The sequence below is a fragment of the Scyliorhinus torazame genome, chromosome 29 (genome assembly GCF_047496885.1).
Source record: "Scyliorhinus torazame isolate Kashiwa2021f chromosome 29, sScyTor2.1, whole genome shotgun sequence".
Classification (NCBI taxonomy): Eukaryota; Metazoa; Chordata; class Chondrichthyes; order Carcharhiniformes; family Scyliorhinidae; genus Scyliorhinus; species Scyliorhinus torazame.
This window is the reverse complement of record NC_092735.1, coordinates 33,679,746-33,739,762: the sequence shown is the minus strand read 5'-3', so window position 1 is coordinate 33,739,762 and position 60,017 is coordinate 33,679,746. Positions and strand designations below refer to the sequence as shown.

Sequence of the window (60,017 nt, the reverse complement as noted above, 5' to 3'; positions counted from 1 at the left end):
CACCCCCCCCCCGACTCCACCCCCCCGACTCCACCCCCCCGACTCCACCCCCCCGACTCCACCCCCCCGACTCCACCCCCCCGACTCACCCCCCCCCGACACTCACCCCCCGACATTCACCCCCCCGACACTCACCCCCCGACACTCACCCCCCGACTCACCCCCCCGACACTCACCCCCCGACACTCACCCCCCGACACTCACCCCCCGACACTCACCCCCCGACTCACCCTCCCCCGACTCACCCGCCCCGACTCACACCCCCCGACTCACCCTCCCCCGACTCACCCCCCCGACTCACCCCCCCCGACTCACCCCCCCGACTCACCTCCCCCCCGACTCTCACCCCCCCGACTCTCACCCCCCCGACTCTCACCCCCCCGACCCCCGTCCCTCACCCCCCCCCCTCGGTCCCTCAACCCCCGTCCCTGTCCCTCACAACCCCCCTCGGATCCTCCCCCCCCCCCCCACGGTCCCTCAACCCCCCCCCGGTCCCCCAACCCCCCCCTGGTCCCCCAACCCCCCCCGCCCAGTCACCCAACCCCCCCCCCCCCGGTCCCCCAAACCTCCCCGGTCCCCCAACCCCCCCCCCCCGGTCTCACCCCCCCCCCGATCTCTCCCCCCCCCCCCCCCACGATCTCTCACCCCCCACCCCCTGGTCTCATACCCCCCCCCGGTCCTTCACCCCCTCCCTCCAACTCGCCCCCCCCTCCGACTCCCCCCCCGACCCCCCTCCGACTCCCCCCCCGACCTCCCCTCCGACTCCCCCTCCGCCTCCCCTCCGACTCCCCCCCGACCCCCCTCCGCCTCCCCCCCGACCCCCCTCCGCCTCACCCCGCCCCCCCTTCCGACTACCACTCGCCCCCCCTACCGACTCCCCGCCCCCGACTCCCCCACGACTCCCCCCCCCAAGACTGCTCCACACAAGTCTCCCCCCCCACAAGTCTTCCCCCCCACAAGTCTCCCCCCCACAAGTCTCCCCCCCACAAGTCTCCCCCCCCAAGACTCCCCCCCCAAGACTCCCCCCCAAGACTCCCCCCCCCCCCAAGACTCCCCCCCCTTAAGACACCCCACCCCACGACTCCCCCCCCCCCCGACTCCCCCCCACGACTCCCCCCCCCGACTCCCCCCTGACTCCCTCCCCCCCGACTCCCTCCCCCCCGACTCCCTCCCCCCCGACTCCCTCCCCCCCCGACTCCCTCCCCCCCGACTCCCTCCCCCCCGACTCCCTCCCCCCGACTCCCTCCCCCCCGACTCCCTCCCCCCCCGACTCCCTCCCCCCCCCGACTCCCTCCCCCCCCCGACTCCCTCCCCCCCCGACTCCCTCCCCCCCCGACTCCCTCCCCCCCCGACTCCCTCCCCCCCGACTCCCTCCCCCCCGACTCCCTCCCCCCCCGACTCCCTCCACCCCGACTCCCCTCCGACTCCCCCCCCCCCGACTCCCCCCAGACTCCCCGCCCCCAGACTCCCCCCCCCCCAGACTCACCCCCCCAGACTCCCCCCCCCCCGCAAACTCCCCCCCCGCAGACTCCCCCCCCGCCGACTCCCCCCCACGACTCCTCCCCCCCTACTCCCCCCCCCCCCAGACTTCCGCCCAGACTACCGCCCCAGACTACCGCCCCAGACTACCGCCCCAGACTACCCCCCCAGACTACCCCCCCAGACTACCCCCCCAGACTACCCCGCCAACTCCACCCCCCCGACTCCCCCCCTCCCGACTCCCCCCCCCGACTCCCCCCCCCGACTCCTCCCCACGACTCCTCCCCCCCGACTCCTCCCCCCCGACTCCTCCCTCGAACCCTCCCCCCGACCCCCCCCCCTCCGCCTCCCCCGACCCCCCCTCCGACTCCCCCCGACTCCCCCCAACCCCCCCTCCGACTCCCCCCCGCCCCCCCCTCCGACTCCCCCCCGCCCCCCCCCTTCCGACTCCCCCCCGCCCCCCCTTCCGACTCCCCACCCCCGGACTCCCCCCCGCCCCCCTTCCGACTCCCCGCCACCCCCCCTTCCGACTCCCCGCCCCCCAACTCCCCCCCACGACTCCCCCCCACGACTCCCCCCCACGACTCCCCCCCCCGACTCCCCCAGACTACCCCCCCCAGACTACCCCCCCCAGACTACCCCCCCAGACTCCACCCCGCCAACTCCACCCCCCCGACTCCCCCCCCGACTCCCCCCCCCCCGACTCCCCCCCCCCCGACTCCCCCCCCCCCCCCCCGACTCCCCACCCGACTCCCCACCCGACTCCTCCCCCCCGACTCCTCCCCCCCGACTCCTCCCCCCCCTACTCCCCCCCCATGACTCTTCCCCCCCCCCCACGACTATTCCCCACCCCCACGACTCTCTTCCCCCCCACGACTCCCCCCCCCCCCCCCCCGACTCCCCTCCCCCCCCCAACTCCCCCCCCCCCCCGATCCCTCAACCCCCCCCAGTCCCCCAACCCCTCTCGTGGTCCCCCAACCCCTCTCGTGGTCCCCCAACCCCCCCGCCCAGTCACCCAACAACCCCCCCGGTCCCCCAACCCTCCCCGGTCCCCCAACCCCCCCCCCCGGTCTCTCACCCCCCCCCGGTCCTTCACACCCTCCCCCCGACCCCCCTCCGACCCCCCCCCCGACTCCCCCCCCGACTCCCCCCCCCTCCGACTCCCCCCCCCCCCCCGACTCCCCCCCCCTCCGACTCCCCCCCTCCCTCCGACTCCCCCCCTCCGACTCCCCCCCCCCCGACTCCCCCCCCGACTCCCCCCCCGACCCCCCCCCTCCGACTCCCCCCGACCTCCCCTCCGACCCCCCCTCCGCCTCCCCCCGACCCCCCTCCCCTCCGCCTCCCCCGACCCCCCCTCCGCCTCCCCCCGACCCCCCCCGCCTCCCCCGACCCCCCCCCGACTCCCCCCCGACTCCCCTCAACCCCCCCACTCGCTCCCCACTTGCCCCCCTCCCCACTCGCTCCCCACTTGCCCCCCCTCCCCACTTGCCCCCCACTCACCCCCCCTCCCCACTCGCCCCCCTCCCCACTCGCCCCCCTCCCCACTCGCCCCCCTCCCCACTCGCCCCCCTCCCCACTCGCCCCCCTCCCCACTCGCCCCCCTCCCCACTCGCCCCCCTCCCCACTCGCCCCCCTCCCCACTCGCCCCCCTCCCCACTCGCCCCCCTCCCCACTCGCCCCCCTCCCCACTCGCCCCCCTCCCCACTCGCCCCCCTCGCCCCCCTCCTCACTCGCCCACCTCCCCACTCGCCCACCTCCCCACTCACCCCCCCTCCCCACTCGCCCCCCCTTCCCCGCTCGCCCCCCCTTCCCCGCTCGCCCCCCCTTCCCCGCTCGCCCCCCTTCCCCGCTCGCCCCCCTTCCCCGCTCGCCCCCCTTCCCCGCTCGCCCCCCCTTCCCCGCTCGCCCCCCTTCCCCGCTCGCCCCCCTTCCCCGCTCGCCCACCTTCCCCGCTCGCCCCCCCTTCCCCGCTCGCCCCCCCTTCCCCGCTCGCCCCCCCTTCCCCGCTCGCCCCCCCTTCCCCGCTCGCCCCCCCCTTCCCCGCTCGCCCCCCCTTCCCCGCTCGCCCCCCCCTTCCCCGCTCGCCCCCCCTTCCCCGCTCGCCCCCCTTCCCCGCTCGCCCCCCCTTCCCCGCTCGCCCCCCGTTCGCCCCCCCTTCCCCGCTCGTTCCCCGTTCGTTCCCCGCTTCCCCGCTCCCCCCTTCCCCGCTCGCCCCCCCTCCCCCGCTCGCCCCCCCTCCCCCGCTCGCCCCCCCCTCCCCACTCACCCCCCCCCTCCCCGCTCGCCCACCCCTCTCCGCTCGCCCCCCCTTCCCCGCTCGCCCCCCCTTCCCCGCTCGCCCCCCCTTCCCCGCTCGCCCCCCCTTCCCCACTCGCCTCCCTCCTCTCCCTCCCCACTCGTCCCCATTCGCCCCCCTCCCCACTCGCCCCCCTTCTCCCCACTCGCCCCCCCTTCTCCCCACTCACCCCCCTTCTCCCCACTCACCCCCCTTCCCCACTCACCCCCCTTCCCCACTCACCCCCCTTCCCCACTCATCCCCCCCACCCCTCTCGCTCCCCCCCACCCAACTCGCTCCCCACTCGCCCCCCTCCCCACTCACCCCCCCCCAATTATGAAGGATGCAATGAAAAGCTTCCGTCATAACTGAGTCATGAGTATTTTTGCAATGTCATGGGTCTCAGCATTGGAAGATTTGTCTTATCCACTGTTGGGAATTAACAAATCACTCAAACATCATGACAGCCGCAGAGAAGAGCGAGAAGCCACTGAGCAGTGTTCAGAGAGAAAGGGATGTTATTAACTAGGTACAGGGAGGACCTGAGACAGCAAGAGATAAATGCAGGGGATGCAGTGGTCAGATATAGGGAAGGGAGAACACATCCTGTGCAAGGAGAACACTGGAAATGTTTCTGTATTTCATCAAAAATTGTTTTTCAGAATATTTTGTTGGTTTGGTGAAAGGTTTATAAAGCGAGTTATATGCGTCTATTGCTGATGTGCCATGGTTCAGAGAATCACTACAGTGTAGAAGGAGGCCATGCACGCCCCTCCGAAAGAGCACCCTACTTGGACCCATTTCCCCCACCGTAACTCCACCTAACCCTTTGGACACATAGGGGCAAGGACCAATCCCTGTGGGCGGCACAGTGGAGCAGCGGTTAGCACTGCGGTCTCACGGTGCCGAGGACCAGGGTTCAATCCAGGCTCTGGGTCACTGTCCGTGTGGAGTTTGCACATTCTCCCCATATCTGCGTGGGTCTCGCCCAACCCAAAGATGTGCGGGTAGGTGGATTGGTCGCGCTAATTGCCCCTTAGTTGGAAAAGAATGAATTGGTTACTCTAAATTTATTTGAAAAATGAAAGCATGGCCAATCCACCTAACCTGCACATCTTTGGACTGTGGGAGGAAAATTAAAAGTGGGTCATTGTACTCCAGTCTCGTTCCGCTTCCAAAAAATGGTCGACTCTCCCTCTCTGTCCGCCAGTCTGAGGATATCAGCCCTCCCAAAAGCAGATGTGTTGCTCATCGCTCCTCCCTGCCAACAGCTGCTCTGTGTTCCTGCCTTGTGCAGCTGTAAAGAACTGACAGTAAGGAATCTAATCGGAGCACGCTTGCTAACAGGATTGACGGTGTGTGTAGCGTGACCAGCTTGCCCAGAGCTGTACGAGTGCCCACCGTGATCGCGCCATGTCACCGTCACATGAGCGACCAGTGGCTGCCAGTGTCCAGCTCCGCTCCTGCCCCGGCCCCGGGTGTCGGCACCGGCTTGTTTTGCGCCCTGGAACCAATACGTTATTTCTCTGGTGCACTTGTTTCAACTCCTCAAATTCGCCTCCAGCAGACCCGTCGTAATTCGTCTCAGTGGTTTCAAACTCCTGAGTACCCATCCCAGAATCGAGAATCTAATTACCTCACCGATCAACTGGATGAAATGTGAAGCAGGTATGGAGATCCCGGTGACAAAATCACCGGGTGAAGAGTTGACACTGGGTACAGTGACTCGGGCTGGTGGGCAAAACCAAAACGGCCTTTGGTTTGTGGCCAGTTCCATGTCTGTGACGAAGGTTAGCGGGCCAGTTGTGATTTTTCATGAAGCTTCGAGCCTGGGCCAGATTTTTCATATTCATTTTTTTGAACTGAATTCAAACTCTCAAAACACACTGTGGGATTTGAACTTGCGTTTCCTGGTTGCAGGCCTCTGGATTGATAGTCTCGTAACAACCACTACACGGAGAACCAACATTGCTATAGAAATGACGTGGTGGCACGTTGACAGGAAGTTGGCACAGTGCCCGCACATTAGTAAATTAAGTACTCTGTTAAATCAGGGGCTCTGCGGTGAGACAGCCCACCCCTCCCATTCTGAATTTCACTGTTTTTCTTTTTTAGGTGGGTGGGGGGGGGGGGGGGGGGGCATGTAGATTGTTCTTGCTGCTGCACAATTATGAAATGAAATGAAAATCGCTTATTGTCACAAGTAGGTTTCAAATGAAGTTACTGTGAAAAGCCCCTAGTCGCCACGTTCCGGCGCCTGTTCGGGGTGGCTGGTACGGGAATCGAACCGTGCTGCTGGCCTGCCTTGGTACAGGCCTATCAGCCCTCGATGTTGCGCCGACCTGCGAAACCACTCTAAAGCCCTTATCGTCCATATATCTATCCAATGACCATTTGAATGCCCTTAGTGTTGGCGAGTCCACTACTGTTGCAGGCAGGGCATTCCACGCCCTTACTACTCTCTGAGTAAAGAACCTACCTCTGACATCTGTCTTATATCTATCTCCCCTCAATTTAAAGCTATGTCCCCTCGTGCTAGACATCACCATCCGAGGAAAAAGACTCTCACTGTCCACCCTATTCAATCCTCTGATCATCTTGTATGCCTCAATTAAGTCACCTCTGAACCTTCTCTCTAACGAAAACAGCCTCAAGTCCCTCAGCCTTTCCTCATAAGATCTCCCCTCCATACCAGGCACCATTCTGGTAAATCTCCTCTGCACCCTTTCCACATCCTTCCTATAATGCGGTGACCAGAATTGCATTCAATACTCCAAATGCGGCCGCACCAGAGTTTTGTACAGCTGCAACATGACCTCATGGCTCCGAAACTCAATCCCTCTACCAATTAAAGCTAACACACCGTACACCTTCTTAACAACCCTCTCAACCTAGGAGGCAACTTTCAGGGATCTTTGTACATGGACACCGAGATCTCTCTGCTCATCCACACTGCCAAGAATCTTACCATTAGCCCAAACTCTGTCCTCCTGTTATTCCTTCCAAAATGAATCACCTCACACTTTTCTGCATTAAACTCCATTTGCCACCTCTCAGCCCAGCGCTGCAGCTTATCTATGTCCCTCTGTAACTTGTAACATCCTTCCGCACTGTCCACAACTCCACCGACTTTAGTGTCATCTGCAAATTTACTCACCCATCCTTCTACGCCCTCCTCCAGGTCATTTCTAAAAATGACAAACAGCAGTGGCCCCAAAACAGATCTTTGTGGTACACCACTAGTAACTGGACTCCAGTCTGAACATTTCCCATCAACCACCACCCTTTGTCTTCTTCCAGCTAGCCAATTTCTGATCCAAACTACTAAATCACCCTGAATCCCATGCCTCCGTATTTTCTGCAGTAGCCTACCGTGGGAACCTTTTCAAACGCTTTACTGAAATCCATATACACCATGTCAACTTCTTTGCCCTCATCCACCTGTTTGGTCACCTTCTCAAGAACTCAATAAGGTTTGTGAGGCACGACCTACCCTTCACAAAACCATGTTGACTATCTCTAATCAAATTATTCCTTTCCAGGTGATTATACATCCTATCTCCTATCTCTTATAAAACTTTCCAAGATTTTGCCCACAACAGAAGTAAGGCTCACTGGTCTATAGTTACCGGGGTTATCTCTACTCCCCTTCTTCAACAAGGGACAACATTTGCTATCCTCCAGTCGTCTGGCACTATTCTGTAGACAAAGATGACTTAAAGATCAAAGCCAAAGGCTCAGCAATCTCCTCCCTAGCTTCCAGAGAATCCTAGGATAAATCCCATCCGGCCCAGGGGACTTATCTGTTTTCACACTTTCCAGAATTGCTAACACCTCCTCCTTATGAACCTCAAGCCCTTCTAGTCTAGTAGCCTGAATCTCAGTATTCTCCTCGACAACATTGTCTTTTTCCTGTGTGAATACTGACGAAAAATATTCATTTAGCATCTCTCCTATCTCCTCGGATTACAAGTGCAACTTCCCACTACTGTCCTTGACTGGCCCTACTCTTACCCTAGTCATTCGTTTATTCCTGACATATCTATAGAAAGCTTTAGGGTTATCCTTGATCCTACCTGCCAAAGACTTCTCATGTCCCCTCCTGGCTCTTCTTAGCTCTCTCTTTAGGTCCTTCCTAGCTAACTTGTAACTCTCGAGCGCCCTAACTGAATCTTCATGTCTCATCTTTACATAAGTCTCCTTCTTCCTCTTGACAAGTGTTTCGACTGCTTTAGTAAACCACGGTTCCCTCACTCAACCACTTCCTCCCTGCCTGACAGGTACATACTTCTCAAAGACATGCATAGCTGTTCCTTGAACAAGCTCCACATTTCATTGTGCCCATCCCCTGCAGTTTACCTCTCCATCCGATGTATCGTAAGCCTCATCGCATCATAATTTCCTTTCCCCAGATATAACTCTTGCCTGCGGTATATACCTATCCCTTTCCATCACTAAAGTAAACGTAATCGAATTGTGGCCACTATTACCAAAGTGCTCACCTACCTCCAAATCTAGCACCTGTCCTGGTTCATTACCCAGTACCAAATCCAATATGGCCTCGCCTCGCATTGGCCCATCTACATACTGTATCAGGAAACCCTCCTGCACACATTGGACAAAAACGGACCCATCTAAAGTACTCAAACTATCGAGTTTCCAGTCAATATTTGGAAAGTTAAAGTCCCCATAACAACTACCCTGTTGCTTTCGCTCCTATCCAGAATCATCTTTGCAAACCTTTCCTCAACATCTCTGGAACTTTTCAGAGGCCTATAGAAAACCCCTAACAGGGTGACCTCTCCTTTCCTGTTTCTAACCTCAGCCCATACTCCCTCAGTAGACGGGTCCTCATCAAACGTCCTTTCTGCCACCGTAATACTGTCCTTGACTAACAATGCCACCCTCCCCCCTCTTCTACCATTTTCCCTGAGCTTACTGAAATATCTAAACCCCAGCACCTGCAACAACCATTCCTGTCCCTGCCCTATCCATGTCTCTGAAATGGCCACAACATCGAAGTCCCATGTCCCAACCCATGCCGCAAGTTCACCCACCTTCCGGATGCTCCTGGCATTGAAGAAGAGACACTTTAAACCACCTTCCTGCCTGCCGGTACACTCCTGCAACTTTGAAACCTTACTCATGTCCTCACTACTCTCAACCTCCTGTATACTGGAGCTACAATTCAGGTTCCCAATCCCCTGCTGAACTAGTTTAAACCCTCCCGAAGAGCATTAGCAAATTTCCCCCCCAGGATATTGGTACCCCTCTGGTCCAGGTGTAGACCATCCCGTTTGTAGAGGTCTCACCGACCCCAGAATGAGCCCCAATTATCCAGAAATCCAGGGATCCTGCATCATCCCTGTAGCCACGTGTTCAACTCCTCTCTCTCCCTATTCCTTGTCTCGCTAGCACGTGGCACGGGTAACAACCCAGAGATAATAACTCTGTTTGTCCTAGCTCTAAGTTTCCACCCTAGCTCCCTGAATTCCTGCCTTACATCCCAATCCCTTTTCCTACCTATGTCGTTGGTACCTATGTGGACCACGACTTGGGGCTGCTCCCCCTCCCCCTTAAGGATCCCGAAAAAGTTCAGGTAGATCATCAGCAGTAGAGGAGGAAGCTGTACTGGTTTATGAGGGAGAAGGGAATTGAGGGTTACGGTGACAGATGGAGGAAAGATGGGAGGATGGGAGGTGGTTCGAGTGGAGCGTAAAGGCCAACATGGGCTGGTTGGGCTTTCGCCGTTATGCAATCCTATGTAACTTTGGCTCAAAATTCCATCGCCAAGTACAAGTTTCTGAGGGTGCTTTGTGGCAAAATACTTGCTTGTAAAAGGTGGCCGTCATGACCATTTACCTGTGTAGGAGAATATTCCACAGGACTTGAAAGAACAACCAGTTTATTCCCATTCCTCTTCCTTTACACTCTAAAGACACCTATGTCAGACTCCTATTTATCGACTACAGCTCAGCCTTCAACACCACCATTCGTACGAAACTCATCTCCAAACTCCGTGGCCTTGGCCTCGGCTCCTCCCTCTGCGAATGGATCCTGAACTTTCTCACCCACAGGCCACAATCAGTAAAGATCGGCAACAACACCTCCTCCACGATCATCCTCAACACCGGTGCCCCACAAGGCTGTGTCCTCAGCCCCCTACAATACTCCTTATACACCTATGACTGTGGCCAAATTGCCCTCCAACTCGATTTTCAAATTTGCTGATGACACCACCGTAGTGGGTCGGATTTCGAATAATGACAAGACAGAGTACAGGAATGAGATAGAGAATCTGGTGAACTGGTGCGGTGACGATTTCTCCCTCAATGTCAACAAAACAAAGGAGATGGTCATCGACTTCAGGAAACGCAGTGGCGAACATGCCCCTGTCAATGTGAACGAAGTATGAAAGTGTCGAGAGCTTCAAGTTTTTAGGTGTACAGATCACCAACAGCCTGTCCTGGTCCCCCCATGTCGACACTATAGTTAAGAAAGCCCACCAATGACTCTACTTTCTCAGAAGACTAAGGAAATTTGGCATGTCAGCTGCGACCCTCACCAACTTCTACAGATGCACCATAGAAAGTCTTTCTGGTTGTATCACAACTTGGTACGGAGCCTGCTCTGCGCAAGACCGCAGGAAACTACAAAAGGTCGTGAATGTAGCCCAGTCCATCATGCAAACCAGCCTCCCATCCATTGACTCTATCAATAATCCCCGCTGCCTCAGAAAGGCAGCCAGCATAATTAAGGACCCCACGGTATGCATTGTTTGTACAGCATGAAAGAAACAATACTGTTCACTGTATACTAATGCATGTGATAATTCAAATCAAAAAATATTCCCCATGTCCCATCTGTGACACCACCTCGCTGGCTCTGTGTTGGTGGGCAGGTGACATTTTCACACAAGCTTCAGTTGTCTGATTTCACCTCTGGAGCATCTTCCACCACTAATCTCGACCATGATCAAAAATAAGAGAAAGGTACTTGCACACAGTATGGTATCACACCTTTGGGAGCACAGTCGATGACTAAAGTGCAGTGATGAAGGCAAATGCAGAATCCCGTAAATAGTAATCTGATTATAATCTTGTCACAAGTAGGCTTACATTGCAATGAAGTTACTCGGAAAAGCCCCTAGTCGCCACATTCCGTCGCCTGTTCGGGTAGACTGAGGGAGAATTCAGAATGTCCAATTCACCTAACAAGCACGTCTTTCGGGGCATAGAACATACAGTGCCGAAGGAGGCCATTCGGCCCATCGAGTCTGCACCGACCCACTTAAGCTCTCACTTCCACCCTATCCCCGTAACCCATTAACCCCTCCTAACCTTTTTGGTCACTAAGGGCAGTTTATCATGGCCAATCTAACCTGCACGTCTTTGGACTGGGAGGAAACCAGAGCCCCCGGAGGAAACCCACGCAAACACGGGGAGAACGTGCAGACTCCGCACAGACAGTGGCCCAGCCGGGAATCGAACCTGGGACCCTGGCGCTGTGAAGCCACAGTGCTAACCACTGTGCTACCATGCTGCGGTATATGCCGGTATTTGAGCGGAGTGTTGGCTGAAATACTTGGAGGGCTCTCTGCTCCTTTTAAGTAACACAGTGGGATCTTTAGCATCATGTGAATCACAGTGGCAGGCAGGGCTTTGGTTTCAGAGAGAAGAATCTTCACTCTGGCTGTTCCTCCGAGGCCAAGTGGATGTGATGCAAGGTTCCACGCGCTCAGTTCTGGGCGTGAGTGTCAGGCTGTAAACTCAAATTCCCGAATGGGGATAAACCCACAATCCTCTGACTATTGAGATGCTAGAGGGCAGGAGCGCAGAGATCCCGGAGGGTGGTGGGGCTGGAGGAGATTAGAAGGGAGACGCCACTGAGGGGCTTGAATACGAGGGTGAGAATTTGTTTCACAGTTGAGGTGTCGCTGGACTGGAAGCCACCGTCGCTCGGCGAATAGGATTTGGGTGACGCTGGTGATAGTGTTTTGGATAAGCTCATGTTCACCGAGGTAACAAAGTCACAGATAAGAGTTTCACAAACGGGCTGAGATGGGCTGAAGTTGGGTGCAAAAATGAACAGAAATTCCCTTATATCCAGCGGGAGGCTGAAGAGCCCTGTTGACATGCTGTGTTGTTGCCCGAAATAAATAGAGATGCAATTTTAAAAGTAAAAGACCAGGTTAATGGGGCCTGTGCAGTGAAAGTTTAATTGGCGAGGTTTGATGTGCACCGGGAACGGAATTAACGTTTCAAGTTGATCATTCAACAGAAAAAATCTAAAGTTGTTTGTTTAATTATGCATTGAAGTCTCTGGCACTGCGCACTGGACTTGCAGAATGGGAGCAGGACTTTCTAACGGAATTCAGATAAAATGATGGGCTTTCTCTTGATGGCTTTATTGAATATGTTGCCGTGGCAGCAAACTTGCAACAGTGTGAGCTTCCTTTTTAAACCCAGGAACGCCGTGTGACTTTAGCGATTTCTATATGAGAAGTGTTGATCTCGTTATCCACACTACTTGGCCATTCACTTCAATCCGTGGTGAGATTTCAGTCGTAAAGCTACCTTGGGTTGTGTTGGTGTCATGGTTCCATTCGTAATAATTACTAATTACTGATCTAATAATCCAGGCAAAGCACAAATCATACCATTCGGCGAGTCGAGAATTCAAAGAACAAAGAAAAGTACAGCACAGGAACAGGCCCTTCGGCCCTCCAAGCCCGTGCCGACCATGCTGCCCGTCTAAACTAAAATCTTCTACACTTCCTGGGTCCGTATCCCTCTATTCCCATCCTATTCATGTATTTGTCAAGATGCCCCATAAACATCACTATCGTCCCTACTTCCACCACCACCTCCTCGGCAACCTGTTCCAGGCACCCACTACCCTCCCCTCGATTCAAATCAACTTTTTAAAAATTCAATGTTTAAAAAACTCCGTGGAAGTCACTGTGAAGCTGTCGGACTTTTGATTTTCTTTTCAAAAGATTTGTTTTTAAGAGTTGGTTCACTTGATGTTCTTTGTCGGAAGAAACCTGCCGTGAACATAGAACATTCAGTGCAGAAGGAGGCCATTCAGCCCAACGAGTCTGCTCCGGCCCTTTGAAAGAGCATCATACTTAAGCCCACACCTCCACCCTATCCCAGTACCCACACCTCCACCCTATCCCAGTAACCCCTCCTCACCTTTTTGGACACAAAGGGTAATTTAACACGGCCAATCCACCTAACCTGCACGTCTTTGGACCGTGGGAGGAAACCGGAGCACCCGGAGGAAACCCACGCAGACACGGGGAGAACGTGCAGACTCCGCACAGACAGTGACCCTGTCGGGAATCGAACCTGCGACCCTGGAGCTGTGAAGCCACAGTGCTAGTCACTGCTACCGTGCTGCCCTATATGTGCGACCGCAGTCCTACGATGACCTGGTTGGCTTTTGACTGTCCTCTGAAACGGCCCAGCTGATCAAAAACCGGCCATTAGGAATGGCCTTGCCCGCATCTTGAGAATTAGAGATTTTTTTTTTAAGTGACATGTTTGTGATGTTTTGAGGAATGGAATATGTCACACATCCTTCAGTCAGTCAAAGTGAAACGAGCTATTTGTTGCTTATGGCAACAACCTGCAGTTGAAAGCTTCTCTCGAATTGTCAATCCTTTCCCCCCTTCCCACCTCCCCCGCCCCAAAAGTTTCCTTTCCACTCTCCTAGTTCTCCTGAAGAGAGAGTTCTGAGAGAGCTGTTAGCCCGCTAATAACTCTCCAAAGTGGCGCACATCCCAGACGGTCCGTTCCACCAGACTATTTGACCGTCGCAGCTGAGCCCAGTCCTCTCCTCAACCTGACGCCTGCACCCAGACAGGGTGACTGGACGACACCCGGCAGCGAGCGACCTGCTCTGCAGCACTGAGGCCACTCGCTCCCCCAGCCTGTCCTTGCTTCAACCTGGCCTGTTTCTGAGTTGCGTAAATTCTACATAAAACATTTCATTCCCTTTTCTCAGGGGGAGGGCAGGCCCTGAGCCCAGAAGTATGGGAGCTAGATAGCCACAAAGATGCTTGATAATATATTAAGGATTAAATTGCAAAATCATGTTGCCCCTGTGCTCCATTTGTGATGAGACTCCTGTGAAGTATCTTTGCGAGCGATTGATGGAAAATGTCTGTGTTGCCGCTAAATGTCTTGAGTCAGAATTAGCCATTTCTATCGTCTTAGAAAAGGCAAATTATTCTGGAGGCTGGAAAGCAGAAATAAGGACAGAAATACTCCGCGGATCAGGCAGGCTCTTCGGGAATCTGCCTGAATTGTTGTGTATTTCCATCTTGACTTGGAACTAAATCACCGTTTCTGCCCTGTCACTGTGTCAAAATCCTGCAATTCCGTCCCTAACAGCACCGTGGGTGTATCTACACGGGGGCATGCAGCTCGCCACCACCGTCACGAGGATAATTAGGGATGGGCAATGAATGCTGGTCTAGCCAGTGACATTTGCATCCTATGAACAAATTTTTAAATGAAAGTTGATATTCTGATTCTTTATTGTCTTCTCCTTTTTGATTTTTTTCTCCAGATATAAATGAGTTGAATTTACCTAAAACCTGTGAAATAGTTTTCCCAGACCCTGATGACCTCCTCAACTTCAAACTTATCATCTGTCCAGATGAAGTAAGTGATGAGTGGCTGTTTATTATCAGCCTGATTAAAAGTGTTGTGTCAGGATGTGAGTTCTGCATGTCTACACTCGGATGTATTGAATACTCTGTCAATTTTAAAAACTCTTCTCCACTGTTGGAAGCCAAGGTTCCCGGTTCTCGAGCTCGAGGGGTCAATCTCAATAGTCTCTTTCGCAGTGGAATCCTTTGTCAGGCAACCCTTCAGTGGGAGATCAGGTGAGGGAAGATCCGTGATTTGACGTATTGGTTTCCAAACCCCAGATCCTACTCCCAGCCCTATGATGAGGGGCTGGCGAGAGTATATTCTGTGGAGTTCAGAGAGATGAGAGGCGAACTTGTTGTAGCAAATCAATTCTGAAGGGGCTTTGGAAGGTAGATGCTGCAAGCTTGTTTAATAATAGTAATCTTTATCGTTACAAGTAGGCTTACGTTAACACTGCAATGAAGTTACTGTGAAAATCCCCTAGTCGCCACACACCAGTGCCTGTTCGGGTACACAGAGGGAGAATTTAGAATGTCCAATTCACCTAACAAGCACGTCTTTCGGGGCTTGTGGGGGGAAACCGGAGCAGCCGGAGGAAACCCACGCAGACACGGGGAGAATGTGCAGACTCCGCACAGACAGTGACCCAAGCCGGGAGTCGAATCTGGGACCCTGGAGCTGTGATGCAACAATGCTAACCACTGTGCTACTGTTTTTGCTGATTGGGGACAAAACATGGGCAGGGCTGGGGGCACAGTGGGTTGTAAATCTTTGGAATTCTTTATCCTGGAGGATTGTGGATGCTCCAATTAATGCTGGGATGGACAGATGTTTGTGGCTGGGGAATAAAGGGATGTGGGGAAGAACATAGAACATTACAGCGCAGTACAGGCCCTTCGGCCCTCGATGTTGCGCCGACCTGTGAAACCACTCTAAAGCCCATTTACACTATTCCCTTATCGTCCATATGTCTATCCAATGACCATTTGAATACCCTTAGTGTTGGCGAGTCCACTACTGTTGCAGGCAGGGCATTCCACACCCTTACTACTCTCTGAGTAAAGAACCTACCTCTGACATCTGTCTTATATCTATCTCCCCTCAATTTAAAACTATGTCCCCTCATGCTAGACATCACCATCTGAGGAAAAAGGCTCTCACTGTCCACCCTATCCAATCCTCTGATCATCTTGTATGCCTCAATTAAGTCACCTCTTAACCTTCTCTCTAACGAAAACAGCCTCAAGTCCCTCAGCCTTTCCACATAAGATCTTCCCTCCATACCAGGCAACATTCTGGTAAATCTCCTCTGCACCCTTTCCAATGCTTCCACATCCTTCCTATAATGCGGTGACCAGAATTGCATGCAATACTCGAAATGCGGCCGCACCAGAGTTTTGTACAGCTGCAACATGACCTCATGGCTCCGAAACTCAATCCCTCTACCAATAAAAGCTAACACACCGTACGCCTTCTTAACAACCCTCTCAACCTGAGTGGCAACTTTCAGGGATCTATGTACATGGACACCGAGATCTCTCTGCTCATCCACACTGCCAAGAATCTCACCATTAGCCCAGTACTCTGTCTTCCTGTTATTCCTTCCAAAATGAATCACCTCACACTTTTCTGCATTAAACTCCATTTGCCACCTCTCAGCCCAGCGCTGCAACTTATCTATGTCCCTCTGTAACTTGTAACATCCTTCCGCACTGCCCACAACTCCACCGACTTTAGTGTCATCTACAAATTTACTCACCCATCCTTCTACGCCCTCCTCCAGGTCATTTATAAAAATGACAAACAGCAGTGGCCCCAAAACAGATCCTTGTGGTACACCACTAGTAACTGGACTCCAGTCTGAACATTTCCCATCAACCACCACCCTTTGTCTTCTTCCAGCTAGCCAATTTCTGATCCAAACTGCTAAATCACCCTGAATCCCATGCCTCCATATTTTCTGTCATGGCCTACCGTGGGGAACCTTATCAAACGCTTTACTGAAATCCATATACACCACATCAACTGCAGGAAAGTGGAGTTGAAGCCAAGATTGTCCGTGACCATGCAGGATCGATAGTGACATATTGTCTACTCCTGCTCCTGTTTCTTGTGTTCCAAAAGAGACCAGCAAAGAGTCACCATTAGTGGGGATTTGGGGAGATGAGTCAAGGCTCCAGCTGAGTGCTCCAGTTACTCCCCCTGGGAAGTGTGGGCAAAGTGTAAGCTTGGGTGTGATCCCTTCCACTGTTGAATATCCGCGGAGAATGTTTATTTGGGTGCGGCACCAGAGGAGCCCACCGCCGCCTGTCCCTGTCAGGATGGCAGGGTTGGGTAGGGTGACCATTGGTGCAGACATCAATGAAGCAAGCTTCTGTCAACACCAGGAGGTTCACAGCGAGGCCATGGATCGACAGCAAGATTTCCCGTAGGTTCCACGTTCACCTTCTTGATTATTTGTCGAGAAAAGTTCCACATGGAATCCACCTTCCAAATGATGAACCGGCGCATCTGAAACCGGAAAATGCTTCATGCAAAGAGGCACCCCCACTGACGCACACACCCCTGTCGTCCTAACCTGCGGTAGTTGCTGAATGCACCTGGCAGTGTATTCTGAGAACTAGCTGAGAAGTTTGTGCTAATTGCTATTTGATGTGAGTGGGATTTGTCGGGATTCTACATATGGGGCGTGTGGGGCATTCTGAGCAGATAAAGCATTGGGAGACTGGAACGAGGGAATTGTGGCCTGAAAATTAGAATCCGGTGGACTCGGAAGTGAAATCGGGATACACGGAGGTGATAACATTTGGACTCTCTTCCACAAGTTGCTGCTGGAGTCAATTAATTTCAACACTGGGATTGATAGATTTATTTTTTAAATATTAAGGGATATAGGACAGAAGCGCAGATGGATATGAAGTGAGGACACAGAACAACTTTGATCGTGCAGAGATTGTGGAGCAGACTTGTGGGACTAAGTGGCTGCCTCCTGTCCCGAGTGGAATGCCATATCCCATAGCACTGAACCACTGAGAGTCTGCGTGTTATATATTATTATACATCACAGGAGGGAGGGCTCCTGGGCCCTTTGATCTGTGCCAGTTCTCTGAGCTGTCCAATTTGTACCACTTCCCCCTTCCTCGGAGCTCTGCAGATTTGTCCTTTTTGTGCATGTATCTAATTTCCTTTTGAAGGGTATCGTCAAATCTGCTTCCACCAGCCTTTCAGTCAGTTCATTCCAGGTCGCAGCAACTCGGAGTGAATTCCTCATTTCCTCTCTCGCCTGAACCTCGAGCCCAGACTTTTCGGTCAATTGTTTCAAACCTGTGTCCTCTGGCACATTGGAAAAATTGGAGAATGTCTTTGGTCTGTTTGGCTTGCATCTCCTGAGAAGCTGTTTTGTTTCACTGGGATTCAGCACAATTGGAACACGTGTGAGTTGACATGCTGCAATAATATGAATGGGAAAAGGGTTTTGTATCTATTTTGGGTCTGATTAGATTTGGTCCGTTTACCTGACACGATACTCGCCAGAATGTTTTTTTCCCTTTAACTACAGTTGGAAAATGTTTCTTGTTCAAACCTTTTGTTCTTTCTGCTTTCAGGGGTTCTATAAAGGAGGGAAATTTGTGTTTAGCTTTAAGGTAAGTGAATGCTAACTGCGGACATATGAATTAGGAGAAGGCCACTCAGCCCCTCGAGCCTGCCCCCCCCCCATTCAATAAGATCATGGCTACTCTGATTTTAACCTCAGCATCACGCTCCCACCTACCCTCAGTAACCGTTCATCCCCTTATCAAGAATCTATCCAGCTCTGCCTTAAAAATATTCAAAGACTCTACTTCCACTGCCTTTTGAGGAAGAGAGTTCCAAAGACTAACGGCCCCCGGAGAGAAAGAAATTCTCCTCCTCTCTGTCCTAAATGAGTGACCTCTTATTTTTAAACAGGGACGCCCTATTTCTAGATCTCGCACAGGGGGAAACATCCTCTCCGCATCCACCCTGTCAAGACCCCTCAGGATCTTAAAGGTTCCGATCAAGTCGTCTCCCACTCTTCTAAACTCCAGTAGATACGCGCCCAGCCTGTCCGAATGTTCCTCACAAAACAGCCCTCCCATTTCAGGTATTAGTCTGGTAAACCTTCTCTAAACTGTTTCCAAAGCAGTTGCATCCTTCCTTCAATAAGGAAACCAGTATTGTACATAGTATTCCAGATGTGGTTTCACCAATGCCCCGTATGGCTGAAGCATAACCTCCCTACTTTTGTATTTAATTTCCCTCGCAATAAACAAAAACATTTTATCAGCTCTCCTAATTACTTCCTGTACCTGCATTCTAACCTTTTGTGATTCATGCACTCGGACGCCCAGATCCCTCTGCATCTCGGAGCTCTGCAATCTCTCACCATTTAGATAATATGCTTCTTTTTGATTTTTCTACCAAAATGGACAATTCCACAACAATGACAAGTGATCTCGTTGAAGGATGTAAAATTATGAAGGGGTTTGACGGGGCAAATTCCGAGAAGGTGTTTCTGCTCGTGTGGGAGTCTCGAACTGGGGGCAGAGTTTCAAAGTAAGGGGTTATCATCTTGGATGAGCCATGGAGTCAGTCATATACAACACAAGGAGTCCATTCAGCCCATCGAGTCGCCGCCGCCTCTCTATGGAGCAACCCAGTCAATCCCATTCCCCCTGTGACATGAGGAGGAATTTCATCTCTTCGCTTGGAGAATCTTTGGAATTCTCTACTACCCCGGAGACCTGTGGACGCTGAGCCATTGAATATACTCGAGGCTCAGGTGGGCAGATTGGTGAACTGTCGGGGGGGGGGGGGGATCGAGGGTTATGGGGGCCGGGCAGGAAAATAGCGTTGAGGCCAAGGTTGGGTCCGCCATTGGCGAGCGGCCTCAAAGGGTCGACTCCTGTTCTTGTTCTCAGGTATCTGTGTGTTTTGCAGGTTGGACAAGGGTATCCGCACGACCCTCCGAAGGTGAAATGTGAAACTATGGTATATCACCCGAACATCGATTTAGAAGGCAATGTTTGTCTAAACATCCTCAGGTAGGCACAGATCAGACTTGCAGACAGCTTGCACATGTTCTATTGCATCTCCAGCTGCGAGCTCTTATTGTACATTTCAATTTGTAGGTCATATGCTGTGGTCAGCTTCTAGTATGCGTGTGCTTGTATGGTGCATGTACATGGCATGCTGCAATATGGTGCGTAGCTGGGCACAAGTAGATTAGGGTGACACTGGTTAGCACTGCTGCCTCACAGTGCCAGGGACCCAGTTTCGATTCTGGCCTTGGGTGACTGTGGAGTTTGCACATTCTGGACTTGAGTAGAGTCTCTTTTGGAGGGTCGGTACAGACTCGATAGGCTGAATGGCCTCCTTCTCCACTGTAGGGATTCTATGATTTCAGGCAGACCATTGTGTGGACTCAGACCGAGGAGGCGGCTGGATGTTGGACTCGTAACCATAGATTATCATAGAATTTACAGTGCAGAAGGAGGCCATTCGGCCCATCGTGTCTGCACCGGCTCTTGGAAAGAGAACGTTACGCAAGGTCAACACCTCCACCCTATCCCCATAACCCAGTAACCCCACCCAACACTAAGGGCAATTTTGGACACTAAGGGCAATTTATCATGGCCAATCCACCTAACCTGCACATCTTTGGACTGTGGGAGGAAACCGGAGCACCCGGAGGACACCCACGCACACACAGGGAGGATGTGCAGACTCCGCACAGACAGTGACCCAAGCCGGAATTGAACCTGGGACCCTGGAGCTGTGAAGCAATTGTGCTATCCACAATGCTATCGTGCTGCCCTTACGGTGCAGCCAGAGACCATTCGACCCATCGAGTCCTTACTGACTCTGTACCCGTGGCCCTTCAAATTTATTTCCTTTCAAACGGCCGTCTGATTTCCTTTTGAAATCATTTGTCATCCCCACTGCCTCGTTGACGGCAAGTTTCAGCTCATTATTATCTTCTGCATAATTATCATTATTATCTTCTGGGGGTGGGGTGGAGGGGCTGAGACCACACTGCAATTTGAATTAGAGTCCAGAATAGAAAAGGGAAAGATGTTAAATTAGGAAAAGGGTTCTAATGGTTAGAAACTTCTGTGTGTCAGGGAGGCAGAATTGAAGGATCTGAATTCTGTAACAAGGGCATTTGGCACAGTGATTTTTATAAGTTGAATCAGAAATGCAGCAAATTGTCAAGGTTTAAGAATGAGAATCAGAGAATTTACAGTGCAAAGGAAGCCATTCGGCTCATCGAGTCTTCATCGGCCCACGGAAAGATCACCCCACCTAAGCCCACATCTCCACCCTATCGCAGTAACCCTATCTAGCCTTTTTGGACATTAAGGGGCAATTCAGCATGGCCACCTAAGCTGCACATCTTTGGACTGTGGGAGGAAACCGGAGCACCCGGAGGAAACCCACGCAGACACGGGGAGAACGTGCAGACTCCTCACAGACAGTGACCCAAGCCGGGAATCGAACCTGGGACCCTGGAGCTGTGAAGCAACTGTGCTAACCACTGTGCTACCATGCCGCCCTCAGGGGAAGCAATCCAAGTTGGATAACGACTCAGTTTTAATGGGGACGCAGGAACAGAGACCCGTGGAAATGCGTAAACGGGGACTTTTGAAGAGATTTGATAGAGGTTACTTTCCCCCTTTATTCCTTCATGCGACGCGGGGGTCGCTGGCTGGGTCAGCCTTTGTTGTCCACCCTTAATTGCACTTGCATTGAGTGACTTGCCAGATCATTTCAGAGCGAGCAGTTACGGGTCGACCACTGTGGGTCTGGAGTCAGGCATAGGTTAGACCAGGTAAGGACGGCAGGTTTCCTTCCCCGAACCGACATTACTGAGCCAGACCCTTGTCTGTAACTACCAGTGATGGTTGTCACCGGCTTTATGATTCTAGCTTTGTTAATTGCATTGCGATTCCCCAGCTGCTGTACTGGGATTCGAACCCCCGTCCCCTGAGCATTAGCCTGAGCCTCGGGACTGCTAGTCCGGTGGCATTGGCACAACACCACTGTCTCCTCAAAATCATCAATTGTTTTGGGAAAATAAATCGGGGGAAACTGTTTCCCCTGGTGGAAGGTGAGTGATCAGAGGGCGCAGATTTGAGGGAATTGGCCAAAGAACCGCGGGTGAATTATTTTGCACACCGAGTGAGTTGTTGTGAGAATGCGCTGCTTGAAAGGGCGGTGGAAGCAGATTCAATAGTGTCCAATGAGGGTAGTGTCCTCGGCCCAACCATCTTCATCTGCTTCATCAATCACCTCCCTTCCATCATAAGGTCAGAATTGGGGATGTTTGCGGATGACTGCACCATGTTCAGCACCATCCACGACTCCTCATAACGAAGCAGTCCGTGTCCAAATGCAGCAAGACCTGGACAATATCCAGGCTTGGGCTGACAAGTGGCAAGTTACATGCACTCCGCACAGTGCCAGGCAGTGGCCATCTACAAGAGAGGATCTAACCATCGCCCCTTGACATTCAATGGCATTAACTTCACTGAATCCCCCACTATCAACATCCTGGGGGTTACCATTGATCAGAAACTGAAATGAACTAGCCACATTAATACTGTGGCGACCAGGTCAGATCAGAGGCTAGGAGTCGTCTCCCCCCCCCCCCCCCCCCCCTCCAAAAGCCTGCCCACCATCTACAAAGCACAAGTCAGGAGTGTAATGGAACACTCGCCACTTGCCTGGATGAGCGCAGCTCCAACAACACTCAACAAGCTCAACACCATCCAGGACAAAGCAGCCCTGCTTGATTGCTCCCCCTTCCACAAACATTCAAACCCTCCATCACTGACGAACAGTGGCAGCCGTGTGTACCTCTACTGTCGCTGGATCAAAATCCTGTAACTCCCTCCCTAACAGCACTGTGGTTGTACCTACATCTCAAGAATTGCAGCGGTTCAAGATTGGATTTGTTTATTGTCACATGTACCGAGGTACAGTGAAAAGTATTTTTCTGCGAGCAGCTCAACAGATCATTAAGTACATGAAAAGAAAAGGAAATAAAAGAAAATACATCATAGGGCAACACAACATATACAATGTAACTACATAAACACCGGCATCGGGTGAAGCATACAGGAGTGCAGGATTAATCAGGTCAGCACACACATAACATCGCAGCCAATCACCAGTGAGAGCACACGCACTATAAAAACAGGGGACACCACAGTTCCTGCTCATTCTACCAGGAGATAGCTCAGAGCACAGAGCTCACAGCGCGCCACTCAGACATAGACCATGTGCTGAGTGCCTCACTAAGATAGTGATAGGGCTGGGTCCACAGGTTAGCTGGTGAAGCACGTACCCAAGCCAGTAGTTAGTTGTTACCGTTGATTAGACAATAAAACAGAGTTTTACAGACGTGTTGGATCATTTGTGCATCAGAACACCCAACACGACAGTAGGGGAGAGGAACAATGGCATGGGGTGATAGGATAGTTCCAGCAATGAGCTATCACAGGCTCAACGGACCGAATGCTGGCCTCCTGTGCTGTGACTGGCTGTGATTCTATTTATGACAAAGAGGCTCCTGTTTTATAGGATGAGCTGAAGGTTACGCTTGCTGCACATTTACACGATTGGAGACCTCTCTGCGTTGTGCAATATACGTACCTGAGTGACATTTCTGTTATTCCCATGGCGTTGGTGGATTGCTGACATTAAGTTTGCTTTTATTTATTCTGTCCTCGTTTCGGACTAGACCAAGGCCGCCTTACTTTCATTCTTGGCCCCGAGGCGCTGAACGGCTGTCAAATGAGCAGTAAAAATCTTGTATTTTCGACTGAACTATACCATGACTAAAAATCCATCATCCAAGGCGAGTCTGCTGGATAATTACCTCCACCGTCTCAGTGATGGTTGTCTTCACTTTGTTTTTCTCATCTTGGCCTTCTCATGTCTGCGATCTCCGAGGTTGCCAGGCTTCCACCCACCAGCGCTGCTCCTGAATCCGCTCGTTTAGTGTCACTCTGCCCCAGTGACGTTTGAGAGGTCACCATGCAGGAGGCAACCAGGAAGTGATGCAGTGTGTTCGCACATTCAGATACAGCTCGCATCAATCAAAACAAACCGCAGGTGCATGTGCACACATGCAGACAAGCACGCTCACGCAGGTGTAGAGCCGCATGCACACATGCATGTGCAGACAAACTTAAACATGGCTCATATCTTTTCTCCAGCTCTTTAAATCCTGAGCGGTTAACCGCTCTACGCTTAGCATTACGGAATACAGTCCAAGAAGCCCTTTTTGAATAAAGGCAAAATATAGTGAATCCTGAAAGCAACTCAATGTTGTCGAGAGAAGCAAACATTGTCATTTCAGATCCAGACCCAATTAGAAGCAGTTAGTAACTTCAAAAGCTTATAAGCAAGTGTGGAGCTGGGGGAAGCAAAGAGGAAGGCTCACAACAGGGCAGGAGTGATTGAATGCTAAAAGGGATGATTGTGATTGGTCGCGTACATGGCATTGTGCATTGGTGCTGGTGATAGGTAAGGGTAACTCACTGAATTACTGCCATTCCATTGAAAAGTAAGGATCATGCATTGTTGTTTATTTATTAGAGTAAGGATCACTTGGGGTGTAATTGTGTAAACAACATCTTTAATCATCCCTCTGTTTTCTTTGCACAGAGAGGACTGGAAACCTGTATTAACAATAAATTCTATAATTTATGGGCTGCAGTACCTGTTTTTGGTAAGTGGACAAACCACAAGCTTGTTTCTAAGATTGGGGCAGCTTGTTATTGTTGGGAAGCGCATTAAACCTCTCCAAATCCCCTGATCCTATGAGCATCAAATAGCTAAACCAGCAATAAGATATATAAGCGCATATAGAACCAAGTTGGTTATAGGGATTGGGTTGCTGGAGCACAGGTTCAACACCCTTAAACTGCTGTTAAATCTGTGTGTGAGATCTATCCTATTAAATCTGTGTGTGATCTATCCTATTAAGTCTGTGTGTGATCTATCCTATTAAGTCTGTGTGTGATCTATCCTATTAAGTCTGTGTGTGATCTATCCTATTAAATCTGTGTGTGATCTATCCGATTAAATCTGTGTGTGATCTATCCGATTAAATCTGTGTGTGATCTATCCGATTAAATCTGTGTGTGATCTATCCGATTAAATCTGTGTGTGATCTATCCTATTAAATCTGTGTGATCTATCCTATTAAATCTGTGTGTGATCTATCCTATTAAATCTGTGTGTGATCTATCCGATTAAATCTGTGAGATCTATCCTATTAAATCTGTGTGTGTGATCTATCCTATTAAATCTGTGTGTGATCTATCCTATTAAATCCGGGTGTGTGATCTATCCTATTAAATCTGTGTGTGAGATCTATCCTATTAAATCTGTGTGTGATCTATCCTATTAAATCTGTGTGAGATCTATCCTATTAAATCTGTGTGTGTGATCTATCCTATTAAATCAGTGTGTGTGATCTATCCTATTAAATCTGTGTGATCTATCCTATTAAATCTGTGTGTGTGATCTATCCTATTAAATCTGTGTGATCTATCCTATTAAATCTGTGTGTGATCGATCCGATTAAATCTGCGTGTGTGATCTATCCTATTAAATCTGTGTGATCTATCCTATTAAATCTGCGTGTGTGATCTATCCTATTAAATCTGCGTGTGATCTATCCTATTAAATCTGCGTGTGTGATCTATTCTATTAAATCTGTGTGAGATCTATCCTATTAAATATGTGTGTGATCTATCCTATTAAATCTGTGTGTGATCTATCCTATTAAATCTGTGTGATCTATCCTATTAAATCTGTGTGTGATCTATCCTATTAAATCTGTGTGTGATCTATCCTATTAAATCTGTGTGTGTGATCTATCCTATTAAATCTGTGTGTGTGATCTATCCTATTAAATCTGTGATCTATCCTATTAAATCTGCGTGTGTGACCTATCCTATTAAATCTGTGTGTGATCTATCCTATTAAATCTGTGTGTGTGATCTATCCTATTAAATCTGTTTGTGTGATCTATCCTATTAAATCTGTGTGATCTATCCTAGTAAATCTGCGTGTGATCTATCCTATTATATCTGTGTGATCTATCCTATTAAATCTGTGTGTGATCTATCCTATTATATCTGTGTGTGATCTATCCTATTAAATCTGCGTGTGTGATCTATTCTATTAAAACTGTGTGTGTGATCTATCATATTAAATTTGCGTGTGTGACCTATCCTATTAAATCTGTGTGTGATCTATCCTATTAAATCTGTGTGTGAGATCTATCCTATTAAATCTGTGTGAGATCTATCCTATTAAATCTGTGTGTGATCTATCCTATTAAATCTGTGTGTGTGATCTATCCTATTAAATCTGTGTGATCTATCCTATTAAATCTGCGTGTGTTATCTATCCTATTAAATCTGTGTGATCTATCCTATTAAATCTGTGTGTGATCTATCCTATTATATCTGTGTGTGATCTATCCTATTAAATCTGTGTGAGATCTATCCTATTAAATCTGTGTGATCTATCCTATTAAATCTGGGTGTGATCTATCCTTTAAATCTGTGTGTGATCTATCCTATTAAATCTGTGTGTGATCTATCCTATTAAATCTGTATGGGATCTATCCTATTAAATCTGTGTGTGTGATCTAACCTATTAAATCTGTGTGTGAGATCTATCCTATGAAATCTGTGTGATCTATCCTATGAAATCTGTGTGTGTGATCTATCCTATTAAATCTGTGTGATCTATCCTATTAAATCTGTGTGTGATCTATCCTATTAAATCTGTGTGTGTGATCTATCCTATTAAATCTGTGTGTGATCTATCCTATTAAATCTGTGTGTGTGATCTATCCTATTAAATCTGTGTGTGTGATCTATCCTATTAAATCTGTGATCTATCCTATTAAATCTGTGATCTATCCTATTAAATCTGTGTGATCTATCCTATTAAATCTGTGATCTATCCTATTAATTCTGTGTGATCTATCCTATTAAATCTGCGTGTGTGACCTATCCTATTAAATCTGTGTGTGATCTATCCTATTAAATCTGTGTGTGTGATCTATCCTATTAAATCTGTGTGTGTGATCTATCCTATTAAATCTGTGATCTATCCTATTAAATCTGCGTGTGTGATCTATCCTATTAAAACTGTGTGTGATCTATCATATTACATTTGTGTGTGTGACCTATCCTATTAAATCTGCGTGTGATCTATCCTATTAAATCTGTGTGATCTATCCTATTAAATCTGTGTGTGATCTATCCTATTAAATCTGTGTGTGTGATCTATCCTATTAAATCTGTGTGATCTATCCTATTAAATCTGCGTGTGTTATCTATCCTATTAAATCTATGTGTGATCTATCCTATTAAATCTGTGTGTGAGATCTATCCTATTATATCTGTGTGTGATCTATCCTACTAAATCTGTGTGTGTGATCTATCCTATTAAATCTGTGTGAGATCTATCCTATTAAATCTGTGTGTGATCTATCCTATTAAATCTGTGTGATCTATCCTATTAAATCTGTGTGATCTATCCTAGTAAATCTGTGTGTGATCTATCCTATTAAATCTGTGTGAGATCGCTCCTATTAAATCTGTGTGAGATCTATCCTATTAAATCTGTGTGTGAGATCTATCCTATTAAGTCTGTGTGAGATCTATCCTATTAAATCTGTGTGTGATCTATCCTATTAAATCTGTGTGTGATCTATCCTATTAAATCTGTGTGATCTATCCTATTAAATCTGCGTGTGTTATCTATCCTATTAAATCTATGTGTGATCTATCCTATTAAATCTGTGTGTGAGATCTATCCTATTATATCTGTGTGTGATCTATCCTATTAAATCTGTGTGTGTGATCTATCCTATTAAATCTGTGTGTGTGATCTATCCTATTAAATCTGTGTGTGAGATCTATCCAATTAAATCTGTGTGAGATCTATCCTATTAAATCTGTGTGAGAGCTATCCTATTAAATCTGTGTGAGATCTATCCTATTAAATCTGTGTGTGATCTATCCTATTAAATCTGTGTGATCTATCCTAGTAAATCTGCGTGTGATCTATCCTATTAAATCTGTGTGAGATCTCTCCTATTAAATCTGTGTGTGAGATCTATCCTATTAAATCTGTGTGTGAGATCTCTCCTATTAAATCTGTGTGAGATCTATCCTATTAAATCTGTGTGTGATCTACCCTATTAAATCTGTGTGTGATCTATCCTATTAAATCTGTGTGTGATCTATCCTATTACATCTGTGTGAGATCTCTCCTATTAAATCTGTGTGTGAGATCTATCCTATTAAATCTGTGTGAGATCTATCCTATTAAATCTGTGTGTGATCTATCCTATTAAATCTGTGTGTGATCTATCCTATTAAATCTGTGTGTGAGATCTCTCCTATTAAATCTGTGTGAGATCTATCCTATTAAATCTGTGTGTGATCTATCCTATTAAATCTGTGTGTGATCTATCCTATTAAATCTGTGTGTGATCTATCCTATTAAATCTGTGTGAGATCTCTCCTATTAAATCTGTGTGTGAGATCTATCCTATTAAATCTGCGTGTGTGATCTATCCTATTAAAACTGTGTGTGATCTATCATATTACATTTGTGTGTGTGACCTATCCTATTAAATCTGCGTGTGATCTATCCTATTAAATCTGTGTGATCTATCCTATTAAATCTGTGTGTGATCTATCCTATTAAATCTGTGTGTGTGATCTATCCTATTAAATCTGTGTGATCTATCCTATTAAATCTGCGTGTGTTATCTATCCTATTAAATCTATGTGTGATCTATCCTATTAAATCTGTGTGTGAGATCTATCCTATTATATCTGTGTGTGATCTATCCTATTAAATCTGTGTGTGTGATCTATCCTATTAAATCTGTGTGAGATCTATCCTATTAAATCTGTGTGTGATCTATCCTATTAAATCTGTGTGATCTATCCTATTAAATCTGTGTGATCTATCCTAGTAAATCTGTGTGTGATCTATCCTATTAAATCTGTGTGAGATCGCTCCTATTAAATCTGTGTGAGATCTATCCTATTAAATCTGTGTGTGAGATCTATCCTATTAAGTCTGTGTGAGATCTATCCTATTAAATCTGTGTGTGATCTATCCTATTAAATCTGTGTGTGATCTATCCTATTAAATCTGTGTGATCTATCCTATTAAATCTGCGTGTGTTATCTATCCTATTAAATCTATGTGTGATCTATCCTATTAAATCTGTGTGTGAGATCTATCCTATTATATCTGTGTGTGATCTATCCTATTAAATCTGTGTGTGTGATCTATCCTATTAAATCTGTGTGTGAGATCTATCCAATTAAATCTGTGTGAGATCTATCCTATTAAATCTGTGTGAGAGCTATCCTATTAAATCTGTGTGAGATCTATCCTATTAAATCTGTGTGTGATCTATCCTATTAAATCTGTGTGATCTATCCTAGTAAATCTGCGTGTGATCTATCCTATTACATCTGTGTGAGATCTCTCCTATTAAATCTGTGTGTGAGATCTATCCTATTAAATCTGTGTGAGATCTATCCTATTAAATCTGTGTGTGATCTATCCTATTAAATCTGTGTGTGATCTATCCTATTAAATCTGTGTGTGAGATCTCTCCTATTAAATCTGTGTGAGATCTATCCTATTAAATCTGTGTGTGATCTATCCTATTAAATCTGTGTGATCTATCCTATTAAATCTGCGTGTGTTATCTATCCTATTAAATCTATGTGTGATCTATCCTATTAAATCTGTGTGTGAGATCTATCCTATTATATCTGTGTGTGATCTATCCTATTAAATCAGTGTGTGTGATCTATCCTATTAAATCTGTGTGAGATCTCTCCTATTAAATCTGTGTGTGAGATCTATCCTATTAAATCTGTGTGTGAGATCTCTCCTATTAAATCTGTGTGAGATCTATCCTATTAAATCTGTGTGTGATCTACCCTATTAAATCTGTGTGTGATCTATCCTATTAAATCTGTGTGTGATCTATCCTATTACATCTGTGTGAGATCTCTCCTATTAAATCTGTGTGTGAGATCTATCCTATTAAATCTGTGTGAGATCTATCCTATTAAATCTGTGTGTGATCTATCCTATTAAATCTGTGTGTGATCTATCCTATTAAATCTGTGTGTGAGATCTCTCCTATTAAATCTGTGTGAGATCTATCCTATTAAATCTGTGTGTGATCTATCCTATTAAATCTGTGTGTGATCTATCCTATTAAATCTGTGTGTGATCTATCCTATTAAATCTGTGTGCGATCTCTCCTATTAAATCTGTGTGTGAGATCTATCCTATTAAATCTGTGTGTGAGATCTATCCTATTAAATCTGTGTGTGATCTATCCTATTAAATCTGTGTGTGATCTATCCTATTAAATCTGTGTGAGATCTCTCCTATTAAATCTGTGTGTGAGATCTCTCCTGTTAAATCTGTGTGTGAGATCTCTCCTATTAAATCTGTGTGTGTGTTCTATCCTATTAAATCTGTGTGTGTGATCTATCCTATTAAATCTGTGTGATCTATCCTATTAAATCTGTGTGTGTTCTATCCTATTAAATCTATGTGAGATCTATCCTATTAAATCTGTGTGTGAGATCTATCCTATTAAATCTGTGTGTGTGATCTATCCTATTAAATCTGTGTGTGAGATCTATCCTATTAAATCTGTGTGAGATCTATCCTATTAAATCTGTGTGTGATCTATCCTATTAAATCTTTGTGTGTGATCTATCCCATTAAATCTGTGTGATCTATCCAATTAAATCTGTGTGTGATCTATCCTATTAAATCTGTGTGTGATCTATCCTATTAAATCTGTGTGAGAGATCTATCCTCTTAAACCTGTGTGAGATCTATCCTATTAAATCTGCGTGTGTGATCTCTCCTATTAAATCTGTGTGTGAGATCTATCCTATTAAAACTGTGTGAGATCTATCCTATCAAACCTGTGTGTGTGATCTATCCTATTAAATCTGTGTGTGATCTATCCTATTAAACCTGTGTGTGATCTATCCTATTAAATCTGTGTGTGATCTATCCTATTAAATCTGTGTGTGATCTATCCTATTAAATCTGTGTGCGATCTATCCTATTAAATCTGCGTGTGTGATCTATCCTATTAAATCTGCGTGTGTGATCTATCCTATTAAATCTGTGCTATCTATCCTATTAAATCTGTGTGTGATCTATCCTATTAAATCTGTGTGATCTATCCTATTAAATCAGTGTGTGTGATCTATCCTATTAAATCTGTGTGATCTATCCTATTAAATCTGTGCGATCTATCCTATTAAATCAGTGTGTGTGATCTATCCTATTAAATCTGTGTGATCTATCCTATTAAATCTGTGTGATCTATCCTATTAAATCTGTGTGTGATCTATCCTATTAAATCAGTGTGTGTGATCTATCCTATTAAATCTGTGTGATCTATCCTATTAAATCTGTGTGATCTATCCTATTAAATCTGTGTGATCTATCCTATTAAATCTGTGTGATCTATCCTATTAAATCTGTGTGATCTATCCTATTAAATCTGTGCTATCTATCCTATTAAATCTGTGTGTGATCTATCCTATTAAATCTGTGTGATCTATCCTATTAAATCAGTGTGTGTGATCTATCCTATTAAATCTGTGTGATCTATCCTATTAAATCTGTGTGATCTATCCTATTAAATCAGTGTGTGTGATCTATCCTATTAAATCTGTGTGATCTATCCTATTAAATCTGTGCGATCTATCCTATTAAATCTGCGTGTGTGATCTATACTATTAAATCTGCGTGTGTGATCTATCCTATTAAATCTGTGTGCGATCTATCCTATTAAATCTGCGTGTGATCTATCCTATTAAATCTGTGCGATCTATCCTATTAAATCTGCGTGTGTGATCTATCCTATTAAATCTGTGTGCGATCTATCCTATTAAATCTGCGTGTGATCTATCCTATTAAATCTGTGCGATCTATCCTATTAAATCTGCGTGTGATCTATCCTATTAAATCTGTGCGATCTATCCTATTACATCTGTGTGATCTATCCTATTAAATCTGTGCGATCTATCCTATTAAATCTGCGTGTGTGATCTATACTATTAAATCTGCGTGTGTGATCTATCCTATTAAATCTGTGTGCGATCTATCCTATTAAATCTGCGTGTGTGATCTATCCTATTAAACCTGTGCAATCTATCCTATTAAATCTGTGTGTGATCTATCCTATTAAATCTGTGCGTGTGATCTATCCTTTTAAATCTGTGCGTGTGATCTATCCTATTAAATCTGTGTGTGTGATCTATCCTATTAAATCTGTGCGTGTGATCTATCCTATTAAATCTGTGTGTGTGATCTATCCTATTAAATCTGTGCGTGATCTATCCTATTAAATCTGTGCGATCTATCCTATTAAATCTGCGTGTGTGATCTATCCTATTAAATCTGTGCGATCTATCCTATTAAATCTGTGTGTGATCTATCCTATTAAATCCGAGCGATCTATCCTATTAAATCTGCTTGTGTGATCTATCCTATTAAATCTGTGTGTGTGATCTATCCTATTATATCTCTGTGTGTGATCTATCCTATTAAATCTGTGTGTGATCTATCCTATTAAATCTGTGTGTGATCTATCCTATTAAATCTGTGTGTGATCTATCCTATTAAATCAGTGTGTGATCTATCCTATTAAATCTGTGTGTGATCTATCCTATTAAATCAGTGTGTGATCTATCCTATTAAATCTGTGATCTATCCTATTAAATCTGTGTGTGATCTATACTATTAAATCTGTGTGATCTATCCTATTAAATCAGTGTGTGTGATCTATCCTATTAAATCTGTGCGATCTATCCTATTAAATCTGTGTGTGATCTATCCTATTAAATCTGTGTGTGTGATCTATCCTATTAAATCTGTGCGATCTATCCTATTAAATCTGCATGTGATCTATCCTATTAAATCTGTGTGTGATCTATCCTATTAAATCTGTGTGTGATCTATCCTATTAAATCTGTGTGTGATCTATCCTATTAAATCAGTGTGATCTATCCTATTAAATCAGTGTGATCTATTCTATTAAATCTGTGTGATCTATCTTATTAAATCTGTGTGTGTGATCTATCCTATTAAATCTGTGTGTGATCTATCCTATTAAATCTGTGTGTGATCTATCCTATTAAATCTGTGTGTGATCTATCCTATTAAATCAGTGTGTGTGATCTATCCTATTAAACCTGTGTGTGATCTATCCTATTAAATCTGTGTGTGATCTATCCTATTAAATCAGTGTGTGTGATCTATCCTATTAAATCTGTGTGATCTATCCTATTAAATCTGTGTGTGATCTATCCTATTAAATCTGTGTGTGATCTATCCTATTAAATCTGTGTGATCTATCCTATTAAATCTGTGTGATCTATCCTATTAAATCTGTGTGTGATCTATCCTATTAAATCTGTGTGATCTATCCTATTAAATCTGTGTGTGTGTTCTATCCTATTAAATCTGTGTGTGATCTATCCTAGTAAATCCGTGTGTGATCTATCCTATTAAATCTGTGTGTGTGATCTATCCTATTAAATCTGTGTGTGTGTTCTATCCTATTAAATCTGTGTGTGATCTATCCTAGTAAATCCGTGTGTGATCTATCCTATTAAATCTGTGTGTGTGATCTATCCTATTAAATCTGTGTGTGATCTATCCTATTAAATCTGTGTGATCTATCCTATTAAATCTGTGTGATCTATCCTATTAAATCTGTGTTTGATCTATCCTATTAAATCTGTGTGATCTATCCTATTAAATCTGTGTGTGTGTTCTATCCTATTAAATCTGTGTGTGATCTATCCTAGTAAATCCGTGTGTGATCTATCCTATTAAATCTGTGTGTGTGATCTATCCTATTAAATCTGTGTGTGATCTATCCTATTAAATCTGTGTGATCTATCCTATTAAACCTGTGTGATCTATCCTATTAAATCTGTGTTTGATCTATCCTATTAAATCTGTGTGATCTATCCTATTAAATCTGTGTGTGATCTATCCTATTAAATCTGTGTGTGATCTATCCTATTAAATCTGTGTGATCTATCCTATTAAATCTGTGTGAGATCTATCCTATTAAATCTGTGTGTGTGTTCTATCCTATTAAATCTGTGTGTGTTCTATCCTATTAAATCTGTGTGTGATCTATCCTATTAAATCTGTGTGTGATCTATCCTATTAAATCTGTGTGTGTGTTCTATCCTCTTAAATCTCTGTGATCTATCCTATTAAATCTGTGTGTGATCTATCCTATTAAATCTGTGTGTGATCTATCCTATTAAATCTGTGTGTGTGTTCTATCCTATTAAATCTGTGTGATCTATCCTATTAAATCTGTGTGATCTATCCTATTAAATCTGTGTGTGATCTATCCTATTAAATCTGTGTGTGATCTATCCTATTAGATCTGTGTGTGTGTTCTATCCTATTAAATCTGTGTGTGTTCTATCCTATTAAATCTGTGTGTGATCTATCCTATTACATCTCTGTGTGTGATCTATCCTATTAAATCTTGTTATGGCCCTCAGCTCTGTTATGTGTTGATCATTATTCTGTCATGGTCATGCCTGCAGTTGGTTACCCCGCCACTGGGTGGAGCTAGCCACAATCCAGGAGCCACGCAGTTTCTAAACTACAGAGTATAGAGCCCGCGCACCCCTTCAGACAGTCACTGAACAGTCAGCAAATACGACTCTGTGAATGTCAGTTCCAGAGTTGCCAGTTATTGTGCAGCTCTGATTTTACACATTGCCAGCTTTTGGCTCCCAACAAATATTGTTCCGTGTCTCAGTAATTAAATGACAGCGGTGGCTCAGTTGGAAACATATTTTTCCTCATGAGTCACAATGTTCTGGCTCCAACCCCAGGACTCGAGTGCACAAATCCATGCTGGAACCCGTCCAGAGGCGTACCGAGGGAGCCCTACAGTGTCTGAGGTGCCGTATTGCAGATGAGGCGTTAAACGCAGGCCTGCTCAGGAGGATTTAGAAGATCCCACGGCCACTGTTGCGAAGAAGCGCAGGGTGCTTCTACCCGGTGCCCTGGACGATAATTATCCCTCAGTGGGTATCATTAAAAACGCATCATCTGGTCATTATCACGTTGCTGTTTGCAAATCCTGTTGTGTGCAAATTGGCTGCCTCATTTTCTCCAGTAAAACAGTGACCACGGTTCATCGAACATAGAACATACAGTGCAGAAGGAGGCCATTCGGCCCATCGAGTCTGCACCGACCCACTTAAGACCTCACTTCCATCCTATCCCCATAACCCCCTACTAACCTTTTTTCGGACACTAAGGGCAATTTATCATGGCCAATCCACGTAACCTGCACGTCTTTGGACTGTGGGCAGAAACCGGAGCACCCGGAGGAAACCCACGCAGACACGGGGAGAACGTGCAGACTCCGCACAGACAGTGACCCAGCGGGGAATCGAACCTGAGACCCTGGTGCTGTGTAGCCACAGCACTATCCACTTGTGCTACCGTGCTGCTTAATTGTACTTTTAAGATGACATGACGAAAAGGGTGACGTGAACACAAGTCTGCCTTTTCATTCTGTCGACCGGATGTCCATGTTTCTGAGCTTTTGTTTAATGACATCCCTGTGAACAGCTTGGGATGTATTTTTCCACGTTAAACGTGCTGTAGAAATACAGGCTGGTGTTTAGCATCCTAAATCAGAAATAACTGTCAGGGGACGTATTTCCAGGGAGGGGTCGAGAACCCACTGCCGTAACTCTGAAAAGACACTCAGCCGATGTGCACCCTTTCTGCCAGGCATGGCTCCGAAAGCTGAGATGCTCCTGGCTAAGATCACCCTCTTGCTTAGCAGACAGGTGTACAGCAGCTTTAGACGCTCTTTGAACCCCAGATATTAAGGAGGTTTCACTGGCCTTCGAGTGGAGTGGTTCGCACCTGCAGTAGGTGTCCGCAAAGCACCGGCGCCACACTCGAGAAGGAAACGAAAGGCTTGTATTTATGGCGCCTTTCATAACCTCAAACTGCCTCAACGCAGTTGACAGCAGAAGGTGTCTTTGCGGTGTCGCCACTGTTGTAACGAAGGAAGTGCAGAAACCAATTTGCGCACAGCAAGACCCCAGAAACAGCAATGACCGGAGAATGAGTTTTGCTGATGCTGATAGAGGGATGGGTATTTGCCAGGACAGGATGAACAACCCGCCTGCACTTTGAAATAGCGCCCATGGGATTTTCGGTTGCGTGTAGCCGAGTGGGCAGGTACTGCCACGTTTCAGCATCCCAGTTGAAAGCTGAGTCCTCTTGACGGTTCAGCGCCCCCTTGGTACTGCCCTACAGCACAAGCTTTACATCCCAATTTCTAGAATGAGGCCTGAACTCGGCGACGGGAGAGCTCCCCGCTGAGCCACGGCTGGTGAGAAGAATGGGTCCGGCCCTGAACTTCGGAGCGCAAAACCCCGGGGATGTGAATTAAGGCCTGTATCTTTTTTTTAAACGTTTCTTTCTTTGCCCACCCCCTCCCCCCTCACTCTCAGGAGCCGAACCCCGAGGACCCCTTGAACAAGGAAGCAGCTGAAGTTCTTCAAAACAACAGACGTCTCTTTGAACAGAACGTGCAGCGATCCATGCGAGGTGGCTACATCGGTTCCACTTACTTTGAGCGATGCCTTAAGTAGGGGCTCAGAACACACAAACTGAAGCCACACAGAGAGAGAGAGAGAGAGAGAAATCTGACATACTTAAATATATAAAACATTAAAAATACTCTCCCGAAAGCAGGAGGGCCATAGAGAGGATGAAGAGGCGGTTCCCACTTACACCCCTCAGCCTATTGGCACAGGAAGGAAATCGAATTGGAATTTTAAAAATAAAAAGAGGACTGCTTGATTGTTGTAATAGCTTTAGAGCATGCTAGAAAGTTTGAAATAATTTTGGTTCTCTTCTTTGCCGCTCCCCCCCCCCCCCCCCCCCCAAACCCACCCACCCCACCCCAATTAAATTTATTGTAAGTGTTTCACTTGAGGAGTGCTGCCATCTTTATGTTAATAAAAGTTTTTTTAAATGTCTCTGGAATATTTTTACCCCCGCCCCGCCCCCCCCCCCCCCCCCCCCCCCCCCCAACTTTCCTCCCCGCCCTCCCAGTCCCAGTGCCTCTGCTGCCTACCGACTCTGCTGTGGGTGGAAACATGCAGGATGTTCCAGAGGAGGAGGAAGTTACCAGTTGGATGTGGAGAGAGATAGAGAGAGACGTTACTGTACTGCTGCGTCTAATCTGTTTTGAATGTTTTGCCTGTTCATTAAGTTGTATAGATTTTTTTTTTTTTTAAATGAAGAGTTCCCTCCCATTTTGTTTCTGTAGTAGGTTATTTTTCTCGACCATGTAATGGAATGTTATACGTGTAGTTTCCACTCCGCACATCGACCGCAGTAGGAGACCTGCTCCCTCCGTTCTTCCCTCCGGATGCGGGAGTGTTGGTTGGATCACCATTGTAGTCCTTGTCAGACCCGAGCTGTCGCATTCTGCCTAGCTGCAAGTTTAAACAATCCGTTTTGCGAACTCCCCGATGAGTGAGGGAGGGGGTGCATGTTTACGCAACATAACTGCAAAGCAGAGCGGCCTCTTCAGAAATGACTGCTTATATATCTGCACATCCTAGCCACAGCTCGTGCTGGTCATGATCGCGCCTGTTTTTCTTTTCATATTGCCAGGTTATTCCGATGTTGGTGTACTCATGTGATTGTTTAAAAAAAAAAAACAACTCTTGGTTCAGTTTTAATTTAAGAGATTTCACACGACCTGTGATGTTTAATTTTTACTGACCACACTTTATTTCAAAAATAATAAAAACAAACTCGGTTACATTTAACTATCCCTTAAATTGTAACCTGCTCCTGCTTTTTATTCTGCTTGGTAATTTAGATAGTGTGCCCGAAATAAACACTCTTCCCCGTTCCCCTCCAACCTTTGGTCTGGTGTTGTGCTGTGAACAGGAAGGTCGTGCATTTAGTTCTGGTGCCCGTGCTGTCAGGGGGCACCAGCTCTGGTGGGTGGATGGGGGTGCAGTGTTGGTCTTGCAACCGCGAGGTTTACTTTTGGCTAGTGGTGGGCGAGGAATCGGACAGGTGTCTCCGCTGCTATGGGAAAGTGGACTTGAGGATGGCATCCTGGTCAAACATCCCAGTGTCCTCGACAGAACTGCACCGTGACAGGCGGTGCCGTACATTGTTGGAGGTACAGCTCATGAGTTTCTTCAGTTTTTATCTTCAGTTCAGGCAGAGGCTGGGTACGGGAACTTTTTAGATATGCAGAATTGCCAGTGTGCCTGGCAAGGAGCATCCTTCAAGCAACATGTGCTACCCTGGCAATTTTAAGTGCACCATGCACCCACTGCTAACTTGCATGTGGTGGACTTGTTCCAAATACTTGTCCATCTTCCTGTTCCCCCTGCTGGTGTTTTTCCTTTAGTGTGGAAGTCACTGATTGTAACATATGGGTCTGCTGTTTTTTTTTTTGTTGATGCAGTTTTTCTATCATTGGCTTAACAGTGACCCATGCAGCAATGCAACTCCCCACTTGGCACTAAGCTACTTTGCGCTCTTACAATTCAACCTGTCACATAAAATGCTTTCAGTCTTCCAACTCAATAAAATAACAGCTGCTCGCTTTGTGAGCAGTACATCTGAGCGGGCTGAGGAAGATTTTGGTGTTTGTTGCCAGACTTGCATATGGGTGACCTCGCCCTGTTTGCTGGTAAGGATCTAACTCGGCTGAGCAAAGAGACCTCGTCGCTTTTCCTGAACGGTGAACACCTCTGAATGATGTAAACACTAATCCTGGTATTGATGCACCAGCAGCAAAGGATCTATCCTACCGTCTGTTCACCTGGAGGAACCTGATTCTTTGGCTTAATTCTCGGATGAATCTAATAAATTGAAGCATTTTATGATCTTGAGTGAGTCAACCTTCCAAATGTGTGGAAATGCATGTTTTTAAAGAGAGATCCGGGGTTGCAAAAGTAGAATTTGTGACGCAAGGTCTCTAACCTGAGGTTTTGAGTATTGTTTTTCTCTCCACAGATGCTGCCAGCCCTGCTGAGTATGTCCAGCCTTTTCTGTGGGTTTCTTTTAACTTAAGGCTGTTGCTTTGGCTGCGATCAGTTAACTCGGTATAGATTTGAGAGACTGCGACTGGAATTATTGAAAGGGTAAAGTCTACCCTGCCAAAGGTGTACAGTGCTGTTAGATTTAATTCTGGTCACCCAAGCACAAAGGGAATATTTCAATTCCGGAAGTACGGTGTTAGAATGAAAGCAGAGAACAACTCAGATCCTTCAGCTTCAGGAGGAGAGATTTGTGGAGCTATGTCTAATGCGATGAAAGGACAATTTAGAAACTGAAGCTAAAGTACAAGTATAGGACAAGGTGACATGCATAAATTGGTTAAAAGAGCTGTAGAGGCTGGGTAGTAAGTATGTTCAAGGCTGAGATAGATGTTTTTTTTAATAAGCATTTTATTGAGGTATTTCTTTGGCATTGAGACAGCAACAAAATCAACAATGTACATAACAAGGAAAATATAAACACAGTGCAAATAACGCCTCCCTCTCCCACAGTTCCTGCCATTGCCTAACCCCCCCCTTCTGCTGATGGTTAATTCTCTGTGAGGAAGTCGACAAATGGTTGCCACCTCCGGGCGAACCCTAACAGAGACCCTCTCATAGCGAACTTAATTTTCTCCAGGCAGAGGAAGCCAGCCATGTCAGAAAGCCAGGTCTCTGATTTCAGGGGCTTTTGAGTCCCTCCATGCTAGTAATATGTGCCTTCGGGCTACCAGGGAAGCAAAGGCCAGAACTCTCACTGGAACGAAGGAGGTTGAGGGGCGACCTGATAGAGGTATACAAAATTATGAGGGGCATAGACAGAGTGGATAGAGGCTTTTCCCCAGGGTAGAGGGGTCAATTACAAGGGGGCATAGGTTTAAGGTGAGAGGGGCAAAGTTTAGAGTAGATGTACGAGGCAAGTTTTTTACGCAGAGGGTAGTGGGTGCCTGGAACTCACTACCGGAGGAGGTAGTGGAAGCAGGGACGATAGGGACATTTAAGGGGCATCTTGACAAATATATGAATAGGATGGGAATAGAAGGATACGGACCCAGGAAGTGTAGAAGATTGTAGTTTAGTCGGGCAGTATGGTCGGCACGGGCTTGGAGGGCCGAAGGGCCTGTTCCTGTGCTGTACATTTCTTTGTCTGCCTCTTTCACCTCAGGACACCCGGATCCTGCAACACCCCAAAGATCGCCACCTCTGGACTCATTACCACCCTCCTGTTTAATACCGTGCACATGGCGTCGGCAAACCCCTGCCAAAACCCCCTCAGTTTTGGACATGCCCAAAACATGGACATGGTTCGCTGGCCCCCCCGCACACCTATCCTCCACCCCAAAGAATCTGCTCATCCGGGCCATTGTCATGTGAGCCCGGTGAATGACCTTAAATTGGATCAGGCTGAGCCTGGCACATGTCGTGGTCGTGTTGACTCTTCCTAACGCGTCCGCCAGAGGCCCTCTATCTCTTCCCCCAGCTCCTCCCACTTTCGCTCTTTATATATGGCCAAGACGCTCCCCTCTCCTATCCATCCTCTAGAAACCACCCTATCCTGCTCAGCGGCAGGAGTGGGAAGGTTGGTATCTGCTTCCGCAAAAAGTCCCGTACCTGTAAATATCAAAATTCATGTCCCTTCACCAATGCAAACTTCTCCTGTGCCCTCGTACTCGGGAAGCTTCCTTCTATGAACAAGTCCCCCATCCTCTCAATCCCCGCTCTCCGCCAAATTCGAAACCCCCCCCCCCCCCATCCATCCTCCCCGGGGCAAACTGATGGTTATCGCAGATTGGGGACCACACCGACACCCTCTGCTCTCACATGTCTCCTCCACTGCCCCCAGACTCTCAGGGCGGCCACCATCACTGGATTGGTGGAGTACCGCGCCGGCGTGAACGGCAGAGGTGCCGTTACCAACGCCCCCAGCCTTGTGCCCTGACAAGAAGCGGCCTCCATGCGCACCCACGCCGGCTCTGAGATAGATTTTTAATCAGTAAGGGAATCAAGAGTTATGGGGATAAGGCGGGAAAGTGGAGTTGAGGATTATCACATCAGATCAGTCTGGATCTCTTCGAATGGCCTACTTCTATGTTTTATGGTCTCAGCACAGTCAGGGAGAATGTAAAGTGTTCCAGGCAGTGGAAAATGTAGCTGCCTAACAGTGCGGGACGTGTTGACAACTGGAGATGAGGAAAGATTGGATAAGCTTGAGTTGCTTTCTTTGAAAGCTGCGGGAGTGTATCAAATTGAGGGGCCTAGATGGAGCGGGAGGAGGTTTGTGACACAGTGGTAGTATCCCTACCTCTGGGCCAGAAGTCTGGATTATAAATCCCACCTTGATGGCCACAGAATAATGTGACCAAACACATTATTGTGTTGATTAACAGTTTGTAAATCCTTCCAATATGCGTGATGACTGGCAGCAAAAACAGGAGAGTTTTCTGGTCAGCCAATACTGCAGATGGCAATGGCAAGCCATTTGATTTGATTTGATTTATTATTGTCACATGTATTAGTTAGTATACAGTGAAAAGTATTGTTTCTTGCATGCTGTACAAACAATGCATACTGTACATAGGGAAGGAAGGAGGGTCTGCAGAATATAATGTTACAGTTATAACAGGCTGTAGAGAAAATATCAACTTAATACGAGGTAGGTCCATTCAAAAGTCTGATGGCAGTAGGGAAGAATCTGTTCTTGAGTCGGTTGGTACGTGACCTCAAACTTTGGTATATTTTTCCTGACGGAAGAAGGTGGAAGAGAGTATGTCCAGGGTGCGTGGGGTCCTTAATTATGCTGGCTGCCTTTCTGAGGCAGTGGGAATTATAGATAGAGTCAATGGATGGGAGGCTGGTTTGCATGATGAACTGGGCTACATTCACAACCTTTTGTAGTTTCCTGCGGTCTTGGGCAGAGCAGGCTTCATACCAAGAGTGATACAACCAGAAAGAATGCTTTCTATGGTGCATCTGTAGAAGTTGGTGAGGTTCGTAGCTGACATGCCAAATTTCCTTAGTTCCTCCATGCTGACACTATAGTTAAGAAAGCCCACCAACGACTACTTTCTCAGAAGACTAAGGAAATTTGGCATGTCAGCTACGAACCTCACCAGCATAATTATGACCCCACGCACCCTGGACATACTCTCATTCCTGTACTCTGTCTCGTCATTGTTTGAAATCCGACCCACCACGGTGGTGTCATCAGCAAATTTGAAAATCGAATTGGAGGGGAATTTGGCCACAGTCATAGGTGTATAAGGAGTATAGTAGGGGGCTGAGTCACAGCCTTGTGCGGCACCGGTGTTCAGTATGATCATGGAGGAGGTTTTGCCTATCTTTACTGATTGTGGCCTGTGGGTTAGAAAGTTCAGGATCCAGTTGCAGAGGGAGGAGAGATGAGTTTTGTAGGAATGATGGTGTTGAAGGCTGAGCTGTCGTCGATAAATAGGAGTCTGACATAGGTGTCTTTGTTATCTAGGTGTTCCAGGGTAGAGTGTGGGGCCATGGATATGGTGCCCGCTGTGGATCTGTTGCAGCGGTAGGCAAATTGTAGTGGATCAAGGCAATCCGGGAGGCTGGAGTTGATTCGTGCCATGACTAACCTTTCGAAGCACTTCATGGTGATGGATGTCAGAGCCACTGGACGATAGTCATTAAGGCACGCTGCTTGACTTTTTTTTGGTACAGGGATGATGGTCGTCTTCTTGAAGCAGATAGGGACCTCAGATTGTTGTAAAGAGAGGTTGAAGATGTCTGCAAATACCCCCGCCAGCTGATCCACGCAAGACCCGAGTGCCCGTCCGGGTACCCCATCCAGGCCAGTGGCTTTCCGTGGGTTGACCTTCGAGAAGGCTGCTCTGACGTCTGCAGTGGTGATCTCAGATACAAGTTCACCCGCGGCTTCTGGGGTGGAGGGCTCTCTCTCGCTGACCTCTTGCGCAAAGCGGGCATAGAATGCGTTGAGCTCATCAGGGTGGGGTGCGTTGGAGCTGACGATTTTACATGCCTTCATCTTGTAGCCCGTTTTGTCTTGGAGACCTTGCCATAGACGGCAGGGATCTGTGTGGCTAGCCTGGGACTCGAGCTTGGTCCGGTACTGTCTTTTGGCATCTGATGGATTTCTTTAGATCATATCTGGCTTTCTTGTAGAGGTCAGGGTCGCCTGACTTGAACACCTCAGATCTAGACTTCAGCAAGCAGTGGATATCCCTGTTCATCCAGGGTTTCTGGTTGGGAAACACGCGGATTTGCTTCTTTGGCACACAGTCTCCGACACACTTACTAATGAAGTCAGTTACTGTGATGGCACACTCGTTCAGGCTGGTCGCATTGCAGTACTTTGCCAAGCACAATCTTGGACCAATCCAGTAGACGTCCATGGTTGCCAATGCTCACTCAGGACAGAGTATCGGGATAAAATGGTGATAGAGGTTAGGAAGCATTTTTTCTTTGTTGGTTGAGGAGCCCTGGGCCAAGGTGGGAGGTTTAGAGTGGATTTGTGAGGAGCTGTTCATCCTGGGGGTGGCTGGGGATGTGGAGGTCACTGCCTGAAAAGATGGGAGAGGAAGAAACCCTCATTTGAAGTGCTCGGATCGGCGCAGGAATAGCTGGAACCAGCAAGGACAGTGGAATTAGTCTGGATGATTACTTGGACACCATGAACTTAATGGCCTCCTTCAATCTGCTGTAATTTCTATCATAGATCCTAATAATAATAATTGTTTATTGTCACAAGTAGGCTTCAATAAAGTTACTTGTGACAATAAAGATTATTATTATTATTAGTTGCAGACACAGTCGCTGCCCAATGCTACTGCCAGACTGGCCCAGATTGAGGCACTGCGCATGCGCGCTCTGCTGGCCGGGCATGCTACCGGGATCTGCGCCTGCGCGGGGTGGAGAGATTACGTCGGTGACGCGTGATGTCATCCGCCGCAGTACGTCACTGCGGCCGACCTTTCCCATTGGCCGAGGCGCCGGTGAAGTCATCGACAACAACAGGAAGCAGAGGCCCCGAGCCCACCGGAGTCCCAGGAGTGTGAGAGACAGGTCCGCCCGGGGGGAGGGGGAGGTCAGCTCGGGCAGAGGGGTCAGCTTAAACCCCGCCCCCCCTCACCACCGCCCCCCCCTCACCACCGCCCCCCCCTCACCACCGCCCCCCCGCCTCACCACCGCCACTCCCCCCCCCCCTCACCGTCCCTTCCCCCCTCACCGTGTCCCCCCCCTCACCGCCCCTTCCCCCCCTCACCGCCCCTCCCCCCCCCCCCTCCTCACTGTCCCCCCCCCTCCACCATCCCCATCCTGCCCCCTCATCCTCCCGTCCCCCTCACCATCCCCTCCTCACCATTCCCCCTGCTCCCCCCACCACCCCCTGCTCCCCCTCACCACCCCCTGCTCCCCTCACCACCCCCCTGCTCCCCCTCACCACCCCCCTGCTCCCCCTCACCACCCCCCTGCTCCCCCTCACCACCCCCCTGCTCCCCCTCACCACCCCCTGCTCCCCCTCACCACCCCCCTGCTCCCCCTCACCACCCCCCTGCTCCCCCCTCACCGCCCCCCTGCTCCCCTCACCACCCCCCTGCTCCCCTCACCACCCCCTGCTCCCCCTCACCACCCCCCTGCTCCCCCTCACCACCCCCCTGCTCCCCTCACCACCCCCTGCTCCCCTCACCTCACCCCCCTGCTCCCCTCACCACCCCCCTGCTCCCCCTCACCACCCCCTGCTCCCCCTCACCACCCCCCTGCTCCCCTCACCACCCCCCTGCTCCCCCTCACCACCCCCTGCTCCCCCTCACCACCCCCCTGCTCCCCCTCACCACCCCCCTGCTCCCCCTCACCACCCCCCTGCTCCCCTCACCACCCCCCTGCTCCCCCTCACCACCCCCCTGCTCCCCCTCACCACCCCCCTGCTCCCCCTCACCACCCCCCTGCTCCCCCTCACCACCCCCCTGCTCCCCTCACCACCCCCCTGCTCCCCCTCACCACCCCCTGCTCCCCTCACCACCCCCCTGCTCCCCCTCACCACCCCCCTGCTCCCCCTCACCACCCCCCTGCTCCCCTCACCACCCCCCTGCTCCCCCTCACCACCCCCCTGCTCCCCCTCACCACCCCCCTGCTCCCCCTCACCACCCCCCTGCTCCCCCTCACCACCCCCCTGCTCCCCCTCACCACCCCCCTGCTCCCCCTCACCACCCCCTGCTCCCCCTCACCACCCCCCTGCTCCCCCTCACCACCCCCCTGCTCCCCCTCACCACCCCCCTGCTCCCCCTCACCACCCCCCTGCTCCCCCTCACCACCCCCCTGCTCCCCCCTCACCACCCCCCTGCTCCCCCTCACCACCCCCTGCTCCCCCTCACCACCCCCCTGCTCCCCTCACCACCCCCCTGCTCCCCCTCACCACCCCCCTGCTCCCTCACCACCCTCCCCTCACCACCCCCTGCTCCCCTCACCACCCCCCTGCTCCCCTCACCACCCCCCTGCTCCCCCTCACCACCCCCCTGCTCCCCCTCACCACCCCCCTGCTCCCCTCACCACCCCCCTGCTCCCCCTCACCACCCCCTGCTCCCCCTCACCACCCCCCTGCTCCCCCTCACCACCCCCCTGCTCCCCCTCACCACCCCCCCTGTCCCTCACCACCCCCTGCTCCCCTCACCACCCCCCTGCTCCCCCTCACCACCCCCCTGCTCCCCCTCACCACCCCCTGCTCCCCCTCACCACCCCCTGCTCCCCCTCACCACCCCCCTGCTCCCCCTCACCCACCCCCTGCTCCCCCTCACCACCCCCCTGCTCCCCTCACCACACCCCCCTGCTCCCCTCACCACCCCCCTGCTCCCCCTCACCACCCCCCTGCTCCCCCTCACCACCCCCTGCTCCCCTCACCACCCCTGCTCCCCCTCACCACCCCCCTGCTCCCACTCACCACCCCCCTGCTCCCCTCACCACCCCCCTGCTCCCCCTCACCACCCCCCTGCTCCCCTCACCACCCCTGCTCCCCTCACCACCCCCCTGCTCCCCCTCACCACCCCCCTGCTCCCCCTCACCACCCCCCTGCTCCCCCTCACCACCCCCCTGCTCCCCCTCACCACCCCCTGCTCCCCCTCACCACACCCCCTGCTCCCCCTCACCACCCCCTGCTCCCCCTCACCACCCCCCCTGCTCCCCCTCACCACCCCCCTGCTCCCCCTCACCACCCCCCTGCTCCCCCTCACCACCCCCCTGCTCCCCCTCACCACCCCCCTGCTCCCCTCACCACCCCCCTGCTCCCCTCACCCCTCTCCACCCCCCCCTGCTCCCCCTCACCACCCCCTGCTCCCCCTCACCACCCCCTGCTCCCTCACCCCCACTCCACACCCCCTGCTCCCCTCACCACCCCCCTGCTCCCCCTCACCACCCCCTGCTCCCCTCACCACCCCCCTGCTCCCCCTCACCACCCCCCTGCTCCCCCTCACCACCCTCCTGCTCCCCCTCACCACCCCCTGCTCCCCCTCACCACCCACCTGCTCCCCCTCACCACCCCCCTGCTCCCCCTCACCACCCCCCTGCTCCCCCTCACCACCCCCCTGCTCCCCCTCACCACCCCCCTGCTCCCCCTCACCACCCCCCTCCCCTCACCACCCCCCTGCTCCCCCACCACCCCCTCCCCCTCCCCCTCTCACCATCCCCCTCACCATCCCCTCCTCCCCATCCCTCCTCACCCTCTTCCCATCCCCCTCCTCCCCCTCCCCCTCCTCCCCTCCCCTCCTTCACCATCCGCCCCCTCACCATCCTGCCCCCTCACCATCCTGCCCCCTCACCATCCTGCCCCCTCACCATCCTGCCCCCTCACCATCCTGCCCCCTCACCATCCTGCCCCCTCACCATCCTGCCCCCTCACATCCTGCCCCTCACCATCCTGCCCCCTCACCATCCTGCCCCCTCACCATCCTGCCCCCTCACCATCCTGCCCCCTCACCATCTGCCCCTCACCTCCTGCCCCCTCACCATCCTGCCCCCTCACCATCCTGCCCCCTCACCATCCTGCCCCCTCACCATCCTGCCCCCTCACCATCCTGCCCCCTCACCATCCTGCCCCCTCACCATCCTGCCCCCTCACCATCCTGCCCCCTCACCATCCTGCCCCTCACCATCCTGCCCCCTCACCATCCTGCCCCCTCACCATCCTGCCCCCTCACCATCCTGCCCCCTCACCATCCTGCCCCCCTCACCATCCTGCCCCCTCACCATCCTGCCCCCTCACCATCCTGCCCCCTCACCATCCTGCCCCTCACCATCCTGCCCCCTCACCATCCTGCCCCCTCACCATCCTGCCCCCTCACCATCCTGCCCCTCACCATCCTGCCCCCTCACCATCCTGCCCCCTCACCATCCTGCCCCCTCACCATCCTGCCCCCCTCACCATCCTGCCCCCTCACCATCCTGCCCCCTCACCATCCTGCCCCCTCACCATCCTGCCCCCTCACCATCCTGCCCCCTCACCATCCTGCCCCCTCACCATCCTGCCCCCTCACCATCCTGCCCCCTCACCATCCTGCCCCCTCACCATCCTGCCCCCTCACCATCCTGCCCCCTCACCATCCTGCCCCCTCACCATCCTGCCCCCTCACCATCCTGCCCCCTCACCATCCTGCCCCCTCACCATCCTGCCCCCTCACCATCCTGCCCCTCACCATCCTGCCCCCTCACCATCCTGCCCCCTCACCATCCTGCCCCTCACCATCCTGCCCCCTCACCATCCTGCCCCCTCACCATCCTGCCCCCTCACCATCCTGCCCCCTCACCATCCTGCCCCCTCACCATCCTGCCCCCTCACCATCCTGCCCCCTCACCATCCTGCCCCCTCACCATCCTGCCCCCTCACCATCCTGCCCCCCTCACCATCCTGCCCCCTCACCATCCTGCCCCCTCACCATCCTGCCCCCTCACCATCCTGCCCCCTCACCATCCTGCCCCCTTCACCATCCTGCCCCTCACCATCCTGCCCCCTCACCATCCCCCTGCTTCTCCCCCCCCGCCCCCCCCCTCCTCTCACCACCCCGCCCCCTCACCACTATCTCTCCCTTCAGCCCTCTTTCCCCCTCCCCAGGACGCAAACCTGAAGGGTTGAATGCCCCTCTTCTGGTAGAAGTGGGGGGGGTGTTTGTTTTCGGTGGTTTTCAGGATCCACCACGGTTCTGTGGGTTGCATCCTATTCCAGGCAGCCTCCACTCTCTCGGCCTGAGTACCCAATCCGTGCCGCCTCTCCCAGTGCAGAGCTGATGGAGTGCTGCACTCCCAGAGGTGCTGCCTTTTGGGGAACAAGTCAAACTGAGCTGCTTGTAAAAGATCCCATGGCACTAAGAGCTGGGAGTTCTCCCCAGTGGCCTGGCCAATATTTATCCCTCAACTCACATTTAAAATATATATATATATATATATATATATATATATATAATCTGGTCATTGTCACGTTGATGTTTGTGGGAGCTTGCTGTGTGCAAATTGGTTGATGTCTCCGACAATAAGGATACACCACTGGCTCAAGTGTTTTGGGACATTGAGAAAGGCTCTGTAAATTCAAGTGATTCCTTCCTTTGTGGAAACCGGAAAGCCTGCGTGAGAATTGTAAGTTTTCTCTGTTGAAAGGACAGCGCTGCCTGGTAAACTGTGCTGACCCCCTCTTGCTGGCTTTCCTCCCTCCCTCCTGCAGCTCACTGAAGCACCATGATGCCATATTCGGTAGGAGAAAGACCCCGGAGGAGATGCTACGGCAGAACCAGCGGGCCCTGAATCGGGCCATGCGGGAACTGGACCGGGAGCGGCAGAAACTGGAGCAGCAGGAGAAGAAAATCATAGCTGACATTAAGAAAATGGCGAAACAAGGGCAGATGGTACGAGTGAGAGAGGATGTTGAGGATTCTTTCGTGGCAGGTAGCTTCTTGCCACTTTCGAGTACGGGAATTCAAGATGACGATATGCGTCACAGTTGCATTGTAATGAGTTGAACATGCCTTGGGTAATCTGGAATGGTGGTTCCAGGTCTAATCGTCGTAATTCTTTTGATTCCTATTTTAAGCCACCAAGACAGAAATTTCAGCAATGGGCGGCACGGTAGCACAGTGGTTAGCACCGTTGCTTCATAACCCCTGGGGTCCCGGATGCGATTCCCGTCTTGGGTCACTGTCTGTGCGGAGTCTGCACGTTCTCCCCGTGTCTGCGTGGGTTTCCTCCTCCGGGTGCTCCGGTTTCCTCCCACAAGTCCTGAAAGACGTGCTGTCAGGTGAATTGGACATTCTGAAATTCTCCCTCAGTGTACCCGAACAGACGCCGGAATGTGGCGACTAGGGATTTTCACAGTAACTTCATTGCAGTGTTAATGTCAGCCTACTTGTGACAATCAAGATTATTATTATGCATTGGAGGCAGTTCAGAGGAGGTTTACCAAAATTAATACCTGGAATGAACGGGTCGTCTTGTGAGGAAAGGGTGGACGTATTGGTTTTGCTTCCACTGGAGTTTAGAAGAGTAAAGGATGACTTGATTGAAGTGCATATTATCCTGAACAACCTTGACAAGGTGGACTTGGAAATGATGTTTCCTCTTGTGGGTGAGTCCAGAAACAGAGGGCACTGTTTTAAAATCAGGGGTCACCCTTTCAGGACTGAGATGAGGAGAAATTCTTTCTCGGAGGGTTGTGTGACTTTGGACCTCTGTTTCAGAAGGCGGTGGAGGCCGGGATCGTTGGATATGTTTAAGGCAGAGATAGATTCTTATTAGGCAAGGGGATCGGGGGTAGATGTGAATGTAGAACTCGACACCACGTCAGCCATGAACATACTGAATGGCAGGTGGAGCAGGCTCACAGAGCGAAATGGCCTATTTCTGCCCCTATTTTGTATGTTCAAAGAGAAACCAGAGAGGTACAGGAGGGAGAAAGGAATAGGAAGATAGGTTGATAGGGAGGGAGGAGGCTCGTGTGGAGGAAAAATAACAGCATGGACGATTTGGGCTGAATGGCCTGTTTCTACGTCTGTAAATCTGGTGATTATCTGAGCAGTTCCAAACTTCGCTTATGATCCTCTCTGTTTTTTCCCAACTCCTAGGACGCAGTTAAGATAATGGCGAAAGACTTGGTGCGGACACGGCGCTACGTGAAGAAATTTATCATGATGAAGGCGAACATCCAGGCGGTGTCCCTGAAGATCCAGACGCTGAAATCCAACAACACCATGGCCCAGGCAATGAAGGGCGTCACTAAGGCCATGGCCACCATGAACCAGCAGGTAAGATAGGACCCGCCCATACCTTTGTTACTGCTGGAGTGAGCAAGTGTAGGTTGTGAGGGGAGTGAGAGAGTGTGTGTTGCAGGAGAGGAATTAGAGAGCTGGAACTTTCCCCCAGGGATTTGGTTGCTGCCATGTACAAGGCATCATAGCAATGGGTCATTCAGAGTTGTGAGACTCATGGTGGCTGCAGAGATGCTGAGGGATTTAAGGTACCTCCTGGAGTGAATTTTGAAAAATGCTGGGAATGGGCAATTCATTTACCAACATTTACATAGAAACATAGAAGACAAGCAGGAGGAGGCCATTCAGCCCTTCAAGCCTGCTCCACTATTCATCATGATCACAGCTGATCATCAAGTTCAATACCCTTCTCCTGCCTTCCTCCCATATCCCTTGATCCCTTTAGCTCCAAGAGCTATATTTATTTCCTTCTTGAAATTCGACAACATTTTGGCCTCAACTACTTTCTGTGGGAGTGAATTCCACAGATTCACCGCTCTCTGGGTGAAGACATTTCTCCTCGCCTCAGTCCCAAAAGGTTTACCCCTTATCCTCAAACTAGGACCCCTGGCTCTGGGCTCCCCCACTCAGGAACATTCTTTCTGAATCTACCCTGTCTGATCCTGTTAGAATTTTATAAGTTTCTATGAGATCCCCTCTCACTCTTCTAAACTCCAATGAATATAGTACTAACCGATTTAGTCTCTCCTCATTAGACAGTCCCGCCATCCCAGGATTCAGCCTGGTAAACCCTCGCTACACTCCCTCCATAGCAAGAACATCCTTCCTCAAATAAGGACACCAAAACTGCACAAAATACTCCAGCTATGGCCACAGCAACACCCTATATAATTGCAGTAAAATATCTCTATTCCTATATTCACATCCTCTCGCTATGAAGGCCAACATACCATTTGCCTTCTTTACAGCCTGCTGTACCAGCACGCTTCCTTTCAGCGTCTGATGCACGAGGACACCAAGGTCTCGCTGAGTATCCACCTCTCTCAATTTACACCAATTCAAATAATCTGCCTTCCAATTTTTGCTACCAAAGTGGATAACCTCACATTTATCCACATTATACTGCATCTGCCATGCATATGCCCACTCACTCAGCCTGTCCAAATCCCGCTGAAGTATCTTTGCATCCTCCTCACAGCTCACCCTCCACCCAGCTTTGTATCATCTGCAAATTTGGAGATAACACATTTAGTTCCCTCGCCCAAATCATTAATATATAATGTGAACAGTTGGGGACCTAGCACAGATGAACAGTTGCGGACCTAGCACAGATCCATGCGGTACCCCACTAGTCACTGCCTGGCAATCCGAAAAAGACCTATTTGTTCCAAATTTTTGCTTCCTTTCTGCTAACCAGCTTTCCATCCATCTAGAAAGGGATAAGATGAGATAACTTAACTGCCTTTTCTCTTCCGATGCTGTGATTGGTAATATTGTTTATTCCAGTAACCAGGGTTCATTGGGGCTTTTTAGCCTTCATTTCAGAATGCGCGATTTGCACTATTTATTTTTGACAAGGGGCTTAGTTATCCTGCAGTTGTGACCGAAGCTTAAGATCGCTGCTTTTTGCTTTTGGGAGGAACTGTAGGGATGGCACATGGTTTCGACCACATATTTAGACCAAACGCAGTGTGGGTAATCGCTACTTAGGTACCCGGATTTCCTGCCGCACAAGAGCTACTGACCTTAATTCCCTCCCCAATCCTGTTCTCCCATGTTGCAGTTGAAACTGCCTCAGATTCAGAAGATCATGATGGAGTTTGAGAAGCAGTCGGAGATCATGGATATGAAGGAGGAAATGATGAATGACGCCATTGATGATGCCATGGGCGACGAAGATGACGAGGAAGAGAGGTCAGTGAAGGATATACCACAGTGGGTGTTAGGGAAATGGGATCCGGAGCAACACAATGAGAATTGAATCCCACACAGTGTGTTGAAGTATAAAACCAGACGCCCGTCCTTTTTGTGGTAGTTCCTTTATTACAGAATGCAACCTTGCGTAACGTCTGGCTCCTCCCAACCCGCCCAGTGTCCCAGCAGTCCTGATCAGGATTAAAAGAAAACTTAAACTAAAACGAAGTGTTGTTTTGGGAGCCAATGATGCGCTCTAGCCGCTGCATTGCCCACATGGAAGGCGTAGTCTCTCTCTATTCTTTTGTAAGAAGTCTTACAACACCAGGTTAAAGTCCAACAGGTTTGTTTCGATGTCACTAGCTTTCGGAGCACTGCTCCTTCCTCAGGTGAATGAAGAGGTCTGTTCCAGAAACATATATATAGACAAAGTCAAAGATGCAAAACGATGCTTTGAATGCGAGCATTTGCAGGTAATTAAGCCTTTACTGAGCCAGAGATGGGGGTAACCCCAGGTTAAAGACGTGTGAATTGTCTCAAGCCAGGACAGTTGGTAGGATTTTGCAAGCCCAGGCCAGATGGTGAGGGGTGAATGTAATGCGACATGAATCCAAGGTCCCGGTTGAGGCCGTACTCATGTGTGCGGAACTTAGCTATATTCTTTTGAGTAACCCATAACATAAACTGGACAAATTAATCAAACTAACCAGTTAAATTAAAGCAATCGCCTCTTAAAGAGTCATTGTAACAAAAGACAAAATCTTAAAGGAAACTTGTCCAATCAAATGAAAATGTTAATGTGGGGACTGATGAAGAACTCCAGCCCCCCGTGGTGCCCACCAGTCACGGAAGGCACAGTCTCTCTTTACAAGTGCTCTGATTACTTCATTATAATTTTTATTATTGAAGAGGGCAGCACGGTGGCGCAGTGGGTTAGCACTGCTGCCTAAGGGCGCCGAGGTCCCAGGTTTGATCACGGCTCTGGGTCACTGTCCGTGTGGAGTTTGCACATTCGCCCCGTGTCTGCGTGGGTTTCGCCCCCACAACCCCAAAAAATGTGCAGGCTAGGTGGGTTGGCCGCGCTAAATTGCCCCTTAATTGGAAAAAATGAATTGGGTACTCTAAAATTAAAAAAAATAAAATCTTTATTATTGTCACAAGTAGGCTTACATTAACACTCCAATGAAGTTACTGTGAAAATCCCCCAGTCGCCTTTGCGGCGCCTGTTCGGGTACACAGAGGGAGAATTCAGAATGTCCAATTCACCTAACAAGCACGTCTTTCGGGACTTATGGGAGGAAACCGGAGCACCCGGAGGAAACCCACGCAGACACTGCACAGACAGTGGAGTGACCCAAGCCGGGAATCGAACCTGGCTGCCCTTCAGCTGTCTTAACAGTAAAATTATATCTTAACAATATAATTAACATCATGAGGGACACGCATGCAGCCCATTCAACACCTCCAGCCTGTTCCACCATTCACGGTCACGTCCTTATTCTGAGCCCTGTCGTGTGACCGCTTCCCAAATCTCTGCTCCCAGGCTGTGCCAGACTCCGGGACCGGGATCTGCCAGACTCCGGGACTGGGATCTACCAGCTCCGTGACGTGCTGGTGACTCGAGCTGATGATTCACACTCTGGCTAGCAGGAGGTCCGGGAGCTTACTTTGATGTGAATTACTTGTGCCAGGCACATCTCGCAGCTCCCATGAGTAACCACCACCTACTGTTTGCATGTTACTTGCAAAGGTCATAGAATAAAAATGCCTTGCAGCAGAAATGCAGGCCATTCATCCCATCTCCCCTGTACTTGTGCTCTGAAGGAATCAGCAAATTCCACCCCTAACCCATATTTTTCATTTTTTAAGTTATTATAGATCTGGCTTCCAGCGCTGTTTTCGGTCCTATTAACCCTTTGTATGTTAATGAGAGAAGATTCTCCCAGCATCTCCTGTTTTCCCATTGGGCACTGCCCTCCGTCTCATCCACCACTGATTCACTATTCACTGGAATGGTTTCCTGCCCAGTTAAAGAGCACAGGTGGAAGCTGATGTTTGTGGGTGTGATTAGGATGGGGTTAGTCTGTCGGAATGTAGTCTTCCCAAATTGGACTGCGTGTGGGATTGGGTGAGATACCCGAGTGCGGGAGTCTTGGGACCAACGGCACAGTGCGAGTCCGTGCTTCAGGAGAAGTGGGGAGTAGATTAATCAGGAGTGGGAAGAAAGGCCAACTGGCTGGATGAACTGGGCACTGGTTTTGGCTGGTGGGAGGTGGTTTATAAATTTGTTTGAGGTCATCGGTGCTGCGACGAGGTTGTCTCACGGCAGTTCTCCACTGCGCAGAATGACCGGGGGGGGGGGGGGGGGGGCAACGTTCATTCCGTTCGGATCACATAACCGCCTATGATGGAGTCCCGGGGGTCCGTTAATGTTCATTCCCACCTGTTGGTTTTCTGATGACCTGCGATTGGGATTCATCCAACAATGGGGCAGCTTCACTACCAACAGTCAAGCGCACATTACTATGATGTTGCAGCTGTACCGAGCTCGGGGTGAAAACACATTTGGGGCATTGTTTTCACATCAGGAAGGACAGGTGTTGAAATTCCTTGAAGGTGGCAGGGCAGGTTGAGGAATAATAAAGCCGAAGGGGTCTTGGGCTTTATAAATAGAGGTATAAAGTGGCAAAAGTAAGTAAGTAGCTTTAGGCCTTAACTGGAGTATTGTGTCAATCAAGACCATAAGATTTGAGAGCAGAAGTAGGCCATTCAGCCCATCGAGTCTGCTCCGCTATTCAACGAGATCATGACTGATCCGACATGATAATCCTCAACTCCACTATCCCCCCCCCCTTATCCCCATTCACCTGAGGAAGGAGCAGCGCTCCGAAAGCTAGTGATTGGAAACAAACCTGTTGGACTTTAACCTGGTGTTGTAAGACTTCTTACTGTGCCCACCCCAGTCCAACGCCGGCATCTCCACATCATTATCCCCGTCACCCTTGAGTCACTTTGCTGATTAAAAATCTGTCTGTCTCAGCCTTCTTGAACATACTAAACGCCCCAGCCTCTACAGCTCTCTGCGGTAAAGAATTCCACAGATTCACTATCCTCCGAGAGAAGAGATTCCTTCTCATCTCTGCCTCAAATGGACGACACCCTTACTCTGAGATTCTGCCCTCTGGTCCTGGACTCTCCTACAAGGGGAAACAACCTCACCGCATCGACCCTGTCAAACCCGCCGAGAATCCTGTATGTCTCAATGAGGTCGCCTCTCATTCTTCTAAACTCCAAAGAGCACAGGCCCACAGCTTGGGGAGGATAAAGAAAGGATTTACGAGAATGGTTCCAGAGATAAGCTGCTGTTCAATTTAGAGAAGAGGGAGAGCTGATAGACGTGTTTAAAATTATGAGGGGGTGGTGGGCAGCTCGGTGGCACAGTGGTTAGCACTGCTGCCTCACGGCGCCGAGGTCCCAGGTTCGATCCCGGCTCTGGGTCACTGTCCGTGTGGAGTTTGCACATTCTCCCCGTGTCTGCGTGGGTCTCGCCCCAACAACCCAAGGATGTTCAGGGTAGATGGATTGGCCACGCTGAATTGACCCTTAATTGGAAAAACAAGAATTGGGTACTCTAAATTTATAAAAAAATAAATGTTGACTCTCGATAAGGACTGGATAAGCACTTGAAGGGCAAGAAATGACAGGTCTACGAGAAAGGGCAGGGGAGGAGGGGTATGGGGACCAGTTGAGTAGCTCTTGCAGAGAGCTGGCATGAAGATGATGGGGCAAATGGCTCCATTCTGTGCTGCAATTATTGCATGATGTATTGGACTTGGGAGTGGGGGAGGGGGCTGAAGTGCAAATGGATACTTGATCTGAAAGGAAGGAACAATGAGGACAGACCGCGCAGATTGGGCTTGTGTTCCCTCGAGTACAGGAAGACTAAGAGCTGACCTGGCTACGTTGATTGAAGGAGAGAGGAAACTAGTTCCTCCTGGGGGAGAACCCAGAACGAGGGGCCAAACCTTAAAACTAGAGCCAGGCCGATCAGGGGAGGGGGGGCGGGGGGTGCGATGCCAGGAAGCACAAAGGTAGTTGGAATCGGCAACCCTCTCCCGCAAGACGCTGTCGGGCTTTAGGTGCACTTTGTTTTTTCTCCTGTTCCGGCCCCCAACCCCTAGAAAGGCGAATCCCCACCTCCCTCTGCAGCCTAAGAGGTCAGTCTCTCCGCAACCAATAGGAAGAGAAAATAGCAGAGGGCTTGTGTTGGACGCGCCGACTGATTTTTGTTTTGCCTCTGCAGTGATGCGATTGTGTCTCAAGTGCTGGACGAACTTGGCCTCAACCTGACTGACGAACTGTCCAGTGAGTATCTGAACCGATTGGTAGCACCTCGTGTCTGGCGCAGGTTGCCTGGCAACCTGTTGGTGCAGTGTTGCCAAGACGACTTGTCCCACCAACAACTGAGCCGTTTCTGAATGGGCGGTTTCTGTTTTCCTGCCTTTGCGTGTTAGTGTTTCCGTGTCGCGTGTTAGTGTTTCCGTGTCTAAGATACCGCCGATCGGTGTCGGGCAGTCGCGCAGAACTTGCGACGTGCTGGTTGATGTTCGCGTAATTGGGATCTCGAGAAGACAGACTTGGATTTGTATAGCTCGGTCCATGACTTCTGGATGTCCCAAAAAGTGCTTTACAGTCAATGAAGTATTTTTTGAAGTGCGGTTGTAGTCCAGAAAAATCAGCAACCAATTAACGCACAGCAAGTTCCCACAACCAGATTTCTTTTGAAACGATTTTAATCGAGAGGTAAATAGAGAGCATGGTGAACTCCTCTGGTTCTTCAAAATAATCATGTCCGATCACAGACAGTTTACGGCACTCGGCCCATCGTATCTGCGCCGGCTGAAGAACAAGCCACCCGACGTGATCCCCAGCGTTTGGTCTGTTGCCCTGCCGGTTACCGGCCATAAGGTGCACATCCTGACACCTTTGAACGAGTTGAGGGTTTATGCCTCTACCACCCCTGTGAGGCAGTGAGTTCCAGAACCGTCTCTGCTAAAGGAAATAGTCCCTTCCCTTCCCTTCCACTCTAACCTCAACATTTTGTACATCTCAATCAAACTCTCCTCAGCTCCTCTGTCCAGGGAGAACAACTCCAGCCTCTCCAACTTTTCAGCCCTCGTCAATCTCCTCTGTACCCTCGCTAATCCTTTCTGTAATGAGGAGACCAGAACTGCGCACAGTTGTGGCCTAACGAAGGTTTTATACAGTTTCAGCATCATCTCCCTGCTCTTCTATTCAATACCTCGGTTAATAAATGAAAGGGTTCCATTTGCTGCCTTAACCATTTTGTCGACCTGTCCTGTGGACACATACTGCAAGGTCCCTCACTTCCTCTACACTTCTGTCTCCTCCCATTTATTGTGCAATCCTTTGCCTTGTTTGACCTCCTCAAACGCATCACCTCACACTTCTCTGGGTTGAATTCCATTGAGCCCCACGGAAACCACCTTCCAGTCACAAAAACATCCATATTACAAAATTACCCTTTGTTTCCTGGCACTTGAGCCAATCTTGTATCCGTCTTGCTCCATTCAGCAAGATCCCAAGGGCTTTTATTTTCTTTTAACCAGTCTGCCATGTGGGACCTTGTCAAAAACATTAACAAAATCCATTCCGACCGCATCAACTTAACTTTCCTCCTTGATCCTCCTCGTTACTTCCTCAAAAATCGAAACCAAATTAGTCAGACTCTACCTTCCCTGACAAACCCATGCTGACTATCCTTGATTAATCAGTGTTTTCCCTCAGTGACAGGTTATCCTGTCCTGCCGAATTGATTCCGATAATTTTTCACACCGCTGACTGGCTTGTAATTATTTGATTGATCCCTCGCTCCATGATTAACCAAAGGCACACGTGAACAGATTCTCCGGCACCTCGCCTGCATCCGGTGAGGATTGGAACATGGTGGTCCGAGACCCTCCGCTATTTCCTCCCTGGCTTCTTTTAACACCCTGGGGTACATTTCATCCACCTGGTGATTTATCCACTTTCAAGGACGCTAATCCCATTCATACTTCCTCTCTCCCTCTGTTGATCACATCCAAAGCTCCACACGCCTCCTCCTTAACTACAATGCCTGCATTGTGTCCCTCTTTTGTGAAGACAGCCACAAGCGTGTTCATGAAGAACCATACCCACATCTCTGTCTCCACACACAGGCTTCCCTTTTTGGTCTTTTATAGGCCCTATTCTTTCCTTAGTTGTCCTCTTACATTTTCCTCTTGCATTTAATGCATTGATAAGACATCTTTGGGTCCGGGTCCTCTTTGATTTTGCTTCCCAAATGTCCTCTCTTTGCTCTGGAAAAAATGAATTGGGTACTATAATTTTTTTTAAAAAAAGAATTCTGTTCCCTCTATTCTTTACACTGAAACTATCCCAGTTATTACTGGGTAGTTAAAATCCCCTACCGTTACTCCTCTACTGTTTCTGCACACATCGGAGAATTGCCTGCATATTTGCTCTTCTATTTCTGACTGTTTGGGGGGCTAATAGAACACCCCCGGTAGTGTAACTGCCCCTTTTCTTGTTCCTAAGCCAATCCATGTGGCCTCAATTGATGATCACTGTAATATATCCTCCCTTCTCACATTTGTAATTGCTCCCTTGCCCAAAATTACCACGCCCCCTCCTTTTTTTTTACCCTCTCTCTATGTGGTCTGAGAACCCCATCGGGAATTGTTGAGCTCCCATTCCTGTTCCACCTTAAGCCTCAAGTCCATTTTTATGTCCTCCTGAGAAGGTAGCCGGGATCTTAGTTTAATGTCCCAACAAAGAGACAGCGCATCTGACAGTGCGGCACACTCCCAACACTGGCACTGGGAGTGTCAGTCTGGACTACTCTCTGCAAATTGACCCTGTGACCTTCTGGCCTCCGAGATGAGTTGACCGTTACCCACCAGGTTGTCTGACCTATGTTGGCCCCCGGTCAAGCAATGCGGCATAAAAAAATTCCATCCTTGTTTACAAATCCTACCATGGCCCTCGACCTACCCCGACTCTGAATCTCCTTCAGCCCCAGGACTCTCCCAGGTATTCTTTGCTTCTCCACCTCTCTCTTACACCCCTCTCCCCTCCTTTCTCGCTCTCCCTCTCTCTACCCCTTGGGGAAACCTTTTTTCTTGATCATCTGCCCTCGGGTGCCTTGGTGTCACATCTATCTTTTAATGCCTTGGGGAGGTCCTATTCAATTTGAGGTGCTGTATAAATAAAAGTGTCAGTGAGAGCAGCCGTTCTGAACGGACTCTGGTAATGTCAACAGTTCCCTGTCCAGCTAGAAGCCTCACATTTCCCATTTCACTTCCAGACCTCCCAGCACCGGAGCATCTCTGAGCGTTGCTGCCGGGAAGAAAGCGGAGCCCGTGGTCCTGGAAGATGCAGATGCCGACCTGGAAAAACGGCTGAAAAATCTCCGTAAAGACTGAGGGAGGCGATGATGATGTATATCTATTTTTTTTCTCTTTTCTTCTTCTGTTTATATCTGAAATCGGGGGAAGGGTGGAATGATACCGACTTGTACGGAGAAATAGTGATTTAGTAATCTTGTACCTTTATCGTTTATGGGAATGATCATTGAGCTGTGCAGTTGGCGCAGGAGCAAGATTCTGCAAGGACCTCCTCTACTACATGGGCAGACTGGCACAGCATGGCAGTGTCACTCATTTTTACAAACCGAGCTGCTTTTGCTGGAAGTCTGGGGAGCCTGCTGCTAAAGGTAGTTCGGAACCTGTCTGCGGGCAGTTTATTTCTTTTCCTTGCTGCTTTCTGCAGGCCCCCCCCCCCCCGTATCACTCAAACCTCCCCTACCGCCCACCAGCATGTTGATAACCACCAAAGTGAGAGCGGGCAGGAGGTTCTGGGCACAAAATCCACACGAACCCAGGCTCCACGGAAGCTATTAAAGTGACACCGATGGGAAAACTGGAAGGTTACGTTCGTGTCTGCAGACGTAGATATATCTATACTGTTAAAGCACGTTGCACATGCTGCGATGAAGTTGTTCTCCTGTGGGCCTCCTGTGAATGTCCGACAGGAATCCGGCTCCCGTGGTGTCCTTCAGGGGAGCGCTGGCGAAATGTAAAGCTGCAGAGAACGCCGCGCCTCCCACCTGTACCATCACTGCTGTAAGAACTGGGATTTCTGCTCCACTGCGGAGCACGAATGTCATGCTTCTTAATAC

At 49.3% G+C, this 60,017-nt stretch overlaps 2 protein-coding genes across 3 annotated transcripts; both read left to right on the top strand.

The window, feature by feature from the left end:
* Positions 1–5,391: 5,391 nt before the first annotated feature.
* On the top strand, positions 5,392–37,415 carry LOC140404030 (NEDD8-conjugating enzyme Ubc12). Of its 2 annotated transcripts, none has more exons than XM_072492375.1 (6): positions 5,392–5,422; positions 14,333–14,427; positions 18,024–18,062; positions 19,378–19,481; positions 24,112–24,175; positions 36,072–37,415. In XM_072492375.1, exons 1-6 carry the CDS (start codon positions 5,407–5,409, stop codon positions 36,210–36,212), a joined length of 459 nt encoding a protein of 152 aa, XP_072348476.1. In that variant the 5' UTR covers positions 5,392–5,406; the 3' UTR covers positions 36,213–37,415. The 2 variants fall into 2 exon arrangements, with proteins under 2 accessions (XP_072348476.1, XP_072348475.1); XM_072492374.1 differs by lacking the exon at positions 5,392–5,422 and adding an exon at positions 12,227–12,306.
* A 6,091-nt stretch (positions 37,416–43,506) lies between these two features.
* On the top strand, positions 43,507–59,909 carry LOC140404149 (charged multivesicular body protein 2a). Its single transcript, XM_072492566.1, has 6 exons — positions 43,507–43,688; positions 48,325–48,505; positions 49,718–49,897; positions 51,645–51,775; positions 56,079–56,144; positions 59,145–59,909. The coding sequence occupies exons 1-6, from the start codon at positions 43,507–43,509 to the stop codon at positions 59,260–59,262; spliced, it is 858 nt and encodes a 285-aa protein (XP_072348667.1). The 3' UTR covers positions 59,263–59,909.
* The last annotated feature ends 108 nt before the right edge of the window (positions 59,910–60,017 follow it).

Excerpts from the sequence above, each read along its gene's own strand:
- LOC140404030 (XM_072492374.1), top strand. The coding sequence starts at position 12,252 with ATGAGAAGTGTTGATCTCGTTATCCACACTACTTGGCCATTCACTTCA. Across the intron at positions 14,428-18,023 it reads TTATCATCTGTCCAGATGAA|GGGTTCTATAAAGGAGGGAA; the intron begins GTAAGTGATGAG and ends TTCTGCTTTCAG. Across the intron at positions 19,482-24,111 it reads GTTTGTCTAAACATCCTCAG|AGAGGACTGGAAACCTGTAT; the intron begins GTAGGCACAGAT and ends TTCTTTGCACAG.
- LOC140404149 (XM_072492566.1), top strand. The coding sequence starts at position 43,507 with ATGCTACCGGGATCTGCGCCTGCGCGGGGTGGAGAGATTACGTCGGTG. Across the intron at positions 51,776-56,078 it reads GAAGATGACGAGGAAGAGAG|TGATGCGATTGTGTCTCAAG; the intron begins GTCAGTGAAGGA and ends TTGCCTCTGCAG. Across the intron at positions 56,145-59,144 it reads ACTGACGAACTGTCCAGTGA|ACCTCCCAGCACCGGAGCAT; the intron begins GTATCTGAACCG and ends TTTCACTTCCAG.